This window comes from Cajanus cajan, chromosome 7 (genome assembly GCF_000230855.2).
Source record: "Cajanus cajan strain Asha chromosome 7, NIPB_CcT2T_4, whole genome shotgun sequence".
Classification (NCBI taxonomy): domain Eukaryota; kingdom Viridiplantae; phylum Streptophyta; class Magnoliopsida; order Fabales; family Fabaceae; genus Cajanus; species Cajanus cajan.
Genome location: NC_138523.1, coordinates 39,947,087 through 40,018,832, shown reverse-complemented (window position 1 = coordinate 40,018,832; position 71,746 = coordinate 39,947,087). Strand labels below are relative to the sequence as shown.

General features: G+C 33.4%; 5 protein-coding genes, 1 long non-coding RNA gene and 1 pseudogene across 11 annotated transcripts in view; 6 read left to right on the top strand and 1 right to left on the bottom strand.

The window, feature by feature from the left end:
- The window catches only part of LOC109812079 (autophagy-related protein 9), a 6,753-nt gene extending 6,408 nt beyond the window's left edge, over positions 1-345 (top strand). The window contains exon 10 of the mRNA XM_020375947.3: positions 1-345. This exon is cut by the window's left edge and continues 663 nt beyond it. Within this exon, the coding sequence (XP_020231536.1) occupies positions 1-163 (163 nt within the window). The 3' untranslated portion in view covers positions 164-345.
- A 22,512-nt stretch (positions 346-22,857) lies between these two features.
- Positions 22,858-26,697, top strand: LOC109812086 (Tetratricopeptide repeat (TPR)-like superfamily protein). The gene is made up of 2 exons (XM_020375957.3): positions 22,858-24,668; positions 26,011-26,697. Exons 1-2 carry the CDS (start codon positions 23,044-23,046, stop codon positions 26,240-26,242), a joined length of 1,857 nt encoding a protein of 618 aa, XP_020231546.1. The 5' UTR covers positions 22,858-23,043; the 3' UTR covers positions 26,243-26,697.
- A 998-nt stretch (positions 26,698-27,695) lies between these two features.
- Positions 27,696-30,611, bottom strand: LOC109812063 (RING-H2 finger protein ATL16 pseudogene; annotated as a pseudogene). The gene is made up of 2 exons (XR_014427815.1): positions 29,390-30,611; positions 27,696-29,250 (listed from the first exon to the last, which is right to left on the bottom strand). The product of XR_014427815.1 is annotated as an RING-H2 finger protein ATL16 pseudogene (transcript).
- Positions 30,612-37,226: 6,615 nt separating this feature from the next.
- On the top strand, positions 37,227-39,634 carry LOC109812052 (protein DOWNY MILDEW RESISTANCE 6-like). 2 transcript variants are annotated; one of them, XM_083059619.1, is made up of 5 exons: positions 37,227-37,548; positions 37,687-37,937; positions 38,047-38,365; positions 38,931-39,205; positions 39,496-39,634. In XM_083059619.1, exons 1-4 carry the CDS (start codon positions 37,345-37,347, stop codon positions 39,180-39,182), a joined length of 1,026 nt encoding a protein of 341 aa, XP_082915745.1. In that variant the 5' UTR covers positions 37,227-37,344; the 3' UTR covers positions 39,183-39,205; positions 39,496-39,634. The 2 variants fall into 2 exon arrangements, with proteins under 2 accessions (XP_082915745.1, XP_020231504.2); XM_020375915.3 differs by lacking the exon at positions 39,496-39,634 and having other exon boundaries at positions 38,931-39,313.
- Positions 39,533-41,728, top strand: LOC109812065 (protein DOWNY MILDEW RESISTANCE 6). Its single transcript, XM_083059620.1, has 4 exons — positions 39,533-39,736; positions 39,875-40,125; positions 40,237-40,553; positions 41,114-41,728. Exons 1-4 carry the CDS (start codon positions 39,533-39,535, stop codon positions 41,365-41,367), a joined length of 1,026 nt encoding a protein of 341 aa, XP_082915746.1. The 3' UTR covers positions 41,368-41,728.
- Positions 41,729-47,809: 6,081 nt separating this feature from the next.
- LOC145949540 (uncharacterized) lies at positions 47,810-48,782 on the top strand. Of its 2 annotated transcripts, none has more exons than XR_014427814.1 (3): positions 47,810-48,010; positions 48,147-48,256; positions 48,605-48,782. It is a non-coding gene; the product is annotated as an uncharacterized LOC145949540 (long non-coding RNA). The 2 variants fall into 2 exon arrangements; XR_014427813.1 differs by having other exon boundaries at positions 47,811-48,010; positions 48,590-48,781.
- A 6,900-nt stretch (positions 48,783-55,682) lies between these two features.
- On the top strand, positions 55,683-59,830 carry LOC145949539 (ERBB-3 BINDING PROTEIN 1-like). 3 transcript variants are annotated; one of them, XR_014427812.1, is made up of 6 exons: positions 55,683-56,118; positions 57,090-58,474; positions 58,568-58,711; positions 58,804-58,939; positions 59,104-59,188; positions 59,455-59,531. XR_014427812.1 is itself a non-coding variant. In XM_083059618.1 (5 exons), the coding sequence occupies exons 3-5, from the start codon at positions 58,905-58,907 to the stop codon at positions 59,565-59,567; spliced, it is 375 nt and encodes a 124-aa protein (XP_082915744.1). In that variant the 5' UTR covers positions 58,350-58,474; positions 58,568-58,711; positions 58,804-58,904; the 3' UTR covers positions 59,568-59,830. The 3 variants fall into 3 exon arrangements, 1 of the variants encoding a protein (XP_082915744.1); XR_014427811.1 differs by lacking the exon at positions 59,455-59,531 and adding an exon at positions 59,378-59,396; XM_083059618.1 differs by lacking the exon at positions 55,683-56,118 and having other exon boundaries at positions 58,350-58,474; positions 59,104-59,253; positions 59,378-59,830.
- The last annotated feature ends 11,916 nt before the right edge of the window (positions 59,831-71,746 follow it).

Genomic DNA, 71,746 nt, shown 5'->3' with positions numbered 1-71,746 from the left:
CCAAGATCAGGAACAACACTTGTTCTGGGGAAATGATCACAAATTATCTAGTACAGCACCTGTAGATGATTTAGATGCAGCAGATTTCAATCTTCATTTTGTTGATGTTTATAGCAGGCCTCCAGAAAATCCCACTGTAAATCCAAACACTTCAAGCTTTTGAATGATGGCTTTGTCCTTCATTATTTGTTTGGCTGGTTCTTGCTTCTGGAATGCAGGAGTTCCCAAGTCAGATCATGATTGTCCTTTTCTATATTATTTGTGTGGAAATGGAAATTATTCTTTGCTGTAAATAGATTCATTGACATAAGGGAGCTTAGATTTTTATAATTGTTTTTACGTTAAGTTTCTTGTGTTGAAGCTAGTCTTTAGTCTTCACAATCTCATAACAGCATCTTTTAACAATGCAACTCATATTTTAATATGTTTTTACATTGTTATATATATATATATTTTTATTAATTTAAACTATTTTAAGTAATTTAATTCTAAAGTTTTTAAAATTAATCTTACAACTTTTCTATGAAAAGCATTTCATATACTATTAAAGTAGGACAAAAAAGATAGAGAAAACATCTGTTTTTATTATTTTCTCAATTGTTCATTGAGTTACTTTACTACCTACATTACATATCTTACAACTCAAAAAAAGTGAGGAATTGGAGTTGCCTAATGTATAGTAATGAAATCATCATTTTAAAATGTTAAGGATATATTTTTTTGCCAAATAAAAGGAGGGTATTTCGTTCAAAAGCTAAAAAAAAATATCGTGAGATTTTTTTTATTTATCAAAATTAACAACGCAAAGTTTGAACTTTGTTACAATTTATATAGTATATATTAGGAGATAAAATGTTAAGTTAAAAATAATTTATTAATTTAAAAATTTAATGACAATAAATGTGATAAAATATATTATTCTTTTACTAAATTTCATTTTATAATTTTTTTAATTTAATGATAGTAGCCTTATATTTTATTTTTAAAACATTTACTTTTCAGAGGAATTGTATACGGAAATACTCATTTCAATTTTTTTTATAAGAACTAACATGGAATATATCTTGCATCAATCATTTTTTTCATAAAATATTTTTAATATGTTTTTTTAATCTATGTTCAATAAATAATAGGTAAAATACATTAATGTCTTGAAAAATCAAACTAATTATCGAACCTATTTAGATGTTAGTTCAAGATTTAAAAATTCAATTATAATTAAATTGTGATCAAATTGATATTAATAAAATAGTTTTTTTTATAGAAACTGATTTACCTTATATCATTTAAAGCCTGATAAAGAATACATGTAATTATAGTCCTTTAGGTCAACTCTCAACTTTGTTGCCTTAGCAAGAGTGTGAGCCAAAAAATTAGGTGACCTAGTGTAAAGTTGATACAACAACCTCTTAACTTACTTAACAAAACCCTACTTTTACAAATAAGGTCACGTATTCAGAGTAATCAACATGTCAAACTCCAGAGTTCCATTCTCCAAGTGGAGGTTGTTGATCCAGCTAGCTGCTTCTGCTGCCACACAAGCTTCGCACTCATGAAGGTCCAAGTGAAAAGGGAAGTTACCCATTGCTCGTTCTGGCATGTATGAAACTTCCATTGTGGTTGCAAATACACATTCCAATACCAATCTCTCCCCTCCCATATGAGTTGATTCCTACTCATCCAAATGCTCCAAAGCATCATTACAAACTGTTGCTTGATGACAATCGCTTTTCCGAATAAACCTAAAAATCAAATCTTTTACATTATCCACCTCTGCCATAATGTTATATACCTCATCTTTTACTTGATTAATATCCCAACAATTGCGTGCTTGGTCGCAACCCATAAAGATGGAGCCCACTACCTCATTAATCCAAGTATCCAACAATGGTTCTCTCTATCAATCAAATCAACCACCTTCATCCCCATTTTGTTTGGATTTTTCATGGTAACACAACCAATTCCTTCTTTCCTTTTGAGCCAAGGTTCTCCCCATACAGGGATGCTTGCTCCATTACCAATCTTCCATATACTACCTTCCTTAATAAGGTTTTGCATGCTCCAAATGCTCCTCCAAGTATAGTCAAGATTGCTCCCCAAAGTTGCACTACGAATGTCACTCTGTGGATAGTATTTGACTTAATACAACATATTGATCAAAGAATCTTTATCAATCTTGTTCGCCAAGCATAGCTAATTTAAACAAGTGTATCCCAAATGCTCCATACTCCTTTCTTATGGTTAATTTTTCCCATCTCATCCATTTTATGCCTTTATTATTTTCAGAGTTTGAACCCCACCGGTAGGAGTTCATCATTATTTTAAGATCCTTCCCCACTTACTATGGAATGAGAAACACGTTAAGAACATAAGCAGGGATTGCCTAAAGCATTGCCTTAATCATAACCTCCTTCCTTGCCTTTGATAGCGTCATGCTATTCCATCATGGACAGATCTACATTGTAAAGAGTGGGGGCACTTGCCCTCACTATTATTTGATACATACATATTTTTTTATTCAAAAAATAATATATTTTAAAAAATAAATATATATGTTTAAATTATTATATGTATAAATTATAGATTCAGAAAAAATGTTTATTTATTTGATGTATATAAATTTTTTAAAGAGATTAATTCTTTTATGTGATAAAACATATTCCTTAATAATGAATCAATTTTTTTAAAAGTTTAATTATTATATATATATATATATCTTAATACTCACATTTATAATATAATATAACAAAAAAAACATTTTTTGATAAATAAAATTTACAGTATGTATGTTTATCTTTTGTATTTTCTATTTATTGTATACATTGATTAAAAAACTCAAAATAGTAAAATTGTATGCGTTGATTAAAAAAAATCAAAATAAAAAAGATCGGAAGATTTATGTTCTATTTAGAATTGTTATTATAAAATTTATTTAAAAATAAATTATCACTTAAAAATATATTAGATATTAAAAACATTTTTATATCATAAATAAGTTAAACTTGATTTTTATAAGATTTAACATATTTATTTTTATATTTTTAATAGTGTTAAATTATTATAAAGTAGGTCTTTAAGATTGTAGTTATAACCAAATATTTAATAAATATTTATAATAGATAAATAAGTCATACTTAGGATATATATTTTTAAAGAAAGTTAGGTTCAAACCTACTAATTATTATAATAAAATCTAGTCTGATTTAATTTATTTTCATCTTTAATTATAATCGTACGTATACAAGTTTGTAAAAAATAATTATGATATATATTTATATTTTTAAAAGTTATATGTAAAATTTTTAATACTACAAATATATAAATAAATATTGCCCCACTATCTAAAATTTCTGGATCCGTCATTGTATTCCATGACTGAATTTTCTTCCACATTCGCTCCTTAAGGAACCTAAACACTTCCTTCTTGCTCCTATTACCACTAGAGAAGGGAGACCTGTTGATATTTTATGTTTTGTAACTCTGTTTTAATCGGCTAATAAGTATTGCTTTACTGCAATGACAGTTACAACTTTTGAATTATTTATCTTTATGATGAATTTAATATGATTATATAATTGTTACCTTTAAAAGGGATCCTACTATTCTAAATAAAATAACCATTTTTTTATATTCTCTTTTCTCGTTTATTATCATGGTATCATAGCTAGGTTAAGAGAAAGGCAGTAGTCTAAGAGTGTAAAAAAAAGGAGAGAAGAGAACAATTATCCCACCAATGACTTCTAAAAATTTTGTGCAGCCAGTCATTCCACATTTTGATGGTCACTACGACCATTGGAGCATGCTGATCGAGAATCTCTTGAGATCCAAGGAATTTTGGCAGGTTGTTGTAGATGGTGTGGCAACACCAGGGGATGGTGCAACTCTTACAGATACCCAACAAAAAGAGCTTGATGTGATGAAATTGAAAGACTTGAAAGCCAAGAATTATTTGTTTCAAGCCATTGATCGATCTATCCTTGAAACTATTCTTTGTAAAGATACTTCCAATGATATTTGGGATTCAATGAAAAAAAAAATATCAAGGATCCTCGAGAGTTAAACGTGCTCAACTTCAAGCTTTGAGAAGAGACTTTGAAGTCCTTCTGTCGCCACCGGCCCGAAACGGGCTTTCGGCATTCGCGAAGGATGGTTGGACTCGTTTATTTGTTTAAAAATGTGGATTGCTAGAATGACTTATTCTCAAACTGAGACCTCGTCAAACGAGCAATTTTATTAAAAGGCTCACCAATCCATGTTAATCCCAAGCGGGACCCTCCATGGATTAGTGGTTTTCACAAAAGGAGGGTTCATGGAGTCGCCACCAATGTTTTACTCAAAACATTGGAAAAAGAAGTTTAAGGCAATCGATTTAAAAATCGACTTCGGCCATTACAACCAGAGTCGGGTAAGGGAGTCGGTTACGCGTGGGGAAGGTGTTAGCACCCCACAGCGCCCCTTTCGGGTTCCCTATGACAGATTATTTTATAAATAACAATGTAAAATTACTAAATTACCCCTATTTATTATAAACAATTATGAACAAGATATCTACATGGCGAATAAATTAGATATGCGATGCAACAATCAGAAAGCAGTAAAAGGAAGGATTTTGAAGAAGAAACCTTTGAAGCGTGCTTTTATATATTTCGTAAAACTGGGAAGCTTTTTGGCGTTCCCTCGCTCTACAAGCCCGCTCGCTCCCTCCTATAAAATTTGGACTACGGAAATCCGGAGGATTTCCCTTCGACTAGGTTCGATCCTCAAGCAAAATGGCTCGGGGCTCAAGAACTTCGTCGGATCAACTCTCCAAGTGATTTCTAGGGCAGAACACTGCTCCAAAACCCCAGAATACTCAAGGAGAGGGTTAAAACTCCGTTTTCAAGTCCAATGACGTCAAAATGACGCCATATTTATAGGGAACAGGCGCAATACGGGCTATGGAATCAATACGGCCGTATTGAAATTTTTGAACTTCAATACGGCCGTATTGAGTTCAATACGACCGTATTGAAATTCAGAAATTTCAATACGCCCGTATTGAGTTCACTGCGGCTGTATTGAAGCTTCAATACGGCCGTATTGATTTCAGTACGGCCGTACTGAAGTTTCAGAAACTTCAATACGCCGTATTGAGTTCACTGCGGCCGTATTGAAGCTTCAATACGGCCGTATTAAGTTTAGTACGGCCGTATTGGGCTTCATTCCCTCCACTTCCTTATTTTAAGCTACTCTAAGACCTCTAAACCTACAGATAGCCATCCTATGGTCTTCTAGGAGTCCTTCTGGCTGACTTTCCTTCGATCTTTGAGGGTCTTCGAGTTTTATTTCTGACCCGGACAATTTTAGGGGTCTACAGCTGCCCCCCCTTTACTTAGTCAAACGACCTTTTGGTGTACCGATTGACAAGTAAAGGAGTTGACCCAATTGTCCGGGTGATGTGCCAACCTTCTGACTTGTAGCGTCTTCCGGTGGAAAATTGTTGAGTAGCCTCTCCAGGTTGTTGCATACCTCGGCGCTTCTGACAACCTCGGTAGCTAAGTTTACCCTCTCCAGGGTCAACTTCACTCGACGCCCGAGCCGGAAGTTGAACACCAACGTGCCTCTGACGACGCTGATGGTTGAGTACTGTCTCTCCAGACCTTGCCTCTCAACATGAGGTAGTTGAGTATTGCCTCTCCAGGCCCTGCCTCTTAACATTCAGCAGTTGAGTATTGCCTCTCCAGGCCCTGCCTCTTAACATTCAGCAGTTTGAGTTTACCCTCTCCAGGGTCTGCGTCTTAACATTCGGCAGTTGAGTTTACCCTCTCCAGGGTCTGCGTCTTAACATTCGGCAGTTGAGTTTTACCCTCTCCAGGGTCTGCGTCTTAACATTCGGCAGTTGAGTTTACCCTCTCCAGGGTCTGCGTCTTAACATTCGGCAGTTGAGTTTACCCTCTCCAGGGTCTGCGTCTTAACATTCGGCAGTTGAGTTTACCCTCTCCAGGGTCTGCGTCTTAACATTCGGCAGTTGAGTTTACCCTCTCCAGGGTCTGCGTCTTAACATTCGGCAGTTGAGTTTACCCTCTCCAGGGTCTGCGTCTTAACATTCGGCAGTTGAGTTTACCCTCTCCAGGGTCTGCGTCTTAACATTCGGCAGTTGAGTTTACCCTCTCCAGGGTCTGCGTCTTAACATTCGGCAGTTGAGTTTACCCTCTCCAGGGTCTGCGTCTTAACATTCAGCAGTTGAGTTTGCCCTCTCCAGGGTCTGCGTCCGTGTCTTCTGATCACTTTGGCAATGTAAGTTTACCCTTTCCAGGGATTTGAGATGATTTTTTTGTCTCCACAGTCCACGATGCTGCTTCGACGGTTTTTCTGATTTTGTGCCACTGAGGGCTGGATAACGCAGGGATCCGTCTAGGGGATGTGCAGTCATTCATAGGTTCCTGTGCCCCAACTTGCATTGCATTGTTGGTACCCATGGGGAATTTCTGACTCCTTGGGGTGTAGACACAGATGCTCTCTCTCTGAGTTGAGCGATGCCTTATGTTTGGCTGACGTCCTTTTGACGTAGGTGGAGTATCCCGGTTGTCCTTATTCGGGCGACTCTTTTTGTTTTCCTGGTTTTGTTGCCTCTGTGTAGGCTATTATCCGCTGGGGATTTTGTCATTGATTTTGATTAGCCTCTTCTGTTAGGCAGATCATCTTGACGCTTGATGTTTGGCTGAAAAGCCAGATTCCGCTTGGGGAATTGTTATTGATCTTTTGGATTTTTGCTTTTTGTAGGAATGCCTCTGAGTAGGCGAGTGGGGATTTAAAGTTTATATATCCCAGAGTATTATTTAGAAAGCCTCTTCAGGCTTAGCTTCACTCATCGCTTAAGTTGGAAAGCTACCTTCCACTGAGGAAGTCTAAGTCCTTTGACTAGATATATTGCTTGGGTGATCGTGCTTCCATTGGGAATTTTGTCGATCTTGCTTTGATAGCTTTCACTGGGGAATTTGGCCCGTGAGTGGAAGCTGAGATATCTCTGGGGAGTATTATTTCGGCGAGCCTCTCCAGGCTCAATTATTCTGAGAGAGTATTATTTCGGCAAGCCTCTCCAGGCTCAGTTATTCTGTGGGAGTATTGTTTCGGCAAGCCTCTCCAGGCTCAAATATTTCTGAGAGAGTATTATTTCAGCAAGCCTCTCCAGGCTCAATTATTCTGTACAATTTTGTGGATTTTCTATGTTTGCCTTTTATCGATTTTTGGGCTTTTTCCGTATTTTGCCTTTTTATTGATTTTGGCTTTTTCTGTATTTTTGCCTTTTTTGTTGGTTTTGGCTTTTTCTGTACAGAAATGTCTTTGAGGAGTATTATTTTGGCAAGCCTCTTCAGACTTAGTTATTCTGAGAGAGTATTATTTCGGCGAGCCTCTCCAGGCTCAATTATTCTGAGAGAGTATTATTTCGGCGAGCCTCTCCAGGCTCAGTTATTCTGCGAGAGTATTATTTCAGCAAGCCTCTCCAGGCTCAGTTATTCTGAGAGAGTATTATTTCGGCAAGCCTCTCCAGGCTTAATTATTCTGAGGAAGTATTTTTTCAGCAAGCCTCTCCAGGCTCAATTATTCTGTACAAACTGAGGAGTATTGTTTGTATCCTTGCCTTTTTTTCGTTTTCGGCTTTTGTTGATTGCTGTCATACACAAGCAATTTTTCTATTTTTCTATTTTATGCAATTGCCTCATGATAAGGTCTTTGAATGTGCAATTAATGTGTGTGTGATGCACAAATGCAAGTTTTATTATTTAATGTGTTTTTAGAAAAATGAATGGCTCTCCCTATCCTCCTCTTCTTGGAGGAATTTCTGTCATTGACGTGAGGGAATATTTTTGTGAGCCTTTTTACGCAGGAGATTACGAATTTTATAGGAACCCCTCCCATTTTCTTTTATTGACCGATTATTAGGGAATTTCATACAATTTTTTAGAAATACCAATTCAGAGGCATAATCACATGGTCAAGAGAGAAAAGAAACAAATGGATATTTTATTTGATATTCAAAAATGTTTTTACAGAAAGATTTGCAAAGGGAATTTCTGAAGAATGGCTGGCCAAGGTGGGCTATTTATACATTTGGCTTAAACAATCATATCTGTAATTGTTGCTCTTCCCGTTCCCCTAATTGCTTCAGCCTGAGCCAGGAGTGCAGATGCTGCAAGACGCTTGCTTCTAGAAGATAATCACTTGAACCACCTTTCGGTTTTCGATTCAAGCGATCGTTGCTTGCTTTGCTCTTTCATCTTATTCTTTTGCCCCTAACTTTTGCCTAGGACGTATCCTAGCGGGGATGATTTTGCCTTTGTTTTGCCTAGTACCCTTGTACTGGCGGGCTTTTTGTTTTGCCCTAACTTTTGCCTAGGATGCCCTTTTTCGGGTTTTCATCCTAGCGGGCTTATGCAAGCAACGTCTTCAAGCATAGTACTTCTTTACCACGTCAGTGTTGACTGGGTATCGAAGTTCTTCTCTATCCATGTCTGTGAGGATCAATGCTCCTCCTGAAAAGGCTCGTTTTACCACGTATGGTTCTCCGTGATTTGGGGCCTACTTTCCGATTTTGTCCTTTCGAGTTGGTAGCAATTTCTTCATTACCAACTCTCCCTCATGGTAGACTCGAGGGTGGACTTTCTTGTCAAAAGCCTTTTTGGTCTTCCTCTGATAGGCTTGACCATGGCATATGGCGTTCAGCCATTTTTCTTCAATGAGGTTCAACTGGTCATACCGGCTTTGAACCCATTCTTCTTCGGAAAGTTTTGCTTCCATAATTACCCTTAGCGAAGGTATCTTGACTTCGATGGGTAGAACTGCCTCCATCCCATAGACGAGGGAGAATGGAGTAGCTCCTGTAGATGTGCGTACTGAAGTCCTATAACCATGAAGAGCGAAGGGTAACATCTCGTGCCAGTCTTTAAATGAGGCAACCATCATTTGCCCTATTTTCTTAATGTTCTTATTGGTTGCCTCGACTGCCCCATTCATCTTTGGCCGATATGGGGAAGAGTTGCGGTGTTGGATCTTGAATTCTTGGCACAGTTCTTCCACCGTTTTATTATTCAGATTAGATCCATTTTCAGTAATGATTTATTTCTCCATGCTTCCACTAGATTATTCTAAAATCTTTTGGGACAAGAGAGAAAAGAAAGGAAAGATATTTTTGTTCTGAAGTTTGTGTTTTAGAGGGGATTTATTTTTCAAAAATGATTTTTGTAAGAATGGATGGCCAAGGTAGGCTTATGTGTTTAGGCTTGTTTGATTAAACACTTATGAAGTTAAAAAGTCGTGTTGTGATTTGACAACTTGGATAGCTTCCCTTGAACCTTTCTTTTTGAATTCGGTTCATGGTACCATCATGGATTTCTTTTGTTTTTTGATTGTCCTTATTTTTGCCTAAAACACCCTTTCGTGGTATTTTAGCGGACTTTTGTTTTTGTTCATTATTTTGTAACCCTAATTTTTGCCTAGGTCACCCCTTCGTGGGATTCCTAGCGGGTTCTTTGCTCTTATTTTTGCGCAGTCCCCTTTTTGGGTTTCCTGCCGAGCTTCTTTTATTTTGAAAGATTTCTTTTTACCCATGATGGCACTTGTCGAGGCCAAGGGAAGGTGCTCCAAGTCGTCACACACACCTCCACATGAAAATGATGTGGGTTTATTATTATTAAGATGATTTTAACCTCATTCATGTTTATTCAAACAGGGTTAAAAATGATGTGGTTTAGAATTTTATTATAAGCAAGAAAAGAAGCAATGAAGAATGATTTTATTATAATCATAGTGGAAACATGTGTCCTTATTTCATCACTGATATGGGTCCCAATATTGACCTCTTTTATCTCTCGGCCATGCCCCAAATTCACAGTCTCCAATTTCTCTTGACGAGCTTCTTAATCTAGCAATCTTTGCAGATCCGGAGAAATGGTCTCCTCATCACTGTCCAACTCAACCCTTTCACCTTCGGATCCCGGTCAGAGCGAACAATTACAGACATAATTATTTTATTGGTTCTGTTTAGGTTTAGAATTATTAATGTTAATGAGGAAAGAGAGAAAAGAACAAAAAAGAGAGTAATGTGAAAAATGCCTCTTTATTGATATATGTATGTAAAACTGTACAAAACCCTTATTTACATGAAAAGGTCCTCATGATCTCGGGTACTGATCATGAGTACCTAAAAGAAAAATATGAAGGGGCCCTATCGTGGCTTGTTCTTCTCTCTAATCCTGCTTTGGCCTAGGATTCTTGCTCACGTCGGGCGCTGTCGAATCGAAGGTGACCCATCCGGCATCAATAAGGTCTTGGACCTTGTATTTGAGAGCTAGGCATTTCTCTGTTGAATGCCCTGGTGCCCCCGAATGGTATAAACATTTGTCTTGCAGTTTGTACCAATAGGGATGAGGTGGGTCAACCTTCTTTAGTGGAACGTAAGCTAGAAGACGTGCTTCCACTAGCTTCGGCAGGAGGTCGCTATATGTGGTCGGAAGTTTATCAAACTTCTTCACAGGGTTGAATTGCGACTTTCCTGACTTCGAAGTGGAAGAAGATGAGGAAATGGTTATGGCGCTGACTCTTCTCTCCTTCTTCTTCCCAAAGGTCTTCTTAGCTTTAAATGATTGGGAATGTTCAGCTAGCTTCCCACTTTTCAGCTCTTGTTCCACTCTTCCTCCAACATGATGGGACTCATGGTCATTGTGCTCAGCCCCGTGTATGTTGTGGTGACGCATGAGTTCCATCATTTGCGCCATTTGCTCCTTGAGCTGTGAGAGCTCGGCTGTAAACTTCTTAATTTGTTCCTCCAATGCGTCCATCTTCTTGATTTTCTGCGCGCGCGTGAGGACAGAGAGATGACCAGCCACTTTCTAAAAATGAATATTTAATCTAATTAATTTATGGGATGAATACGCTCTTGACATGAGCTTGATAACCCTCCATTTTTAAGGTGCTGCCCTTTTAAAATGGAATGTTACCACCCTCTTTGACTTATGATCTCTCCTTAACGGGGAATCTCGATAATTATGGGTCTCTTTTACTCATGTCAAGAGGTATTGGTGAACCTAGAATGCATGGTTTGTGAGGATGCATGATATCTTATTGGTAATGATGCACATGCTCCTCACTTTTATTATATTTTCACACATGGTTTTTCCTCTCATGTCATGGTTTTTTCATGCATGGGGATTATTCTTTAGACATTATCACGAGGTTATTTATTAATGCACAAACAATTGCACATAAGCATTTACACAAACAATTCACTCATCCACGAACAGTCACGAGCGAATCACGAGGTAGGGGTATCCTGCAGAAAAGTGCATATTCAAGGTAGGTTCTAACTGTTCTCACCAGTCCAAGGCCCCCAAGGTGCCCCCATTATAGGGACCCAATTCCTCTCGTCGTGGGTCGATGGAAAATTCCAACGCACCGTCGGACTTAAGTTCATGGTTATCACCTTGAGTGATGCTTTCCGACAACGGTCTACGGGCACCTATAGACCCATTCGACAACCGGCCGTACTAACATTCACTCCCTATGGTTAATCACTCATGCCCCCGGGTATAGAGGGAACTGTTGTGTGCAAAGGTTTGTGTGCAGTTTTTATTTCAAACAATTGCGTAAATTTAAAAATACAACAGTTATTAAAGCCAAATAGATAAACATGTTATCATACAAGTGATGGGTAATAAAGTAATTTTAACTATTATTTGTTAAAAATAATCTGTCACTAAATGGGACTGACTCTCGAGGCTTTCCCAGCGGAGTCGCCATCTGTCGCCACCGGCCCGAAACGGGTTTTCGGCATTCGCGAAGGATGGTTGGACTCGCTTATTTGTTTAAAAATGTGGATTGCTAGAATGACTTATTCTCAAACTGAGACCTCGTCAAACGAGCAATTTTATTAAAAGGCTCACCAATCCATGTTAATCCCAAGCGGGACCCTCCATGGATTAGTGGTTTTCACAAAAGGAGGGTTTATGGAGTCGCCACCAATGTTTTACTCAAAACATTGGAAAAAGAAGTTTAAGGCAATCGATTTAAAAATCGACTTCGGCCATTACAACCAGAGTCGGGTAAGGGAGTCAGTTACGCGTGGGGAAGGTGTTAGCACCCCACAGCGCCCCTTTCGGGTTCCCTATGACAGATTATTTTATAAATAACAATGTAAAATTACTAAATTACCCCTATTTATTATAAACGATTATGAACAAGATATCTACATGGCGAATAAATTAGATATGCGATGCAACAATCAGAAAGCAGTAAAAGGAAGGATTTTGAAGAAGAAACCTTTGAAGCGTGCTTTTATATATTTCGTAAAACTGGGAAGCTTTTTGGCGTTCCCTCGCTCTACAAGCCCGCTCGCTCCCTCCTATAAAATTTGGACTACGGAAATCCGGAGGATTTCCCTTCGACTAGGTTCGATCCTCAAGCAAAATGGCTCGGGGCTCAAGAACTTCGTCGGATCAACTCTCCGAGTGATTTCTAGGGCAGAACACTGCTCCAAAACCCCAGAATACTCAAGGAGAGGGTTAAAACTCCGTTTTCAAGTCCAATGACGTCAAAATGACGCCATATTTATAGGGAACAGGCGCAATACGGGCTATGGAATCAATACGGCCGTATTGAAATTTTTGAACTTCAATACGGCCGTATTGAGTTCAATACGGCCGTATTGAAATTCAGAAATTTCAATACGCCCGTATTGAGTTCACTGCGGCTGTATTGAAGCTTCAATACGGCCGTATTGATTTCAGTACGGCCGTATTGAAGTTTCAGAAACTTCAATACGCCGTATTGAGTTCACTGCGGCCGTATTGAAGCTTCAATACGGCCGTATTAAGTTTAGTACGGCCGTATTGGGCTTCATTCCCTCCACTTCCTTATTTTAAGCTACTCTAAGACCTCTAAACCTACAGATAGCCATCCTATGGTCTTCTAGGAGTCCTTCTGGCTGACTTTCCTTCGATCTTTGAGGGTCTTCGAGTTTTATTTCCGACCCGGACAATTTTAGGGGTCTACACCTTCAAATGAAGGAAAGTGAGTCTGTAACTGACTATTGTTCAAGGACCATGGGTATTGCTAACAATATGCGATTTCATGGTGAAAAAATGAATGATATAGCCATTGTTGAAATAATCCTATGCTCCTTAACACCAAAGTTCGATTATGTGGTGTGCTCAATTGAAGAGTCAAATGATATTGATGATCTCTCCCTAGATGAGCTTCAAATATCTTTATTGGTCCATGAACAAAAGATGAACAGAAGTTCAACAATGAAGGAACAAGCATTGAAGGCTTCTACCAATAATCCTTCATACAACTCTAGAGGAAGGGGTAGAGATAAAGGTAGAGGAGGAGGGCGTGGAGGTCGTGGAAATAGAGATTTCAGTAAGAACTCTAGAGGCAACAACGACCAATTTCAAGGCAATGATAAAGGGAGAGATCATAATAAATCAAAGGTAGAATGCTTTAGATGTCATAAATTTGGTCATTATGCTTCTGAATGTTATACTAGACTGCCTAATCTTAAAGAAAGGGGGTGAAAGTTCAAATTTTATTGAGGAGAAAGAAGTAGAAACCCTGTTGATGGAAGTTGAAGATGCAAAAGACAGCAAGGCAGAAATTTGGTATGTTGATACTGGCTGAAGTAATCACATGAGTGGAAGTAAGTCCTCTTTCTCATATTTAAATGAAAATTTTTATTCTACCGTGAGCTTTGGTGATTACTCTACTATGAAAGTGATGGGAAAAGGTAATATAAAAATAAAAACCAAGAATGGTTTTCTAGAAACAATTTCTAATGTGCTTTATGCCCCTGACTTGGAAAGCAACTTGTTAAGTGCTAGTCATTTACAAGAAAAAGGTTATGAAATTTTTATTAACAAAGGTTCTTGTGAAATTATTGATCCTGTTCGAGGTGCTATTGTAGTTGCAAACATGAGTTCAAACAGGTTATTCCCGTTGAAAATTGAAAACATTCAATATGGTTTTATGGCTAAAGCTATTGACTTTGCTTGGTTGTGACATTATCATTATGATCATTTGAGTTTTAGTGGACTAAAGACCCTTGAACAAAAAGACATGGTGACAGGGATTCCACAAATTACTGTTCCTTCTCATATCTGTGAATAATGTGTTGTTAGCAAACAACATCGTTCTCAATTCCCTAATGGAAAATCATGGAGAGTAAAGAGTGTTTTGGAATTGGTTCATTCTGATATTTGCGGTCCAATAAATCCATCTTCTAATGGAGGTAAAAAAATACTTAATTACTTTCACAGATGATTTTTCTAGAAAAACTTAGGTCTATTTTTTGCAGGAAAAATTTGAAGCTCTCTCTTCATTCAAAAGCTTCAAAGCTCGAGTTGAAACTGAATCGGGAAAGACTATTAAGTCTCTTTGAATAGACCGTGGTGGAGAGTATTGTTCAAATGAATTTTCTATTTTTTGTGAAAAACATGAAATTCGGAAGGAGTTAACAACTACATATATACCACAAAAAATGGTGTCTTAGAGAGAAAAAAATATAACCATTCTCAACATATGGTACGAAGCCTCTTGACTAAGAGTGGTGTTTCAAAAGATTTTTGGCCTGAAGTTGTTAACTGGAGCGTGCACATTCTAAATAGAAGTCTCACATTTGCTGTGAAGAATATGACACTAGAGGAAGCATGGAGCGAGAGAAAACCAACTGTGGACCATTTCAGGATTTTTGGGTGCATTGCTTATGCTCATATTCCTGACAAGAAAAGATCAAAGTTTGATGACAAAGGTAAAAAATGTATCTTTCTTGGTGTTAGTGATCAATCAAAAGCATATAAACTATATAATCCTATCACTAAAAAGATCATTATTAGTCGTGATGTTGTTTTCAATGAAGAAAGATTTTGGGAAAATAACATAGATGAAACAAAGCAAATACTTGCAAACGTTGATGGAGATAATGAAGATGAAGAGTCACAGCCAATGGAGATAGAAGAACAACAAATTCCAACAGCTACGTCTGAAGAAGAGAGACCTAAACGTGCAAGGAGAAGGCCTACATGGATGTCTGATTTTTGAGGTAGTAGGAATTGAAGACCCCATTACTCATTTTGCTTTGTTTTCTGAAAGTGACCCTACAACCTTTGAAAGTGCTATTAAAGAAGAAAAATGGAGAAAAGCGATGGATGATGAAATTGATTCCATTGAAAGAAATGATACTTGGGAGCTATGTGATCTTCCAGATGGGCACAATACCATAAGAGTGAAATGGGTTTTCAAAATAAAACTGAAAGAAAATGGTGAAGTAGATAAGTATAAGGCATGTTTGGTGGCTAAAGGCTAAAAGCAACAATATGGGGTTGATTACACAAAAGTTTTTTCACCAGTTGCAAGGAATGACACAATCAGGTACATGGAGAATCCTACAGAAATGCATTTACTTGCTGCTAAAAGAATCCTTCGTTACTTGCAAGGAACAAGAGAGTTTGGACTATTTTACAAGAAAGGTGAAAAGTCCAATCTATTAGGGTTCACTGATAATGATTATGTAGGAGATCAAGATGATAGAAAAAGTACTTCGGGGTGTGTTTTCATGCTTGTCACAGGCACTGTCTCTTGGTTTTTTTAAAAAACAACCTATTGTTACTTTATCAAGCATAGAAGCAGAATTTGTTGCAACAACTACTTGTGCTTGTCAAGCCATATGGCTAAGGAGAATCCTTGAAGAGTTAAAATTCCAGCAACATGGGGCTACTAAGATATTTTGTGACAATAATTCAACAATCAAACTTTCAAAGAATCCAGTACTATATGGAAGAAGCAAACACATTGATGTCAAGATTTATTTTCTAAGAGATCTGAGCAATGATGGATGATGAGTCATTATTTTCCCTTATTTTCTTACCTTTCTGTACTTATTTTAATATCTGATTTATGCTTAATTGTTAATATTCTGCACTGTTTTCTATTTGGGCTTTAATTGGACCAGTAATTCATATTTTAACTAATTTGAATTTTCTGAATCTAATTATTCCAATTTTTATTTTCAAGGCAGTTTAATAATTATCTAGGCTTGAAATTAATTTCTAGACTTCAAGTGGAGCTGCCACGTCATCTGCCATGTCAGCACCACATCAGTGCCACATCAGCATTTTGTTTTATTTTAATTTTCGTTTATTTTATGTATTTTCGGGTCAAACCTGACTTTGGGGCCCATGTTGACTCTTCTAGGGTTTTTTAGGGTCCTAGGGCAGCCACCAACCTCTAGACCTGATGTGACCACGTTACTGCCTCCCTTCTCTTTGTTTTCTTTACGTTTTTCTCTCTTGTAGCTGCAGTTTATGTTTTAGTCTCCTCTCCTTTTGTATGCATTTTCGTTTTGTATCTGAACCCTTGCATTGAAGAATACATATTATCCATTTTCGTTCTGCTCTCCTCTCCTTCCCTTGCATTTTCGTTTCTGTTTCTGTTCTGTTTTAATGGAAGGCTAAAATCCCTTGGGTTGGCTTCTTGTTATGGATTGTAATCTTTGTTTGAGGTTGGGTATGTTTGTATATCTCTGTTCTGCTTTGTTCTTCTTCATTTAACCTCTGTATCAATGTGTCCATGCTTAATGGGTTGTGCTCAATGCCACAGTTTCTTAATCTGTGAAGAGGTTGATGTTGTATACGTTTGCTTAATTCGTGTAGGAAAATCTTGAGTTAATCTTCGCTTAGTTGGTTAACTCGGATGGAACAAGGATTAAGTGGTTAATAGAGTAATCTCATTGTGAACCAAGGATAAGAGAGATACAATCTGAACAAGGAGCCAATCTATTTTACTTGCTGTGTATCTGCGTTTTATTGTGTTATAAACTAAAAAATCTGAACAACCAAACCCCCCCTTCGTGTTTAAGCCTTTGACAGAGAAAATGGTCTTTGGGAGACGACCTAGGACAACTTCCTAGTATTGCATTTTAATTGTTTTATTTGACTGGATACGGCTTCGATCAATGGAAACATTAAATTGATTTATTGTCTGAGTGAAGATCAAGTTGCTGATATTTTCACCAAGTCACTCAAGAGAGAGTCATTCATGAGGCACAAAAGGTTTCTTGGGGTCTGCATGCTAAATTTTGTGAAGCCTTTAAACTGAATGCATGTTAGCAAACATCAGTTTGAGGGAGGGTCTGTTGATATTTTATGTTTTGTAACTCTGTTTTAATTGGCTAATAAGTATTGCTTTATTGCAACGATAGTTACAACTTTTGAATTATTTCTCTTTATGATGAATTTAATATGATTATGTAATTGTTACCTTTAAAAGGCTCCTACTATTCTGAATAAAATAACCATTTTTTTATATTCTTTTTTCTCGTTATTATCAAGACCTAGGTAGTTCCCAGGCTTAACGTATTCAGAGACCCCCAACAACAATTTCATAGACTTACGTTTATAATGAGTATGCTAGCTGCAACTTTTGATTCGTTCTCTTAGGCCTCCAAAAAAAATGAAACAATCGTTGGCAAACATGAGATGACTTATGCACGAGGCATTCCTACATATTTGCACTTCGTGAAAGTCCCCACTAGCTTTAGCCTTCCTAAAGAGTCCGGAGTGACCTTCCATTCCCAAGATGAACATGTAAGGAGATAATGGGTCACCTTGCCAAAGGCCTCTCCAAGGATTTATGGGACCAACTTGATCATCATTAATTAGAATTTGGAATCTGATAGACTTCATACATATAATATCATCCATTGCACCCATTTGTTACAAAAACCAAACTTACTAAGAACCACTCTCATGTAGTCCTAAGATATTCTATCGTATGCTTTGCTAATATCTATCTTCATAGCAATTTCATAACGCGATCCTCTATTCCTATTGTTAATGTGATGTATCACCTCCAACACTATAAGAATATTATCCGTAATCAATCTATCTTCCTCGAAGGCGACTTGTTCTACTAAAATGCACTTAGATAAAAGTGGTTTCAATCTGTTAGCCAATGATTTTGAAAGAATCTTATAAATCACATTGCATAATGCTAGTGGTCTCAAACTTTTCATCGTCTTCTACTTGTCACACTTCAAAATGAGAACTATATTAGCATTGTTGAGTGGTCAAGGAAAATGTGCAATGCTCCAACCACTCATTACATGAAATAAGAATGTCTTCCCCACATAAGTTCCGAAAATGCTCATAAAATCCTGGGTTTAAACCATCTGGTCCAAGAGCTTTGTCATCGTGCATCTGGAAAATAATAGTACAAGTCTTTTCTATAGTCAGCGATTTTGTTAGCAGAGTTATCTTCTTGGGTAATATCTTCCTTTAGTGTACTGATTATTGGGTCAACTACCATGGTCCCCTTGTTGTAAAGATCCATGAAATAACCAGAGACAATGTCTCCCATACCCCCTTGTGTAGTGACCCTTGTACTGGACCTATCCGTAACAAACTAGATTTAGTTTTGCTTTCTTCTAGAAGATATCAAAGTGTGGAAAGATTGTGTTAGCACACCTTCATGAAACCAATGTTGCTTGGCTCTTTGTTTCCAGAAAAATTCCTCTTGAAGAAGCAAAATACACAATTTTTCTTGTAATTCATTATACCTTTTCCAACCTATGGCATGACTCCTACATCTACAAACTTCCATGAGAGATTTTAAATCCACTAAAGTTTCTCTTGAAGAAGCAAAACACTCAATTTTTCTTGTAATTCATTATACCTTTTCCAACCTATGACATGACTCCTACTTCTATTAATTTCTATGAGAGATTTTAAATCCACTAATTCCTTATTTTTTGCTTCTCTCTTTCTTTTGCCCCAAGATTTTGCCCGCATTTGTGAAAGTTTTCTTACACGTTGCCTCTACCACTCTTGTCCCAATTGTCCGATACCACTTTCTTAAGTTCAAGATCAAGAATCGATCCATTCTTAAATTTAAACAATATTAATAATAAAAAATTAATAATACATAAAATAATATTAAATAAATATAATATCTAATTTCATGATACTAAAAATTAAAATAAAAAAATTATATTAATATAATATATTTAAAATATGTGTAACTATCCATTTTTAGATAACATATCTAGAAAAGTTAAAATCATGTAAAATTTTATATACATGATTTCAAGTTTAATATCACATAATTCAAATAGTAGTTTTGTTATATTTTGCATTATACAAAAAATTATTAAATATATAAAATTTGCTGTAAGTGTTTAGATTTACATCTAGTATCAATGAATCATGACTCTAATATAAATTATAAAAACTTAAGATATAAAAAATATAAATTAATATAAATTATTAAATTATAAGAAAAATATTAAAAATAATTTATTTTAATTTATATACTTTATTAAATGTACATTATTATTATTAAGATTGTTTTAATTAAAGTTTAAAAAATTTCAACAAAAATTAAGTTTAAAATTTATAAATATTCTTTTAAAGAGGATCGGTTCAAACTGGTTTTCGTACCTTTTTTTTTTTTACCAATTTCAAACCTGTTTGATGATTTTTTTTACTTGTTCAATTCGATCTTTAGACAATCGAATTATAAATTGTAATTGGATTGGACACTTGACTAATTTTCGATTGGATTGGTTGAACTTGCCGATCCAATCCAATTTTCAAAATAAAGGTTTGATTACATTCATTGTCAATAAAAATTAAAAATAAACAATAAATATATTAATAACAAAAAAGATTAAAAGAATCAAATATTAAAAATAAGAATATATCTCTTTAATGTAAAACATAATTATGGAGAAAAAAAAATTATCAATAAAAATTGAAATCAAATATAAGAAACCTTTACTTAGGGCATCTCCAATGGAAGTAACTCATTTGAGTTGCTTCATGCATTGAAAAATGAAAAAAGTGGTCCCTAGTGTGTCATGTCAGTATTAAACAACTCAAACACAAATTTACTCAAATGGTAAAAAACTTTAAGAAATTCAACTTTTAGAATTTTTTTCTAATCATTTATGAACCAATTTTAAATTTTTATTAAAAAGGATAATTACACTACAATAAAAGAAAATAAATTACGAGAAAAAATACACAATAAGTAGATATTAAAAATAAAATAAAGCAATAGTAAATACATAGACATTATACGAAATTAATTTTCATCATTATTATTTTCAAAACGTTCCCAAATATGTTCAATAAGATCTACTTGAAATCTGGTAAGGAACAGTTGCTTGAGGAAGCAACTCTCTCTCTTCTTCAAGCAACTCATGTTGCTACGTTAGAGTTCTCCAATGGTAAGAAACCGGGACTTGAGTTGCTTCATGGGATAAGCAACTCCCATTGGAGTTGCTCTTAGAAAACATGTAAATTTAATTAATACTACTAACAAAATCAATTCCTTAATTCTCGTGATAGACTAATTTCTCACACTATTATGAATTGAATTTGAGTTTTAATTGAAAATATCTATATTTTAGTACTTAATCATGTTTTAAAGAAGATTATTCAAGGTGAAGGTCAAGGTGGACCAATTTAATAAAAGGTTTGCAGTTGACTATATTCTATAATCTTTAAATTAATCTCATTTTCATGTTATTATGGTGCATCCACACTTAAATAACATTCTTTAATCATCCTCCACAACTTTCTCTTATTGACGACATCTCCTCCTTGGTGACCATCAGTGCTACCATTCTTATTGATGATGTCTCCTCCTCCAAATTATGTTCCTAATCATTTTGGGATTTTGCTCCATAGTTTATTTGTCGGGTGACATCAATTGTACCATGGTGGAAGCATATGTGAGTTAAGTCACACTCAAGACACGTTGTATTTGGGCTGCTACAATTAAGTAGGAAGAGTTGCATCTTGACTATTAGTTATAACTTTTGATCTAGTGATAAACACTCGATCTAATAATTGGTATTAAAGACAATGTTGTATGTTCAATTCCCAGCCGGAGCAATTATTGAGGGGAAAATTGTTTGCTAAAAGACATAAATTGTCCCATGGTAAAGGCCTAGGTAGGTCAAGTCATAGTCGATACACGTGACGCTTGAGTATCTATGGTTAAATAGAAAAGTTGCACCCTAACTATCAATTATAACTTTTGACCTAATGGTAAGCACTTGATCCAACACAATTGTATGCCTCCCTTAGACCAAATTCACACATCTCTCCATCATGTCAAATTAATACTTTGTTGTGGTATATTCAAAATTACATGCCTCTAATATGTTGTAGAAAATTCACACTTGCATGCAACCATTGTGTTGCAACAAATTCACACTTGTGCATCTATATCATGTGGTGAAAGATTTACTTTCATGCACTCACATTTCTTTGACATGACAAATCCATACTTGTGTCAAATCTTGTAAATCAAATACCAATCCAAAGAAGAAAAAGGGAAAGAGAAGAAGAGAGATATAAAAAGTGAGAAAAAGAAGAGAAAAAGCGAAAGAAAAACTAGCAATGTTGTCAAAAATCGCTTTTGATAACAATGTACAATGACGCTTAGAGCTGTCAAATGTGTCAGATCAAGTTTTATCGACTTAATTCGTGTTAGTCAATACATGTATATGAACTAGATTTTACTAAAAACTACTTATTTTGTGACGTAATCTAACTTGTTGGCTTAGACCAAATTAACTCTATTTTATTTTATTTCCTATATTTATTTAAATTTTATCAAAAAAGTTAAAATATTGAATTAAATAGGTCTTGTAGATTTTGAAGTTAGAAATTTGTGGTATCAACTTTACTACATTAATCTAATTCTTTTTTAAACCAATTTTTTTTTGTCCTAGTTAGCTCAACTTGTTAAACCATTAGGCCAACCTGTTAAAATGAACAATTTTAATACTTTTAATGATACTACACTACGCTAAAATTATTTTTTTTAGCAATTAATTTATTATTTAGCGGCCATATAAATGGTCATTATTTTTTTTACCAGCATTTAAATAAAGGCTGGTATATCCAGTGTCGCTAATACTATTACCGACATTTATATAAAATGCTGGTAAAGATATACAAAATTTTCGGAAAAAACTTATTTTTTTTAGTGGCAATTCTAGTAGCCATTTTAAAGGCTATTAAAAGTTATTTTTTTTTCAATTGTCTCTTTTACTTTAAATAATTTATTCCTATAATTTTCTTTTCTAAATTCATAACATATACTTTTTTTTTTATCTCTACTCGATGTGAGATTTGTAAGATGAGAGTTGTCTTTTATTTATATGTTTTTTAATTTATTTTTTTAATTGTCTTGTCTCTTAAGAAATGTGAGATTTATAAGGTGAAAGTTTCTCTCTAATTGTTTTATAACACTATTGAATTTGGTAATAATGAGTGATTTGATACCAATTTAGAATAGTGAATTAGGAGTCAACCCTATAAAATGAACATGTAAGATGATAATTATTACTCACTTATATATTATTTAATTATCTTATCTCTAATCGTTGTGAGACTTAAGTTTTTTCTAATAAATAATTGTCGCTAATAGTAAACTTTAGTGTAATATAAATACATTTTTAGTAATTATTATATATTAGACATTAATATTTTTATATAATGCTATAATCACAATTCATAAAGATCGAAGATGAAAAAGAAAGGATGATAATAAAACAATATAAAAGTATTTTATAATAATAATAATAATGTAAATATTAAATTAAACCAAACTACAAAATCTGTCGTGCAAGCTATTTTTTTAAAAAAATAGATAACGAGTAATTAAAAAATCGCAATATTATTACAAAGTAGGAAAATTCCGAGTGCATTAGGTGAAGCATCAAATAATTCCAAATGTGGATAGCACGCCCCCCGGACGGACGCTGCAACACTTACGCTGAATTTAATGAAGCACAATATAATGCCTATTTACTGAGGTCTACAACAAGGCCTGCAAAAAGGGCTACATATTTTAAGAAAAGTACAATGTAATAACATAGTGGGAAAACCCGAAAACGACGGCGTTTAGAGTGTTTACCTATCTCCCCTTCAATGGAGGGTTTTGCGAAGGCTTAACTCCAAACTGTAAGCGACCAAAAGCTCCTGAACTGAACTCACCAACATGAGAAAACTGTGGAGTTCGCTCTCTCTCCTCGCTCGTCGCAGACCAACTTCCTCATTCTCCAAATCGTACGCTTCCGATGCACCCTTCAGCCGCTGCACCAAAACCCACGGGTTTCTCATCCGACCCAACAAGTTCGTGACCACCCCATTTCGAAACATGGACACCCTCGTCCCGAAACCCTCTCCGATCCCCTCAAGGCAACGCAAAATCATGGAAAAATCGCAGCTTGAGGAGGCTTTCGAGTCCGCAGAAACCACCGAGGAAATGCTCAAGGCGTTCCGTTACATGGAGGGGGTTTTCGACGAGCGAGAGCTCGGTTTGGCTTCCCTGAAAATTGGCCTCAAATTGGACCACGAAGGTGAGGATCCCGAGAAAGCTCTTTCCTTTGCTAACAGGGCTTTGAAAGCCTTGGACAAAGATAACACCCCTTGTTTGCCTGTTGCCATGTGTTTGCAGTTGTTGGGGTCTGTTAGTTATAGCTTGAAAAGGTTCAATGATAGTTTAGGGTACCTTAATAGGGCCAATAGGGTGTTGGGTAGGTTGGAGGGTGAGGGTGGGGTTAGTGTTGATGATGTTAGGGCTGTGTTGCATGCTGTGCAGCTTGAATTGGCCAATGTGAAGAATGCCATGGGGAGGAGGGAGGAGGCTCTTGAGAATCTTAGGAAGTGTTTGGAGATTAAGGAGATGACTTTTGAGGAGGATAGTGGGGAGTTAGGTAAGGCCAACCGTGACTTGGCTGAGGCTTATGTTGCGGTTTTGAACTTTAAGGAGGCTTTGCCGTATTGTTTGAAGGCGTTGGAGATTCATACAAAGGGGTTGGGGCAGAATTCAGTGGAGGTTGCACACGATAGGAAGCTTCTTGGGATTGTGTATAGTGGGCTGGAGGAGCATGAGAAGGCCCTGGAGCAGAATGTTTTGGCGCAGAGGATTTTGAAGAATTGGAATCTTAACGCTGATTTGTTGCGTGCTGAGGTTGACGCTGCGAATATGATGATTGCTCTGGGGAGGTATGATGAGGCTGTTGGTACTTTGACGGGGGTTGTGCAGCAGACGGAGAAGGACAGTGAGACTCGAGCTCTTGTGCTCATATCGATGGCGAAAGCGCTGTGTAATCAGGAAAAGTTTGCGGAATGCAAAAGGTGTTTGGAGGTTTCTCTTGGGATTCTTGACAGAAGAGAAAGGATTTCACCTGTGGAAGTCGCTGAGGCTTACTCGGAGATATCAATGCAGTATGAAACCATGAACGAGTTTGAAACTGCAATTTCATTGCTGAAGAGGACACTAGCTTTGCTTGAGAAGGAGCCACAAGAGCAGCACTCGGAGGGAAGTGTCTCTGCGAGAATAGGTTGGTTACTATTGTTGACAGGTAAGGTGCAGCAGGCTATTCCTTATTTGGAAAGTGCTGCTGAAAGATTGAAAGATAGCTTTGGTCCCAAGCATTTTGGAGTGGGTTACATATACAACAATTTGGGGGCAGCATATTTAGAGTTGGATAGACCCCAGTCAGCAGCGCAAATGTTTGCAGTAGCAAAGGATATCATGGATGTAGCTCTTGGTCCTCATCATGCAGATACAATTGAAGCATGTCAGAACCTTTCAAAGGCTTATGGCGAGATGGGAAGGTATGGATGGTTTTATTGGTTTGACTTTGTGTATTGATATTATTTATCTTGATTTGTTGACATTTTTATCTTATGGCGAGATAAGAAGGTATTGATATTGTTTATCTTGTATATTCTGAGAACAATTTGTTTTGGGTACACTTGTCATAATATATTTATTGCATCCTGTATAACTCTAGTGGTCTAAACGCTATACTTTTGAGCATATACTTATTAATTTGGCATTCAGATTCCTCTGCAACTACTGTTTTTGACTTGTGATATTCCTGGATGGCTGAATTCTCATGCATTCACCTTTAACAATTTATAACGGGGAAAGAGTTTATGATGATTATTATGTCTGCATGTCTTTTTTCATCATATTTATTGACAGCTACGTAATAAAAATTATGCAGTGATCCTAGTCCTTTTATTTTGTGTCTCCCTCATGTATAGCTCTTATCATAATATCATTCATCAAGTTAGTTTTTTACTTTATCACCTCAAAAAAAATGAGTTAATTTCTATACCACTGTCCTCTCTTCTGTACTTAGCATAGGATTTATGGTTTAGTCATTGGTGGAAGAACAGCTGCAGCATAGAGTTCTATTCAAATATTAGACACCCATCTAAGTTTTGCTTCTGTTTTGAATTCAGTCAAACATTTTCATGATTGAGTTCGGTCATTTTGAGCTCCATTGCCTATACTATTTTATTTACAATCTACAAAATTTTATTTGTCAAGTTGTTATATGCTGGTCCTATCCTGGGAATATATGTTGGAATTTTGTCCTATATGGTGCAGTTGTTGCTGTTTGATGATTGCGAATGAGATGGGGGTAGATATCTAAGTTCATGCAGGAGAATCTCCACTTATTTTTGCCACCCCCTGCATTTGTTATTCTTATTCCACCTTTTATGTTTTAAGTTTCTTAGGTGATTCAAATTGAATTTTGCTGTTTATTAAATTTAAAGCCAAACAATATGATTTTTCTTGTCTTAGTTACCTAAGATGCTTGAAATTGTTTGGTTTTTGTTCATTACATAGATTCATAGATATATTTACCCATTTCTCCTTTGCATATTGGGAATTGATCTTGTATAATATAGAATTACAATGATGTTTAGGAATTTTGAGGAATAAGTTTATATTCGAACCATGGTTGTTCCTACTTCCTAGTTCAGATTTCAGAGCTTCTCTTAATAGAGGAATTAAATGGGACAATACCCTCTTATTGGGTGAATGAAATGCACAAGCATGATTTTGTCCCTAATGTTTCTCTGCTGTCTCTGGGGATTGATACATGTCTGACCTAAAGGATAAGTTTATGCTTTTCTAAAATATTGAATCTTGGAATTGCAGCTATGTCCTTGCAATTGAATTTCAACAGCAAGTTATTGATGCTTGGGAAAGCCATGGAGCAAGTGCAGAAGATGAACTTAGAGAAGCCCAGCGACTTCTTGAAGAATTAAAGAAAAAAGCGCGTGGTGCGTCTGCAAATGAGTTTCCTATGAAGGCTTTGCCCTTACCGCATACACCTGCAACATCCAGGGACTCCCAACAGCACGTGCAATTACATAAAGAGGAGTGTTAGTAACACACTTCTACTAATACATTATCTTTAATTGATTAAAACTTATTGAAAACTATAAATTCAATGAGAGTTTCATTAAATAGGATGTAGAATCCACACTTTTTTGTGATTTTCAATATATTCCAACCAATAATAAAGGTTGTGTTTAAAAGAGTGTCTTAGAATATATTCCTAGTTTTGCACACTTTCCCTTTCACACTGCCATTGCATATGGTAAGAATGTCTATGAAATTGGTAATAGGTTGCCAGTTTTGAGGTTTCCCTACAGATTTATGTGGGCAATTACTGAAATTAGGTAGTAGTTAGACTTAATTCCCACCCATATGTTTTATATTTGTCATTATACTATTCAGATTTTTTTTTCTCTTTTAAATTTTAAATCAGTACTAGTATCTTGTCATTATTCAATTATACGGAATTTCCTTCAAATAATGTAGTTCTTTCCCTTTTTGTTTCCTAACGTTGTTACAAGCAAGCACCACTGATGTGATCAAGGGGATGCTGTATTTTTCATTATTACTGTTTTTTTTTATCTTCATTCTTGCAATCTGCAAGGAACTAAAATTAGCAAGCACGTGTTATTGATTTATTATTGTTGTTAACCTTTGAAGACAGCAAATTATAAGTTTAACTTTTATGATGTCTTTAATATTTTTGTTCTTTTGTAGCTACATTAGATTTTGTAAAGCCAATGTAATAAGTATCTATACGTACAGAAGTATAATTGCTTTAGGCTTTTGGGAGTGAGAAGAATTATTGCATATGTTGTTGCTTGATATTGATTCCTATTTCTTCTAACTGACTCTAACATTTCAACTTTCAAGGAAACTAATCAAAAGTGAGGATGAGAACAATTGAGAGTAAGAACTAAGGACAAGGAAGGAAATTATTGTCATTTCTATAATGGGGCATGGGCGCTTGTTTAGAGTTGGAGGGCAGGTTCCTTTTTCTTTTGGATTCTTAATTTAAAAATCAGTGTCACAAGGAACTTGGTTCAAAAACTAAAATTGTCAATTAGTGATTGGTTTACGGGCACATATCAGGTTTTTCTTAAGGCCATGGGTTCAATTCTTGTATGTGGAAAGAACTCTTGCAAGGAATGTTAATTGTATCATGAATGTTATTCGTATTCATAAAGAAGGAGTCAAAAGTAACAAGTACTAAAGAAGAAAGCATTTAATAGAATCTTAATTTAGTGCTGGTGTTTAGCCTGTCAAATTTGTTCATCAACACATGAGTAGGTGTATTCATGGGGGCTCCTATTTTAACAAGTCCAGCTCAAAGTCATCTGGGATGGATTTGAGTTTAAGAAATTAAACCTTGTGGATTTTAAGGATGTGGTTGAGTTAAATAATGAATCGTTCAAATGAATTAATTATCCTTGATTTATTATGATTTATAATGAAATCTATTCAAGAGACGTTTACTCATTTTCAATAAAAGTGAATCCATCCATTAGGGTTATTAATAATGAGTTATATTCATTGATAAAATAATTATCTGTTGAATTAAAATTAATTTTTGAGTGTATATTAATGACAACAAAGTTAGAATTTAAAATCTTGTGCATAGTACTCCACTAAATTGATTTTAGTGGTTTTTTAATTACAAATAGGTTATTAAATATAATCGCTACATAAGTCATTCATTTCTATGAGTGATTTTTAGAATAAAATTTAAATTTATGACATTATTAACTAAAATTCACTATTATCATTGGTTTTGATGAATTAAGTATTTTATATATATATATATAAAGCTAGAAGTGATATGTATTAAGAGAAAACTCACACACTAATGTTATCATTCAATTACAAATCATCATGTATGAAAAGTTTGTTGACTTTTATAATATTTGCTTTAAAGTTTTACTAACAATTACTTTTTATTGGTTGTTATTTGTTAGAGTAAAGTTTTGTACAATGACAATGTATGAGCATTAGATATCTCAATTGTAATTATGTGTTTCTTAAATTGTACAATTTAACTACTATATATATATATATATAATATCCATAAATCAAGTTGATATACTATAATTTTATATACCGTTAGTCTTTATTGTAAAAACACAGGTGAGTACATCCTACTCATCCAAGAGCACCTAGAGTCTTGGAGTCATGAGTGTTATTTACATTTTACACGGGAAAAAAATTTCTCAAGTCCTAAATTGTTTTGTATTAGCTATCCTAATTACTCCATTACTGTCCTCTTGGTTCTTGGCAGATATTTCTAGGCACCCTTCCTAAAATGAAGTGACATTACAAAGGTCTACTAACGCCTAGCCAAGGGAAGGTTGTGGTTAAGACTTTAAAGGGGGCCAGGACAGAGGCAAAATACCAACCATAGTTTTAACATTAAGCCACATTTAATGCTGTATTATGCAGTTGCCTTATGATTGCAGTGAGGCAAAAAGGTAGCACTAGTGATAATTCCCACAAAAGACATTTCTCATGCTGCTACTTATGGTTTCTCATTGCCCTGGTCCCTATGATCTGGCCTCCAATAAATAGCTTCTACTTATAACACTTGCTTTGCTTGTTCTACCCCGATACATTCTCCGGACCCAAATAAAAATCAAATAAAGGAAGAGGAATAATGAGCATCATAGCATGCACAAAAGGACCCCGAATCAAAATGTTTGACAAGTTTTCAAGTACTAGTGTACCCTGTAAAAAACAATGAGTGTGAAAGTGATACACTGCTAACAATCATTTACATTCATTTGTGAGTGAAAACCAAACTTTAGAAAGGAAATACCACGCCTTGTAATTTAAGCAAGGTACTAATTACTAAAGCCTAAAAGCAAAGCTTTTTTTTTTTTTTTTTTTTTTTTTTTTTTCCTTTTATTTCTTTTTCACAACAATTACACTGTCAGGCTCGCTAAGTCACTATCATTGCAAAAGTCACTCTACAGTCTGCATTTGCCACTGCCACTGAGATTCAAAGATCTTTGCTTCATTTGGATATCTGAGCCTACCCAAACTTGAAGCTCTCCATTTTGATAACTGAAAATAAGAAAACCAATCCAAATTCTAATTCTGATCCGAAAAACAACACTAAAATTACTTATACAACTGCATCTAAATTTTGTTCAGAAAACCGAAAGAGATGGAAAAATAAAGAGAAGAAGGAAAACCATCTCACATTAAACATCATTCTCCAAAGGAAGAACTGCATTTTTGGAACCCTTTCCATAACAAAACGGAAAGAATGCTCTTCTACCTTTGCTATTACAATCCTCACTAGCACTAGCCTCATTCTGATGCCTGTTTTGTTGAATAATGACTTGAGCATCCAAGTAAGTTTGTCTATCATGTGCTGAATCCATCGAGAAAGATCTTCTAATTGGTTGAATAAAAAACTGCTCATCTTTCTTTCTGATATCAATACACTCATCTCCCATGATGGAAACATGGTGACACTTCCTTGGTTTCAAGTGCTCCACCTTCCTAGTAGAGTGGTTTCTACCACGTGCCAAGCTTCCCCTTGACTCATTCCTCTCTTGTTGCACCTGTGGCAACACTGCTCCAGGTTCCCCCCCAAGTTCAATAACCACAAAATCTTCATCACTACCCATGTTGGAGAGCATCTGAGAATCCTGTGGAGAAGAACTTGGAGCAATGATATGGTCCAATGGACAGTGTGTGTTGCCCGAAATGCTTGATCTGCAAAGTGGGCAATTGGAATTGCTCTGAAGCCAAATGTCAATGCAGTCCAAATGAAAGGCGTGGTTGCAATTTGGAAGAACTTTTAGCACATCATGTTCCTTAAACTCATTCAAACAAACCACACAGCCATACACACTTTGGTTCTCACCTTCTCCTCCTTTTGTGAACTGAAAAGTTGGGATTTCTCTGATGATAGTTTCATCAAGTCCTCGGTTCCACATAGTAGGAGAGAATGCTATGAAAGGGTCCTCATTGTGTCGAACTCTCAGGAGGGAAATCCATCTCATAGGGTTAACTTGGCGCCAGTTTGAGCAGTATTTGGCTAAAAAGGTCAAGTAGCTGAGGAGCAACAAAACAGTGGCCAAGATGCTGAGCACAACAATCACAAATATGGGAAAAGCATAGTCTGAGGAAGCAGGTTGTGGTGTGTGTTGGAGTGTTCCAGCATGGGCTTTGATGGGTGGGAGAGCTTCATAACCAAGCTTGTTGTAGGAGTGGTTCTTGTTCAGTGCCATAAGCAGAGATGTGAGTGTGAGATGAGGAATGACTTTAAACTTAAAAGCTTAGGTGCATGGAATAAATAGGTTTGACTAATGGGATTAGTTAAGTAAAGAGTAAATCATCTTATCTTGGATTTGGATAGAAAGGAGTCATGCTAACAAACAAACTAAATTAATAAGAGAATAGATAATCTTGTCTTGAGGAAAGTGAAAAACCTATAAATGAAGTGGCTTAGTTCTAAGTAATAGGACACATGTGCTGATTACAAGGAAAAGAAGCAAGTTGTCACATGAACAGAAGCACGAGGGGTCAATACAAAGAGGATATGATTATTGCAAGGATAATACCTGTATGCAGTAACGTAGATGCCATCACTACAATTCTTCGATCAAAATAGTAGTTTTATTTCAGTAATATACGTAATTAAAAATTTAATTAAATGTCAATGTATATTTCTGAAGTAAAGTAAAACTCCACTTTTAATTTGACAACAATTATGACATAGTAGCTATAGTTTTATATCTAAGTTTTATGCTGATTCTATTTGTAGCATTTTTAGTCTCTTCATTGTGTTACTTACTCTTGGAGATTTCTGTTTTCTCTTATCTGAACGTTGTCTCCTTTGAAATCTCACTAGTCAGCTCATATCTGATATGTGTCTTTGATGGACCTACCACCCTACAATTAAGCTCAGAACATGTGGTCAGATCAGATTGATCATACTAATATCAAATAACATGAAGATATGAAAAGAAAGAGCATGCAGGGCATTTAGTATGTAACCATTATTTATATGTCAGCCAAACTTCTTTTAACCCATAGTTCTAGGGGGACAAACTTTTTACTGCATTTTTGTTTGGACTCAATGTTGACACAGTGCAAATTTTTTTTAAGTTATAACTTAATCATGTAATATTATTACATTATTAAGAACACCTTGACACTTACAATGACCTTTTTAAAAGTCACACTCTTTTAATAATGTGGTTATATGTGATTGAGTGGTAAGATTTGCAGTAATAATATTAATCTCTATTTTTCTTATAAATTTAATGATAATTTATTAGATACGATGATACACCTAAACCCCTGTATTCCACTTTCAATGGGAATGCAATTTTAATTTAGGTAAAATTAATCTAGTGGTACCTAAATCATTTTAAAATTTTGAATAGGCCCTGAACCTATAAATTGTTCGGCTTAAATATACTTTTTTATCCATGTAATTCAGCAAATATGTATTATTGGTCCCTAAAATTCTTATTGCAAATTCGTTCTCTCTGGCTTTTAAGATAATAATAACATGTTATCCAAAATTAAATCGAAAATGTTAATGTGTTTGTAAGTGATTTCACAATTATTTAATCACATTGGTTTTTATATCAGAAAAACATTTTTTTTCTTTTATAGATATGTTTAGGGGTAGGTATATGACCGATTCAACCGATTTAAGGTTCTGACTCACAAAATTTGCATTTTTAATGAGTTAGATAAGTTTGATTCACAAAGTAAATGGTCAAATTTTTTTTACTCGTGTCTAGTCAGCAAAGCTCATGGATAAACAAGCCAGTTTATGGGTCTAATAAAAATGTGAAAATTAAAAAAAAAATGTATTTTTTTTTTCAAATTAAAGGAGGTTTATTTTCTCTCATTTTTTAAACTATGAAAACATAAAAGAAGAAATATATATATATATATATATATATATATATAATATAATTATTTTTGTAATAAAATCTGATAAGTACTCAAATTTCATATTTTTACGCTTAATTTGGTACTCTTTTTGAGAGAGATGTAAGTAATTTTGGTTGTATTTGACCCTTTAAATAGATAAACTAAGATTAATCTAAGGAGTTACAAGATTGTACTTTCTTTGGTTGAAAATATTTCTCTTTTGTGTAGATTTGATAAAGTTGGAAATCCAAGACTATAGCTCCAAAGCCAAAGCTGTAGCCACGAATCATGAACCAAAAAGAAGTATTCCAGAGAGTTAAGGCTATAGCTCCAGAGCCAAAGCTGCAGCCACGAAGCAAAAAAAGGTATTCTAGAGAGTTGAAGCTTTTGCCATGAAATCAGAGCTCCAGCCTTGGAACATTCTGGGCAGTCCAAAATTTCAGAGACGGCCCCATTCCAGAGCTACAGCCTTGGAGCTTCGTGCATCTTGGAGCACTTCTAAAGCTGCAGCCACACATCCAAAGTTGCAACCTTAGGTTAAAAATCCCAACTTTCACTTGGATAGAATGTATTTTAGGGAAAGAAAGAAGGAAAAGAAAGGGATGGAAACGGAACCAAAGAAAAATAGAGAGAAAGATCGCCTAGGAGAAGATGAGAACTTAAAGATTAGATTTGAAGATTGGATTGCTTGGGAACGAGGACCCATCTTCATTTCTTCTCTTTTATTATGTAATCTCATTTTTTTATTTGCTATGGTCCTCATCATGAGTGACTAGTTTCTCTTGGGTTGGATTCATTGTAACTACTAACTCTATTTCTTCTTAGATCTATATGATATTTAGTTCTATTACTTGTGTTTGATTCTTCTTTTAATGCTTAATCCGGTTTGATCACCCGTTTTATGATATTAGGTTTTTGAACTTTGTTGAGAAACATTTTCAAAACCTTGAACTGAATCACTCACCTAATAATCTCTTGTTCTAGGAATAGACTTGATTTGTTAGCCATTTTGGTTCAAGTTATCGTCTTAATGCAAGGTGTTAATCATAAATCCTAGATGAATCATATTTAGGGTTAATCACCTTAGGGCTCAATTTTGAGGAATCAAGTTGAGCTAATTATTGAACATGGAAGTAATAGAAATGGAATCATATTTATTTGATGAAGATTAAAAGAGTTAGAAAGTACATTTGAATGCAATCTCTTTCTCATATAAGGTTTTCTATTAAATTTACACTATTGCTTTTATTTGCTTTATTAGAAATTTAAATCAATATTTCATTCATATTCTCCATAAACAAGAAAGGAAATTACTAGTATCACCAAATCCCTGAGGACGATATCAAATTACTACAACGAAGCTTAGTCTGCTTGTCAAGAGTGAAAAATCTTTCACCAAAATCAAACATTTTAACTAAAATATCAAAGTCTTAACATATTAATATTTACACATTTTAACAAAAACATTAAAATTTTAATGTCTTAAAATTTTAAATTTTCAAATACACCAACCTAACATCAAAATCCCAATATCTTGAAAATTTAAAAGTTCAAATATACCTACTAAAATCAAAGTCTTAGTGTGTATTAAAAAGAAAAATGCAACATATTATTGTTAAGCTAGCCAGGTCGCAAACTTCACAAATTAAGCTCGCATAATTTTCAAACCTCATGGATTAGACAAAAAATTTAGACATAGTTGGACAAAAAGGTGGATGAAGATGCATTTTAGTGCTCCTTGGACATTCATATAATTGATTATAATCACCGCACAATCGATTATATGGATCTCATATGCATTTAGGTGCTCTCTAAAAGTTTCCATTAAATTGATTATGGTCACCGCATAATCAATTGTATAAAATTATTTAATAAAAATAATTTGAATGAACAACTTAATTGTAAAGAAGTATATTTGTAGATTAATTTATAATATTATTTTAAAAATTTTATTTAATTTAATATAAACTAATAATTTCAATTTTCTTCTACTTCTTTCCTATCAAATAACCTAAATTTTTACTTTATTTTTTTAACTACTTTTTTCTTTTCTCAAATATTTCCTCTATCTCTCACCATTTTCACCCTTACTACTAAACCTAACACGTTATAACATTACTTAAGTAAAACAACTTAATTAAAAATTCAATTAACTCTTATATATTAAATATGAATTTATATCTTATACGAGAGTATTTTTAAGAGTTTTTATTCAACAAGAGACTTTTAAGGAATTTTTTTAACTTCTTATGTTATTTAATTTTTATTTATCATAATTATTTATGGACTAAATTTTAATATGTTTAAAATAAATTATAAATAAATAAAAATATCAATCAATTCCTATATATTAAACACAAACTTTTATTTTACGCAACAACTTTTTTAGGATTTTTTTCTTTGACGAAAGGATTTTGAGAGGTTTTTTTAATTTCTTATCAAATTCAGTTTTTATTTATCACAATTATTTATGAATTAATTTTTAATATTTTTAAAATAAATTATCAATAAATAAAAATAATATTATGCTACAATATAAATTATTTATCATAAATCTAGAAGATAATTATATGTTTAAAAGCATTTATACAAATTTTAAATATAATTTATCTATTCAAACTAATATTTTTCAACCTTATATATTAAACATAGACTTTTATCTCGCATAAGAGCGGAGTTTTTCTTCTACGAGAGGGTTTTGAAGAATTTTTTTAAATTTTTATCTAATTCAATTTTTATTTATCATAATTATCTAAGAATTAAATTTTAATATTTTTAAATAAATTATTAATAAATAAAAATAATATTGTGCTACAATATAACTTATTTATCATAAACCTAAAATATAATTTATATATTTAAAAGTATCTATTTATACAAATTTTAAATATAATTTATATATTCGAATTATAAATAATTTTTTTAAATTTTAATAATATATAATAAATATTTAACCTGTATATTATACATACTAAAATACTAATTTAAAATAATTTAGAGACATATTGAATAATTAAACCATCAACGTGATAGACTACTTGAAAATTTTCAATAGAACCCTTGTACTTATAAAACTCTTACGGAAAATGTAGTTAAGGATTAAAATAATTTAGCATTTTAAGGTGTTATTTATAATTTTTATTTTAGCATAACTAAAGACTTTTAAAATATTAGATTTATTCAAGATTCTTTTAAAAAGTTTAATTATGTGATTTTTATTTCTAAGATTGTAATCGAACAACCTTAATTTTTTAAATATTGTAATCATATAATTTTGATATTTCAAAATTTAATTAAATAATTTTAGTTTTCTTGATATTATAATTTTACGATTTTAATCTTTCAAATATCGTTATTATATAATTTTTTATCCATCTAAATTACATATATTATAATTTTTATTTATGTATTAAATTACTTATATATGTAACTTAAATAGATAAAAATTTGTAAAATTATATTACTTGAAATACTAAAATCATATAATTATGATATTTGATAAAATAAAATTATTTAATTAAAAATTAAAATTATATAATTATAATATTTGAGAGACTATTATTATTTAATTAAAAATTAAGAGATTAAAATTACACAATTAATACACTTAAAAATTAAAAACACATTTAAGTTTTGTTAATAATTGAAGGTCATCCCTATGTTTTAGATATATAAAAATAAAATAAAATAAAACACTTTCTTTGGGTCAGCGACACGTGCCTGCCTTCCTCATTCTTGTTTACCGCTGGCAATTTGGTTTGGTTGATGATATATACACCTCCATTTTTTTATACCTACACCTCATTTTTTTTAAAAAAAATATTAAATTCTTAAATTATCCTTAATATTATTTGAAATAAAAAAAATTATTCTGGAAAGTATTTTTCAAAAGTTGATGATATATACACCTCCTTTTTCTTATAAGTACACCTCTTTTTTTAAAAAAATAATTAAAATTTTAAAATATTCTTAATTTTTTGCTTTTTTTTTTTTAATTTTACATTCACAACATTTAATTTAGTACTTTTTTATATAGATCTTTCTTTTTTTTTCTTCAATTTTTACATGCACCCCATTATCTTTCCTTCATCCCACCTATTTTGGTAGCATGTAAAAATTGAAAGAAAAAAGTGTGTGAAAAAAAAAGAAAAAAGTAGAAAATTGAAAGTTAAAGGTATAAAATTAAAAAAAATATATAATATTTTATAAATTTTTTTAAAAAAATAAAGAAGATGTACTTATAAAAAACACAGGAGATGTATATATCATGAGCCTTCCGAAAAAAACTTTCCGTCAGAATAATTACGAGAAGTACTTTCCGGAATACTAAAATTACTATTCCGAAAATAACTTTCCGTTGAAATAATTATGGAAAATACTTTCCGTAACACTAGAATTATTATTATAGAAAATTCTTTCCGGAATATTAACCGTGTGTGTATTTGTTACCATAATTTCGGAAAGAACTTTTCGCAATAGTAATTTTAGTGTTACGAAAAGTATTTTCCAGAATTATTCTGACGGAAAGTTATTTCTGGAATAGTAATTTTAGTATTCCGGAAAGTACTTTCCGGAATAGTAATGTTAGTATTCCGGAAAGTACTTTCCATAATTATGTACAAATACACCTCCAAAAAAAACTTTCCAGGATAACCCAAGCGTGTGGTTCAGCGGTAGGAGTTGATCCACGCTTAAGCAAGGTCAGGGGTTCGAATCCTGCCTTGTGTATGCAGTCACGTTAAATCTTGGGACCAGCTATCCCAATGAACAAAAAAAATAAATTTCCAAGATAATTTTTTTTTATTCCAAATAATATTAAGGATAATTTAGGAATTTAATATTTTTTTTTAAAAAGGGGGTGTATGTATAAAAAAAATGGATGTGTATATATCATCAGCCATTTGGTTTTTATCTTCAATTCCATATGCGTTGGGCTTGGGCCGGCTGGCCTCAACAGAAAATCTTAAATGGCCTCAGAAACATCTTGAGACAATTTTCTACGCCTTAACAATCTTTTGTCTTATTGACAAAATCATTTATTAATGGTGGACCCAAAAATATAAAATTAAATTGGGTTTATTAATTAAATTGTGCAGATTCTAATTTTGATCTTCAATATAAAATATATTATTTTGAAAGGAAAATGTTCATCGTCATGTGAAGTGAAAGAGAGATATATATAGAAATTGATGATTTATACTCCTTCAACATCCAAGACCCACCTAGCGAAGCAGAATCAAAGCAGCAGAAAAGATGGATAAACTTATTTCAAACGGGTTTATGGTGGGATCTGTCCCTGAAGACTACATATTCCCTCCAGACTTGAGACCAGGAAACCTCGAAATCCCCTTGAGCAGCAACATCCCTGTGATTGATCTCAGTGAAGCGCAGAATGGTGATAGAACCAACACAATCCATAAAATTATCAAGGCTTCTCAGGAGTTTGGATTCTTTCAGGTTAATTCACTCATCATACTATTACTTTTTAATTTATTAGTATTATAAATCTTTCGTGTACCAAACATCTCTTTAGAGATTGTAGAACTTGTAGTTAATGTTTTATGGAAATTGGGAAGTAATGTGAGATTAGAGCAGGTTATCAATCATGGAATCTCGGTGAATCTAATGAATGATGTAAGGAGTGTTTTCAAGGAGTTATTTGAGATGCCAGCTGAGGAAAAACAAAAATTGTGTTCAAATGATCCTTCAAAGACATGCAAGATGCTCACTAGCAGTTCCAATTATGCAACTGAAAAGGTTCATCTGTGGAGGGACAATTTTAGGCACCCATGTCATCCTTTGGAGCAGTGGCAACACCTCTGGCCTCAAAATCCAATCAGATACAGGTAAAATAATGTGAGAAATTTTAAAACTTTTATTTCTTCATTTACAATAACAAATTGTTTTGGTTCATTCAAATATTATTTGAATTGAAGATTTGTCCTTTTTTCCCAGAGAATGTGTTGGGGCGTTTTCAGTTGAAGTTAAAATGTTGGCATCGAGGATCTTGAGTTTGATTAGTGAAGGGCTTGGTCTCAAGTGTGGATATTTTGATAACGATCTCACTGGATCAATGCTTTTGAATGTTAATCATTATCCACCATGCCCTGAACCAAGTTTGACACTGGGAATAATTAAGCACTCAGATCCAAATCTCATAACCATTTTACTCCAAGATGATGTTTGTGGGCTTCAAGTGTTCAAGGATGGAAAGTGGATCACTGTTGAACCTATTCCCAATGCATTTGTGGTAAACATAGGCCACCAATTGCAGGTACAATTTTCTTAGTTTGTGTTTGGATCTTTGTGATTCACAGCCTCTCTTATATTTACGTCAAATTGCTAAAATGAAGATGAAAATCTGAAACTACATGAAATAGCTTTGATATGAACGTGATTTTAGTTGACTTAATAAGAAACCAAGCAGACTTTTATGAAAAATGTTAACCAGTGTTCTTAGGTCACTGTTTCAAAAATCAAAAACAATTTTTTTATTGAAATTTATTTTTGCACATTTTTCCTTATAATTTTATCACAATTTTTAATAAAAACTTTCTATATATTAACTTCTTAACCAGTGCTTATGACATCCATTAGCAAGACCCTTTTTCTTATTATTATTAGTGTACAGTCTATGGATTGTTTTCATTCCAATTAATGAACTAAATTAATGCAATTGAATCGAGTCTTGTATTTGTTTCCAAATTTCAGTTACTTTCAAACAACACTGTTACCAAACGGTAGAGAAAGATTTTTGATTATTTTCTTTTTCAAATTTGTCTCTTTAGCATACATAAATGTATTAACCGGAAAATTTTGTGGACTTGTGGTGGGTTAAGATAATTAGTAATGGTAAGCTGAGAAGTTCTGAACACCGGGCTGTGACAAATTCACGTGTCAGTCGCACTTCTGCTGCCTTCTTCGTGGCTCCTTCAGATGAATGTATCGTGGAGCCAGCACAGGCTCTCACTGATGAACATCACCCTCCAATTTTTAAGTCTTTCAAATACAAGGATTTCAACTCTTACTACTTTGCAAAATATGGTAATACAGACGAGGTGCTGAAATCATTCGAAGCGCAAGAGAGTTAAGTGATCAGTGTGGAATGCATAAGGTATATATATGTGATATATTCCACGATGTAGTAGGGAATTACTTTGGCATTACTTGATGTCACATGGTAGAAAAGATCCTTCAAGAAATAAATGAAGTTTCCCAGATAGCAACTTGAGTTTCTTAATTAAATTGTGCAGATTCTAATTTTGATCTTCAATATAAAATAGATTATATTAAAAGGAAAATATTCTTATATAACTTTAAGGTCTCCATGATTTACTTTCGTCATGTGAAGTGAAAGAGAGATATATATAGAAATTGATGATTTATACTCCTTCAACATCCAAGACCCAACTAGCAAAGCAGAATCAAAGCAGCAGAAAAGATGGATAAACTTATTTCAAACGGGTTTATTGTGGGATCTGTCCCTGAAGACTACATATTCCCTCCAGACTTGAGACCAGGAAACCTCGAAATCCCCTTGAGCAGCAACATCCCAGTGATTGATCTCAGTGAAGCGCAGAATGGTGATAGAACCAACACAATCCATAAAATTATCAAGGCTTCTCAGGAGTTTGGATTCTTTCAGGTTAATTCACTCATCATGCTATTACTTTTTAATTTATTAGTATTATAAATCTTTCGCGTACCAAACATCTCTTTAGAGATTGTAGAACTTGTAGTTAATGTTTTATGGAAATTGGGAAGTAATGTGAGATTAGAGCAGGTTATCAATCATGGAATCTCGGTGAATCTAATGAATGATGTAAGGAGTGTTTTCAAGGAGTTATTTGAGATGCCAGCTGAGGAAAAACAAAAATTGTGTTCAAATGATCCTTCAAAGACATGCAAGATGCTCACTAGCAGTGCCAGTTATGCAACTGAAAAGGTTCATCAGTGGAGGGACAATTTTAGGCACCCGTGTCATCCTTTGGAGCAGTGGCAACACTTCTGGCCTCAAAATCCAACCAGATACAGGTATAAATTAATGTGAGAAATTTTAAAACTTTTATTTCTTCATTTACAATAACAAATTGTTTTGGTTCATTCAAATATTATTTGAATTGAAGATTTGTCCTTTTCCCCCAGAGAATGTGTTGGGGTGTTTTCAGTTGAAGTTAAAAAGTTGGCATCGAGGATCTTGAGTTTCATTAGTGAAGGGCTTGGTCTCAAGTGTGGATATTTTGATAACGATCTCACTGGATCAATGCTTTTGAATGTTAATCATTATCCACCATGCCCTGAACAAAGTTTGACACTGGGAATAATTAAGCACTCAGATCCAAATCTCATAACCATTTTACTCCAAGATGATGTTTGTGGGCTTCAAGTGTTCAAGGATGGAAAGTGGATCGCTGTTGAACCTATTCCCAATGCATTTGTGGTAAACATAGGCCACCAATTGCGGTTACAATTTTCTTAGTTTGTGTTTGGATACTCTTTGTGATTCACAGTCTCTTATATTTACGTCAAATTGCTAAAATGAACATGAAAATCTGAAACTACATAGAATAACGTGATTTTAGTTGACTTAATGAGAAACCAAATAGACTTTTATGAAAAATGTTAACCACTGTTCTTAGGTCACTGTTTTAAAAATCAAAAATAATTTTTTTATTGAAAATTTATTTCTGTACATTTTTCCTTATAATTTTATCACAATTTTTAATAAAAACTTTCTATACATTAACTTCTTAACCGGTGCTTAAGACATCCATTAGCAAGACCCTTTTTCTTATTATTTAGTCTATAGTCTATGGATTGTTTTCATTGCAATTAATAATGAACTAAATTAATACAATTGAATCGAGTCTTGTATTTGTTTCCAAATTAATTCCAGTTACTTTCAAACAACACTGTAACTAAACGGTAGAGAAAGATTTTTGTTTATTTTCTTTTTCAATTTTGTCTCTTTAGCATACATAAATGTATTAACCGGCAAATTTTGTGGACTTGTGGTGGGTTAAGATAATTAGTAATGGTAAGCTGAGAAGTTCTGAACACCGGGCTGTGACAAATTCACGTGTCAGTCGCACTTCTGCTGCCTTCTTCGTGGCTCCTTCAGATGAATGTATCGTGGAGCCAGCACAGGCTCTCACTAATGAACATCACCCTCCAATTTTTAAGTCTTTCAAATACAAGGACTTCTTCTCTTACTACTTTGCCAAACATGGTGATACAGACGAGGTGCTGAAATCATTTGAAGCACAAGAGAGTTAAGTGAACTGTGTGGAATGCATAATAAGGTATATATATGTGATATATTCCATGATGTAGTAGGGAATTACTTTGGCATTACTTGATGTCATGGTAGAAAAGTGGTGAAGGATTTTTCACTCTTGGCAAGCGGACCAAGTTTCATTGTAGTAATTTGATATCGTCTTCAGAGATTTGGTGGTACTAGTAATTTCCTTCTTGTTTACGGAGAACATGAATGAAGTATTGATTTAAGTTTAAATTAAAGAAATTAAAAGCAAAAGTATGAATGTAACAGAAAACCTTATATGAGAAAGAGATTGGATACAAATGTACTTTCTATCTCTTTTAATCTTCATCAGATAAATATGATTCTACTTCTATATATTACTTCCATGTTCAATAATTAGCTCAACCAGATTCTTCAAAATTGAGTCCTAAGGTGATTAACCCTAAACATGATTCCTCTATGATTTAAGATTAACACCTTGCATTAAAACAATAACTTGAACCAAAATGGCTAACAAAATCAAGTCTATTCCTAAAACAAGAGATTATTAGGTGAATGATTCAGTTCAGGGTTTTGAAAATGTTTCCCAACAAAGTTCAAAAACCTAATATCATAAAACGGGTGATCAAACCGGATTAAGCATTAAAAGAAGAATCAAACACAAGTAATAGAACTGAATATCATATAAATCTAAGAAGAAATAGAGTTAGTAGTTACATTGAATCCAACCCAAGAGAAACTAGCTACTCATGGCGAGGGCCATAGCAAATAAAAAGATGAGATTACACAATAGAAGAGAAGAAATGAAGATGGGTCCTCGTTCCCAAGCAAGCCAATCTTCAAGTCTAATCTTCAAGCTCTCCTCTTCTCCTGGGTGATCTTTCTCTCTATTTTTCTATTTTTCTTTGGTTTCGTTTCGTTCTGTTCTTGCCCTAAAAATACGTCTTGTCCGGGTGAAAGTTGGGATTTTTAACCCAAGGCTGCAGCTCTGGATGTGTGGCTGCAGCTTTAAAAGTGCTCCAAGATGCACAAAGCTCTAAGGCTGTAGCTCTGGAATGGAGGCCGTAGCTCTGAATTTCTGGACTGCTCAGAATGTTCCAAGGCTAAAGCTTCAACTCTCTGGAAGTGGTTTAGGCTTCGTGGCTGCAGCTTTGGATTTGGAGCTATAGCCTTGGATTTCCAACTGCATCAAAACCTACACAAAAAGGAAATATTTTCAACTAAAGAAACTACACTCTTGTAACTCCTTGGATTAATCTTAGTTTATCTATTTGGAGGGTCAAATACAACCAAAATTACTTACCTCTCTCCCAAAAAGAGTGCCAAATTAAGCATAAAAATATGTAATTTGAGCACTTATCAAACTCCCCCCAACTTACTCATTTGTTTGTCCCCAAACAAAGGTTCCACTGTGACTGCAAACTGACAACACTTTCCAATTCACAAATTGCTTCTATATCAACAAGAGAATAAATCATCAATCAATTCACCTTCATCAAATGAATTCCTACTCACTTGAAGTGCCCACATTTTCAAGCATACCTAATCAAAGAATTCACAAAACAAATCACTAACTTGAGCACTATGAATCAGTGATTGAATATATACTCCTCACTGGTGTATCTCTCCTTGGGTGAGTGTTTCTCTCAACTACACACATCATTTCTATGAACATAAACATTGATATCATCTCTCCATTTCCACTCTTGAAAAGAAGATGAAGGATCACGAGGTCTTTTGAGGGTTGTATTAGGGCTTGGTTAACAAAGAAATATGATTTTTCTGGTTAAACAAGGGTTCAAACTCTAGAGAGCACAATGAACATAAGCAACATGACTCAAAATTTGTTTATTCTTCAATTTTCAACTCCAAGCACATCTCTCAACCCAATTTCTACCTTCAATTTTCCCATATTTACCTTCATAATTTATTGACTCAATTGCAAGAATCCCATCTCTTTTGAGACTTTCTGTACATTAACTTAGCTTCTTTTCTTTTTTTTTAGAACCTTTTTTTTTGGGAACTTTTTATGAAGCTATTTTGAATGGAGTTGTACAGAACAATGATAATATCAGAGAGGTAATTCTCACTTTAACACTTCACAACATGGTATTTCTTTTCTTTTTCTTTAACCTTAACAATTTTCACTCCCCCCAACTTAACCCACATTCATTTTCATCATGCTCTCTAAGGTTTGGTTAGGGTGAGGAATTTACAGTTGGTATAGGGTTGAATAAAGGTTAATGCTCCAATGGGTTTCAAACAAAGATTTTTCTCAAATGAAGGTTAGCTGTTTGGTTCTAGGCTCAACAAATTTTCAATATGAACAATATAATGCCTTGATCTTTTCCAAAATTTCTTACAAGAGCAACAATTTCAAGAATCAATCAATGCAAACAAATATGCTATGATGGTGACTCTCAAACAAATAAGTGTATGTATTGGGTGCTCTCACTCACCGACTTGGCTCAATAAATCCAACCATTGACCTTTCATGTCAAGTTAAAGAGATGCTCATGAATTCTAAGATCATGCATAAAATGATAGAGTGCAACCATAAGATGAGTATTAACAACACTTTTTTTTTTCCGGTGAATTTAAAGATGAAAATTTTCTTCTTGTTGATTTGAAACAACTTGACTATCCAAGAATGATTATCTAATGATTCCCAAAAATTGCCACCTATTTCCCAAAAAATAATTGTTATCATCTGTTGTCATCATATTAACTATATACAAGACTTCACTCTAAATTGTCTTTCAAAAAAAATTGAGTGCTTCAACAGTTAGTGATCATTCACAAACTAGTGACTTTCCACAAAAAACACAAAAGGTTCACCAGTACTTGACCTAAGCACCAAAAGTCAAAACAACACATGCATAATTATAACATCCAACACATAAAACCGTAATTAACACAAAACAAACAGATAGTTTAAACTAAACAGGCTAACGATAAACCACAATATTTAAGTACTAAAATTTAAAATTGCATAAAATTAAAATGAACTCTTCTCCACAGTCTGTCTCAGAAATCCTCTGACTCGTATTCCTCTTCTTCTCCTTGCTCTTCTTCCTCTGCTTCTTCATCTCTCTCAACTTCCTCTTCCTTCTCATGCTCATCAACAGGTTGTGCACTATGAACTCCTGGCTGTTGCACTCCACCCCCTCTTGAGAAAATAGGACTGTCCCCAGGCCATAAAATCTGGTCAACCACTACTAGAAAAATTAATATTTGTGACGAATTTTGTGACGGAAAAAATAGCATCGCTAATAGTGATGCATTTTGTGAGGGAATTTTAAGTTTTGTGCGGACAAGAATTTATTGACTTTTGTGACGGATTTTGTGACGGAATATATTCCGTCTCTAAAAATCCGTCACAAATTTCTTCACTGAATCAAAAAAAAAATATTTGTGACGGATTTTGTGACGAAAAAATTTTCGTCTCTAAAAATCCGCCACAAATTTCATCACTAAATAAAAAAAAATGTTTGTGACGGAATGAACTTCGTCTCTAAAAAATCCGTCACAAATTTCGTCACTAAAATGAAAAAATTTAGTGACAGATTGTTCCCTCTCAAAATTCCGTCACAAATAGGTTAAAATATTTTGTGAAAAAAATTGTGACAAATTGTTCCTGTCAAAATATTAAATTTTATTTATGAAACTTTTATATTTAAGAATTATGCATAATTAAAGAAAATATGTTAAATTTTTTTTAAAAAATAATAAAATTAAAAATATTTTATTTCATTAGAGTGAAAAAATTATGAAATTCATTTAATTAAATAAAAAATTGTCAATTTTGAACATAAGAAACTAAGACATTCATTAAAAATATTTAAAAAAAACTTGTGAAATTAAAAAAAAAAAAGAATATTAATTTAATTTTGGCTTAATTACATTTTTGATCCCTCAAGTATTGTAATTGTGCAATTTTGATCCCTAAGATTTTAATTGGATAATTTTAGTCCCTAAAGAATTGTAATTGTGCAATTTTAGTCCTTTAATTTTTAATTGAACAATTTTAGTCCCTCAAAAATCATAATTGTGTAGTTTGAATCTCTCCCATTAAAAATTTAATAATTTTACAATTTTAATATATATATATATATAATAATTTAAAATTATACAATTATTTGCTTATTTAAGTTAACATATACTATAATTTTTATTAATGTAACAAATGATATATATTTATTATTACTAAATAAATAAAATTTATATATTATTAATAATTTAATATTGCTAATAAATTAATATCAATAATATTTTTAGTATATTTATAGATAAATTGATAATTTGATAAATATAACTTAGTATATATTAATTTACTTTTACAAAAATATAAATATAGTAGATAAGATATGTATATTTATATTTTTGTAAAATTATATTAATATATAATAAGTTATATTTATCAAATTATTAGTTTATGTATAAATATACTAATAATATTATTGATATTAATTTATGAATAATATTATAAAAATATAATATATATATATATATATATATATTTTATGTATTTATTAATAATAAATATATATCATTTGTGTGACACCCTCTACCCCACATACCATAACACAAATAACAAAAATTGAATAACATAATCTTTTTCATAATTGAAATACCAAACATGTTTAATTCAAATCAAAACTCATGTATTGTGGAATTAAATAGATATTCATACATCTCACGCAACAAGGAATACAACAGAACAATCAAAAAGCAAAATATAAACTTGCATAGTTTATTTGTTTCTCTCAGGGTTCTCTTAAGAACCCACAAAGTACTCTAATCCATACAATAAACATCTTACTCATATAATTGTCTCTTACAATTGCATTCCCTTATGGTGTGTTTGGATGAGTAATTTTACAAATTCAAGGAATTTGAAATTCTTGGTATTTGAATTATTTTGATTTCAATTTCTATCATTGTTAAAATATTTTGTTTGGATAAGTCAATTCAATTTTTTTTTAAATTTTAAATTTTTAATTTGGATATGATAATTTGATTCTATCATGATAAAATTGCTTTTAGTTATTTATTGAAAAATATCTTTCTAATTTCATAATTTTAAATTTTAAAATTTAAATTTTGTTAAAAATTAAAAATTTCTTATTTTTTTTAATAAAATAATATCCATTAATTTCTTAATTTTTATGCTTAAAAGCAAACTTATAAAATAATCTAATTTAGATTTATGAAAGAAATAAGCATAATCTAAAAAATGGAAATATTTTATTTTGCATGAAAGTTATTAATATGACAGGTATTACTCGATCTTGTGTTTTCAAGTATCCTAATATTGTGAAAAATATGAGTTAGAATTGATTTAAATGAATAAATATTAGAACTATATATTCAAATGTATAACAAAGAAAAAGGAAGGGAAATAACATATGAATTAATTGACATTGTAATAACTATCCACATACAACGATAGAATGAAACACCATCAAATTAGGCTCAAACAACTCTAACCATGATACTTAGTTTGATAAATTTTACTTTAGATTAAAGATTATTTTATATTTAAATTTATTTTAAATCATTTAATGAAATTTATTGTTAGTCTCGTTTAAAATATTTCATTTGTTAGCATTAAAACTTAAGGAATCCAAAGTTTTCTTTTAACTTAACATGAAAGTTTTGTTGCCACGTAGGATCACTCCAATGAAAGTTATTAAATTAGGTAGAAACACTGCAATTTTTTGATTTTATTTACGGAGGTTTATAACCTCTTCTAATTAAATTAAATTTTCCCTCTTAAATCCCAATTTTATTCTAAAATAAAAAAATTTTCCGCTAAAACTACCCGCGCCCGCCTCCTTTTTTGTTTGAAGAAAAATTAGAATCCCCTTTTTCAAAGAAATGAGAAAACCCTAAACCCATTCGTTCTTGCGTTTCTCCGTGTAGTGAATAACATTTGTGGAGTTTCTTAGACGATTCTTGCGTTTCTCCGTTCATGTTTGGATTTTCTTCTTCTTCTCTACTCTATTGCCTCCTTCTCTTTCTCAACTCTTTTTGCATTCATATGCTTCTCTACCAACAAAATTCAACTCTGTCACTACTTCCCACTGCGTTTCACACCACCTGACTCATTCCTCACGCACCCCTCAGCAACATAATCTTCTATTCTCTCACCTTTCGCTTCCGCAACCATGTCTCAAACTAACTGGGAAGCTAATAAGATGTAACTTTCGTTTTTCCTTTCTCTTTCTTTTTCTTTTTTTCAATATGGGTTTTCTGCTCCGTGCTCAATTAATGATTCCGGCTCCGGGTTTTTCTCGTGAATCGGGTCCGTGTGCTGTGTTTAGTGTCTTTTAAAGTTCCAATTTTTCTTTCTGGGTATTTTTAGGGTTTGTGGTTTTCCGCAAGTATTTGTGGTGGGGTTTATTGGGAGTCGCTGATTTTGGCTGCCGGACTTGGATTTTTGTGTGGTGGTTCACTTGATTTTGTGATGTGGAGAATGTGAAGTTGAAATTGTGAAATCTTAGCCTATCACTGTTCACTTGGGTGACATAACTCTTGTTGTGCTTTGAGGTTTCAGGTTAGATGTTTATATCCATGATTATCTTGTGAAGAGGGATTTAAAGGCTTCTGCTCAGGCTTTTCAAGCTGAGGGAAAAGTATCCTCGGACCCTGTTGGTGAGATGTCTCAAAACTCTACTCTTTTGTCAAAGAATGAAGTTGGAGTTAACTTTTGTATTTTTATATTGTTTTTGTTTTATTGATTTGGTTGCTTGCGTGTGCATGTCTGTGGAATGGCGATGTGGGGTTGCAGCAATTGATGCCCCTGGAGGTTTTCTGTTCGAGTGGTGGTCGGTTTTCTGGGATATATTTATTGCAAGGACTAATGAGAAACACTCTGAGGTTGCTGCATCGTATATTGAGGTTGGTGGTTGGAAAAGAAGATTCGTTAATTTTACATTATGCAACCTTCTACCATGCTACATTTGAGTAGTATTGTGCAAAAAATTACACCAGTATTCCATAAGGAAGCTTATGCATTCCATTGGGATCAACTTTTCAGTCTCTTTGTTAACCTAATTGCACTGCACCTCTTAATAAATGACTGATTTGGTTTGCTGTTAAATTACAGAACAAACGGCAATGTCTTGCCACAAGATTTTGACATTTACTTCTGTGAATTTGAAGACATGATTTTTATGTCTTATGAAGAGTATGAAATAGGTTCCTAACATCGTTTTCTGAATGCACTTTAAGGTTTCAAAAAACTAGATGGGGAGAAAGAGAAAGCAACCTGGATCCTCCTCAGGTCTTGCCAATAGTTCAGGAACAGCAAATACGACAGGTCCATCACCAAGTTCAGCACCATCAACACCCTCAACTCATACGCCTGGAGATGTGATATCAATGCCTTCTCTGCCTCATAGTGGTAGTTCTTCAAAGTGTATGTCTGAATTTTCCTCACTCCAATGTGAAAGTTTGTAGTCTTCTCTTTGAATAGATTAATAAATAATCTGTTGTTCTTATGGTGATAATCTGCTGTGTGATACATGTAATATCCCAAATTTTATTAAATAAAACAAGTTATTTTGATTTTAAATATTTATTGAAATTATTAGAAGATTTATCATATTTTTTATTTACGTATTTTACTATTTACATATACATATTTTACTATTCACATATACGTATTTATGTATTTATGAATAGTAAATATATTATTATTTTAATGAATAGTAAAAATAATAATATTTTAATAAAAAGTATATATGATTAGAATGCCAATCATTCGAAGGAAATACGTAAGCCCTTACGTAAGTTTTCAAATAATTATATTAATATTAAATTATATTATATAATATTATTATCCTTATCTACATGAATAGTAATTTATGAGTCTTCAAATTGATGAATAGTAGCCTTCAATCAGAATTCAAATCGAATTTTCATGAATAGCGGATTTCAATTAGCAATTCAAATCAATTCGTGAATCTTACTATTCACTGAATAGTGAATTAATAAGTGTTTCAATTATAACGGAATTCAAATCGATTTCAATTTCACTTAATTCGAATATAATATCATGAATAGTAACCAGATGAATAGTACTTTATAATTTCTATAAATAAGAGGCAGGAGGCCGTGAAGATTTAGAAATTTAGAGAGAGAGAGAAAGAGAAAGAAAGAGAGAAAGAGAAAGAAAGAGGGAAGAGAGCGAATCTAAAAGAGGAGATTCTGCTCAAGTTGTAGCTCTTATTTATCTAGGTAAGGGGGAGGAGAACCTTATCTTTTTAAAATTTTATATACTATTATGTATAATTAGTTATGCATTTATTTGATTATATTTATTTAGTGGGGTGCCCCTAACCTCACTATATTTATATATTTATTCAGTGAGGTGTTCCTAACCTCATCTAACTACTTAACTTTTAATTACTATGTTATTGTTATAATTATTCAGTGAGGTGTTCTTAACCTCATTTAACTACTTAACTTTTAATTACAATGTTTATTTATGTTATTATTATATTTATTCAGTGAGGTGTTCCTAACCTCATCTAACTACTTAACTTTTAATTATTATGTTTATTTATTTACGTTATTATTTAGTGGGGTGTTTCTAACCTCATATATTTGTTTAACCTTTAATTACTATTACTTATTCTATGATTATTCTTATCTATAATAATTATTAATATATTCACATTTTATATTGTTTAATTATTTTATAATAATTGTCATTGTCATTTAATTAATTAGTGCTCTTAATATATTTTATTTAAATTTGTGTTATTTAATTAAAGCTTAAATAATGATAAATTCTTAAATCTATTTTGAGTAATTTTTTTATGATTAATATAATTTGTTAAAATGTCTTTTACTCATTTTAAAGATAATTAATACTCTATGGCCATAGATGATAAAGTTTGAATTATTTGTAGCTGGAGGTTTAACCTTGGGGATTTAAATGAGTAAGAAATGGAGGTGGAATATCTTTTGGTTGGTGTTATAATGATGCTCATTTATCCTGACTAGTCACTACAAGTATAATTCAAATTTTATTGTATCAAGAAAATCTAATATTTAATCTGTATAAATATATATTTATATATATATATGTTAAAATTTTATTTATAAATAATTATGTTTATTCGTTCGAATTATTGTATTTATTGGATATTGTTCTTACTCCTTTCTTTTCTTTGTTTTTTTTTAATTAAATATATTATAAATAGATGGATCAACTTGAGATTCCAGATCATTTTGCTGTTATTGTTACTGCTGTTCTACATGGAAGGAAATTGGAATACGGAGGCTATTTGATGGATCTGTTATAACTTTACTTGTCAATCATATTATTTTAATTGTAATTTTCTTTCCGTTATGAATATATATATTGTATTAAAAGAGTAAGGAAAAGGAATAATGTGTAAAATAATACGTTATTCTAAATATTTTAGAACGATATGTTATGTATTAAATTCACAAGATATTCTTTTCTTTACTTTTATTTTTATTAAATAAATATATAGATATTGTTAATGATTTAATTGCGAAAATATTATAAAATTTTATAATTTTATATTGTATAATTTGGGTATTAGAATTAGGCGTTACATTAAATGGTATCAGAGCAACGTTCCATGTGTAACTTGGGGAAATGTGCTAACCATGTTTCTATTATAAACTGATCTATAAAATTACAGATGGCAGGAAGAAGGAATACCGAACTAACAGAGGCTGTACAAGCTATTAGGGACATGGCTGCCGCCTTGTTAAGGAATCAACCACCAGGAAGAACAGGAGAGTCACAAGGACTTGTAGAATTCAGAAGCAATAACCCTTCCCAATTTGATGGAGGATACAATCCTGAAAAAGCTGAATTATGGATTAAAGAAATAGAAAAAATATTTCGAGCTATGAACTGTCCTGACAACCAAAAAGTAAATTATGCAGTATTTATGTTAGTAGGAGAAGCAGAATATTGGTGGGATAGTACCAGGAGATTATTAGAAGGAGGGGGAATAATCATTACATGGGAAGTATTTAGAACCAAATTTTTTGAAAAATATTTTCCTAATGATGTTAGGAGGGCTAAAGAAATAGAATTTATGCAGTTAAAACAAGGGAATATGACAGTGGGAGAATATGCTTCTAAGTTTGAGGAATTGGGAAAATACTCTACTTTCTTTTATCACCCTGATGAGAGGATGAAGTGTATTAAATTCGAGGATGGACTTAGATCAGAATTAAGAAAGGCAGTAGGGATATTGGAAATCTCTGATTTTCCCACATTAATACACAAGTGTCAATTTTTGGAAGGTTTTGATCATAATAAGGATAATAGACCAAAATCTTTTGGCCCTCAATTTAGTAAGAAAAGGGATAATGAAAGAAAACCTTATGTTCGACCACAATGGAAACCCCAATCCTCTCAATTTGCAGGAAATTCCAGTAGGTCCATTAATAATCAAGCCAAGTGTTTTAAGTGTGGACAGGGTCATTATACTAAAGATTGTCATCTCAAAGGACCTGTTTGTTTCAAGTGTGGAAAGTCTGGTCATGTATTTTCTGAGTGTGGACAACCAAAGACGCACGTGAATACTTCCGGATCCAAACCAAGACCTTCTACAACTGGAAGAGTTTACACCATGACCGGAACTGAAGCTGCTCAAAACAATGATCTAATACAAGGTAAATGTTTCATTAAAGGCAAAACTTTAAATGTACTGTATGATTCAGGCGCAACTCATTCTTTTATCTCCAATAATTGTGTTCAATACCTCCAATTACCAATTTCTTCTTTAGAGAATAATTTGATTGTTTCAACCCCTACAAACAAATCTGTAATTGCCAATAAGGTTTGTTCAGACTGTCCTATTTTTATTGGCGATAAAAAATTTCTTGTAAATTTGATCTGCTTACCTTTATCACAATTAGATGTGATTTTAGGTATGAACTGGTTATCTTCCAACCACGTTCTTCTTAATTGTGCAGAAAAGTCTATAATATTTTCTGATCCTAAGGACCTATCGATTTCATTATCTAAACCAATAAACAAGTTTCCTTGGGGTAAAGTTCAAGGATATTTAATCTTATCCTCTATGGAAGCTAAAGAGGAAGTCAACTTGAAAGATATAGCTGTCGTTCAAAATTTTCCTGAAGTCTTTCCTAATGATATTCCTGGTTTGCCACCTGACAGAGAGATTGAATTTTCGATTGATTTAATACCTGGAACTGGACCAATTTCAATGGCACCTTATAGGATGTCACCTTCTGAATTAGCTGAGTTGAAGAAACAATTAGAGGAGTTACTTGAAAAACAATTCATACGCCCTAGTGTATCACCTTGGGGGGCTCCTGTTTTGTTAGTCAAAAAGAAAGATGGAAGCTTTAGACTGTGTGTGGACTATCGGCAATTAAATAAGTTTACCATAAAGAATAAATACCCTCTTCCTAGGATAGATGATTTGATGGATCAATTAAGAGGAGCCACTGTATTTTCTAAGATAGATCTAAGATCAGGATACCATCAAATCAAAGTGAAAGCAGAAGACATACAGAAAACTGCATTTAGAACAAGGTATGGTCATTATGAATATCAAGTAATGCCTTTTGGAGTAACCAATGCACCTGCAGTGTTCATGGATTATATGAATAGGATTTTTCGTCCGTATTTAGACCATTTTGTGGTGGTCTTTATAGATGATATCCTCATATATTCTCGAATTCATGAAGAACATGAAGAACACCTTCAAACTGTTCTCCAAATCCTGAAAGACAAACAACTGTATGCCAAACTTTCTAAGTGTGAATTTTGGTTAGAGGAGGTTAAGTTTTTAGGACATGTGATTTCCAAAGATGGAGTGTCTGTGGATCCATCTAAGGTAGAAGCAGTTCTACTATGGGAACCTCCAAAGACGGTAACAGAAATCCGTAGTTTTTTGGGTTTGGCAGGATATTACAGGAGATTCATTGAGGGATTTTCTAAAATAGCTATGCCTTTAACTCAACTCACCAAGAAAGGACAACCCTTTGAGTGGACAGAAAAATGTGAGAATAGTTTTCAAGAGCTTAAGAAAAGATTAACTACTGCACCAGTCTTAGCCTTACCCAATCCTAATGGACAATTTGTCATATTTTGTGATGCCTCAAAAATGGGATTAGGGTGTGTTCTTATGCAAGATAGAAGGGTAGTAGCATATGCTTCTAGACAGTTAAGAGCTCATGAAAGGAATTACCCAACCCATGATCTAGAACTAGCTGCCATTGTTTTTGCACTCAAAATATGGAGACATTATGTGTATGGTGGTAAGTTTGATGTTTTTAGTGATCATAAGAGTTTGAAATATTTGTTTGATCAAAAGGAACTGAATATGAGACAAAGAAGGTGGATGGAATTTTTGAAAGATTATGATTTTGAATTACATTACCATCCAGGGAAAGCCAATGTTGTGGCTGATGCACTGAGTAGAAAATCCTTACATGTCTCCTCATTAATGATTCAAGAGATGAATTTGATAGAAAAATTTAGAGACATGAGTTTATCAACTACGGTAAGTCAAGATAAAATACAATTGCATACGGTTCAAATTACTAGTGACTTACATGAACAAATTGGTGAGGCTCAGGTAGTTGATAAATTCATTCAGAAGAAAAAGAGGTTGATAAGTCAAAAGAATAGTGAAAAGTTCGATTTAGATCAAAGAGGAGTTTTGAGATTTAATAATAGGATATGTGTACCAAATGATTCAGAAATTAAGAAAATAATTTTAGGTGAGGCACATAAGAGCAAGTTGAGCATACACCCTGGGGCAACAAAGATGTATCAAGATCTCAAAAGAATGTTTTGGTGGCCCAAAATGAAAAAAGAAATAGCACAATATGTGGCTACATGTTTGATTTGTCAAAAAGCTAAGATAGAACACCAAAAGCCAGCAGGAATGTTACAACCCTTAGATATACCTGAATGGAAATGGGACAGTATAGCAATGGATTTTGTAGTTGGTTTACCACGAACAATTCATAAGTTTGATTCCATATGGGTTATTGTGGATAGACTAACAAAATCTGCTCATTTCTTACCCATCAACATTAGGTATTCTCTAGAAAAATTGACTGAACTGTATATAAGAGAGATTGTAAGGTTGCATGGGGTACCATCTAGCATAATATCTGATAGGGATCCTAGATTCACTTCTAGATTTTGGGGAAGTTTACATCAAGCATTAGGAACTAAGCTTCGTCTTAGCTCTGCATATCATCCTCAAACAGATGGACAATCAGAAAGAACCATACAATCCCTAGAAGATTTATTGAGAGCTTGTGTGCTAGAGAATTCTGGTAGTTGGGACAAATACTTGCCTCTGATTGAATTCACTTATAACAACAGTTTCCATTCTAGCATAGGTATGGCACCCTATGAAGCTTTATATGGAAGAAGGTGTAGAACTCCTTTGTGCTGGTTTGAAACAGGAGAGAATTTAATCTTGGGTCCTGAATTGGTGCAACAAACCACGGAAAAGATCAAAATGATTCAAGAAAAATTGAGAATGACTCAAAGCAGACAAAAAAGTTATGCTGATAAAAGAAGACGACCTCTTGAATTCCAGGAAGGTGATCATGTATTTTTGAAAGTTACACCAACAGCTGGTATTGGTAGGGTAATGAAATCAAAGAAACTCACTCCTCGATTTATTGGTCCTTATCAAATCCTTAGAAAAATAGGTCCTGTTGCTTACCAAATTTCTCTACCACCTTTTCTTTCTAATCTCCATAATGTCTTCCATGTGTCTCAGTTAAGAAAATATATTTCTGACCCTTCTCATATAATAATGCCTGATACAGTACAATTAAAGGATAACCTTACATTTGAAACAATGCCTGCACAGATCGCAGACAGGAGGATCAAGCAGTTGAGAGGCAAACAGATTGCACTGGTAAAGGTAATCTGGAATGATGTTACTGGAGATGCTACTTGGGAACTCGAAGAAGAAGTTAAGAAAAATTATCCTTACTTATTTTAAGCAATAAAAATTTCGAGGACGAAATTTCTGTAAGTAGGGAAGAATTGTAATATCCCAAATTTTATTAAATAAAACAAGTTATTTTGATTTTAAATATTTATTGAAATTATTAGAAGATTTATCATATTTTTTATTTACGTATTTTACTATTTACATATACGTATTTTACTATTCACATATACGTATTTATGTATTTATGAATAGTAAATATATTATTATTTTAATGAATAGTAAAAATAATAATATTTTAATAAAAAGTATATATGATTAGAATGCCAATCATTCGAAGGAAATACGTAAGCCCTTACGTAAGTTTTCAAATAATTATATTAATATTAAATTATATTATATAATATTATTATCCTTATCTACATGAATAGTAATTTATGAGTCTTCAAATTGATGAATAGTAGCCTTCAATCAGAATTCAAATCGAATTTTCATGAATAGCGGATTTCAATTAGCAATTCAAATCAATTCGTGAATCTTACTATTCACTGAATAGTGAATTAATAAGTGTTTCAATTATAACGGAATTCAAATCGATTTCAATTTCACTTAATTCGAATATAATATCATGAATAGTAACCAGATGAATAGTACTTTATAATTTCTATAAATAAGAGGCAGGAGGCCGTGAAGATTTAGAAATTTAGAGAGAGAGAGAAAGAGAAAGAAAGAGAGAAAGAGAAAGAAAGAGGGAAGAGAGCGAATCTAAAAGAGGAGATTCTGCTCAAGTTGTAGCTCTTATTTATCTAGGTAAGGGGGAGGAGAACCTTATCTTTTTAAAATTTTATATACTATTATGTATAATTAGTTATGCATTTATTTGATTATATTTATCTAGTGGGGTGCCCCTAACCTCACTATATTTATATATTTATTCAGTGAGGTGTTCCTAACCTCATCTAACTACTTAACTTTTAATTACTATGTTATTGTTATAATTATTCAGTGAGGTGTTCTTAACCTCATTTAACTACTTAACTTTTAATTACAATGTTTATTTATGTTATTATTATATTTATTCAGTGAGGTGTTCCTAACCTCATCTAACTACTTAACTTTTAATTATTATGTTTATTTATTTACGTTATTATTTAGTGGGGTGTTTCTAACCTCATATATTTGTTTAACCTTTAATTACTATTACTTATTCTATGATTATTCTTATCTATAATAATTATTAATATATTCACATTTTATATTGTTTAATTATTTTATAATAATTGTCATTGTCATTTAATTAATTAGTGCTCTTAATATATTTTATTTAAATTTGTGTTATTTAATTAAAGCTTAAATAATGATAAATTCTTAAATCTATTTTGAGTAATTTTTTTATGATTAATATAATTTGTTAAAATGTCTTTTACTCATTTTAAAGATAATTAATACTCTATGGCCATAGATGATAAAGTTTGAATTATTTGTAGCTGGAGGTTTAACCTTGGGGATTTAAATGAGTAAGAAATGGAGGTGGAATATCTTTTGGTTGGTGTTATAATGATGCTCATTTATCCTGACTAGTCACTACAAGTATAATTCAAATTTTATTGTATCAAGAAAATCTAATATTTAATCTGTATAAATATATATTTATATATATATATGTTAAAATTTTATTTATAAATAATTATGTTTATTCGTTCGAATTATTGTATTTATTGGATATTGTTCTTACTCCTTTCTTTTCTTTGTTTTTTTTTAATTAAATATATTATAAATAGATGGATCAACTTGAGATTCCAGATCATTTTGCTGTTATTGTTACTGCTGTTCTACATGGAAGGAAATTGGAATACGGAGGCTATTTGATGGATCTGTTATAACTTTACTTGTCAATCATATTATTTTAATTGTAATTTTCTTTCCGTTATGAATATATATATTGTATTAAAAGAGTAAGGAAAAGGAATAATGTGTAAAATAATACGTTATTCTAAATATTTTAGAACGATATGTTATGTATTAAATTCACAAGATATTCTTTTCTTTACTTTTATTTTTATTAAATAAATATATAGATATTGTTAATGATTTAATTGCGAAAATATTATAAAATTTTATAATTTTATATTGTATAATTTGGGTATTAGAATTAGGCGTTACAATACAGGGCTTGTGTTCGTTGAATAATTTGGTGCAATATTGATATTTAAAGACCCTTTATATTTTGAGAAGGCTTTGTATTTGATGAATAATTAGTCTAGCTTTTGTTTGGATGATTGATTTGAATGATGATTTTCAAAAAAGACAATTTTTATTAAATAAAAAGAGTTTAATACATTACCTAATTCTATTCAGTTTTTTGTTTCAGTAGAATGAAATCAATTATCTAGTTCATTTACTTTCATTTTTATAAATAATTATATAAACTAAATATGTTGTAAATCTGCTATATAAGTAATCTGCTATTGTAAATATGCTATATAGACTAAGTAATTATCTTTAAACTTTCGTGTGTTCATAAATATCCTTTTTGTGTATAATATTCTTATAGTTCTTTCCTGATTTCATTTTAGAATTTTCTTAGTGGAAACATTATTTAATCAGTTTGGTGATGGCTTGGATGAAGCTATTCCAGCTACTGCTAGGTCTCAAACATGTGAAGCTGGTGCTGGCATGTTGGAGCAGCCTTTTGCTGCAGGAGGAACCACAACTCAGCTGGAGCTGGATGCAACATGTGCAACTGATGCTAGAAAGTTGGAGCAGCCTTGTGTTGTCGGTAAAGGATCAAATGTGCAGTTGGAGCTGGCAAAGGCAAACTTTAGTGTGCCTAAAGCAATAAATTCTGAGCAGCTTGGTCACAGGTTTATTTCCATCCTAAATTACCGTAATTCTTAACTCCCCCTTGTTTTTTCTCTTCACCACCTTTATTTATATCTTGTTCTTTCACTTTTCTCTTCTATATACACAACTTTCTTTTCTTTCTGCCACATATAAACCTCCATTATCTCTATATTCTTCCTAGAAATCACAGTGATAATGGTGGCTACAGACCCAGTTAGAAATAAAGAGTGGGCTATTTGATTTGAAACTTACTGCCCTAGATCAACACTGTAAGACTATATTGGTTAATGATACTGTCAAGGTTCTGGAGGGTCCATCTAAGGTCTGTTATCTCTGAATGAGCAGGTTTTTCTTTGTGGTATATTTGGAATCTTCATGCTTCACATGATATCTTATCTATTATGTCATTTTGCAGGGTAAACAAGGAATTGTCAAGCACATTTATAGAGGGATTGTCTTTTTATATGATGGAAATGAGGAAGAACATGGAGGTTATTTCACTTGTAAATCTAATGTGTGTGAGAAGGTCAAGCTTGTTGTTGGTGATTGTAGTGGAAAGGTTTGAAATCCTTTATAATATCCTGCTCTGTTATAAACTGTTTGACGACTTCAGTTGATTTTTTGATGTTTTTCATTCTGCTCCATGGCCAGGATAGTGAACCGGGTCCTTTAATCTTCGAAGACCAACCATCATCACCAAGATCTCCCCTGTCACCCAAAAAACCATGGCAAGCAAGAGAAAATAATCGTGAATGTCTGTAAACATACACGATTCCTATATTAGAGAGTAAGGTTTTATTATTTATATATGAAGGAGCATTATTTGTGAATTGTGATACTTTTTTAACATACATGTTCATATATGCATACGGAATTGCTGTTTTGTTTATTTATTTATTTTTAATATTTTTGGATTATAGCTTATAGAGTTTGTTTTATGTGTGTGTACAGACAAACTGGAAATGTGTACAAGAACGTGAAGAGGAAGATTGAGAGAGGTGTTACTTTCCCAACTTGCTTATCTGTAAACAATGTGGTCTGCCATTTCTCTCCACTAGCCAGTGACGAGACAGTGTTGGAAGAAGTTGATATATTGAAAATGTAAGATTTTTGAGCATGGTTTTTTTTTTCTCAGTAGGAATTTTGTTATGAGTGATAGGGGAATGAAATTTGTGTTTTTCGCTATTACTGGGAAGTTGATGGTAGTTTCTTTGGTTGTTTGTAGTGATTTGGCTTGTCATATAGATGGTTTCATCGCGGCTGTGGCTCACACTCATGTTCTTCAGGAAGGTCCTGTCACAGGAAGGGCAACTGATGTTATTGCTACTGCAAATACTGCTGCTGAGGTGGCCTTGAGGCTTGTTAGGCCGGGAAAAAAGGTAATCAATTTTAAGAATTTTTTCCCCTGTATTTGAATTTTTGTATGATTTGATTTGGAACATGTTACCTCTATTAATTGTATGTTTGGTAGATAGATATAAGGTCATCACTATATAAGCAATCTAGCTTAGTAAAATTAGGTTGCTTCATGTGTATTGTTTGAAGGGGTTTCTTTGCCTAAATGTGTGCCTTGTGGATTTTGATCTCTAAATGATGAAAAGTATCATGGCTATGGATATACTCCAATGAAGCTTTATTGTCATAGTTACACTGATAGAGGTCATTAATTATTTTTCATGTGTTGTCTTGCCGATTAAGCACATCATTAATCTTGGGAACTCCCCTTGATGTCTGTATTGTTCTTTTATCTTCATTTTAAATGATATCATGCATTTTCATAAAAAAGACTTGATATTTTTGTTTTGATTGAAATTGTTTCAATAATAGGCTTTGGTAATCGATTACAAGAAATGGGTAATCGATTACCAGAGAACCTTTTAATAAGTAAATTTCGAACATATGATTTTCATTGTCTGGTAATCGATTACATGTATAGGTAATCGATTACCAGACTCTTAAAACAATAGTTTCCTCAAATTTAGTCATCAAACAGTTAGCGAGGGATTCATCCCAGTTAGTGACGGATAAAATCCGTCGCAAATTGTGACGGAATTCTAGCGTCGCAAATTGTGACGGATTCTAGTCAATTATAGGCATTACAGTTTGTGACGGATTCGTTCATCACAATTTGTGAGGGATTTTGTGTCATCACAATTTGTGACGGACTCACATACCTCTCAATCCCTCTCAAATTGCGAGGGATTTAATCCCTCTCAAATTGCGAGGGATTTAATCCCTCACAAATTGCGAGGGATTTAATCCCTCAGAGATTGCGACGGATTTTTATTAATTTCTAAACATTTATTGTTAGAAATAAGTGACGGAAATTATATTGTTTGTGATGCCTTAATTCCGTCACTAATTGTGACGGAGAAAATAATCCGTCACTAAATATTTTGTGACGCTAAATTTTGTGACGGAATCATTTCCGTCACAAATTCCGTCACTAATTTATTTGTGACGGATTTTATGAAGATTAGTGACGGATTTGTTCCCTCTCTAATTTTAATTTTTCTAGTAGTGAACAAAGGTTTCTAAAGTAGGCCATGAATAAAGACTACCTCTTGTTTCAGTTTATTTCAAGCACAATTAACCATGTGGATGATATGCATGTCAAAAAGCTAAGATTAATGTGCCAAAAAAAATATAACAAGGAGTTGAATTTCACAACATGGTGTTCTTGCAAACATTTCCACAGACACCTTGCATGCACATTCAATAAGCATTTTTTTAAGCAAACAAAGTGTTTCATTCACTTCAACAATTCAAGAGTTCTTTCAAGAAATTGCAATTTAAAAATCACAGTGGCTCCAAGAGGAAGAAGAAATTTGAAAGAATCGCATGTAAACCTACAAGAGGAGAAAAATCTAGGGAAAAATTTTCCTTTTTAGTGTGAATTGGAGGAGAAGAGAACTATGAAATATTTCAAGAATCTCCTACCAACAAGAGAGACTCGTGAGAAGAGAGTGGGAATAGAAGAGAGTGTGGAAGGTTTAGGAGTTGAGAGCACAAAAAAAGAGTGAAGAAAAGGAGTTCGTAGCTTTGAAGTGGGCTACGGGGTCTTAAAGCGACTTAAAAAAAAGGGTTTTTGAAACTGGGGCTGCAGCCATGGTTCTAGAGTTACAGCCACATTGGTGGCAGATTTATTGAGCTTGGGCTTGGAAATTGGAGCTGCAGCTGCGTTATTTTTATTTTATTTTATTTTTTATTTTTAGAACCCATGTGGAGCTTGGCAGAGAGTTGAGGCTGTAGCCTTGGGTGAGGGTTGCAGCTCTGGACCCCTAGACGTGAAGTAGAAAAATAAGGCTTGAGCCTTGGAACTGGGGCTTGAGCCCTTGTATCAGAAAATTTTTTTCCAAGTTTTTCTGCTAAATTCGCTGCAGCTGTGAATGAGGGCTATAGCTCCGAGACTTGAACCTTCACGTTTTTGCTTCCTTTTCACTCTTTTATAGCTCTCAACCTCTCTAAAACTTGTTTCTTCACTCCCACATTTTTAACAGCTATAATGAACTCCCAATTAACAAAAATAATCACACAATTAACGAAGTGCAACTAACATGACACACAAAACATAAGATATGCAATGACACATGAATATCATATATTCAAACATGCATTGATAATACCATGTCATTTACTCATGAAGCTAAATTAGAAACACAAAAACATTAGCCAAAATATCAACTTAGCAAAACAAAAAGATGCAAAAGCTAAATCTATAATTAATTATGCAAACATGCTAAACATGCTAATTTAATGTCTTTAGCTTGACATTTGTTCATGATCAAATCTCTTGAAGATGTGTAATGGTAGTGAGCCTCTCAACTTCACCACCTAAGTAAGGTTTGAGTCTTTGACCATTCACTGTCCATGTTCTTCCAGTGGTAGGTTCCTCAAGTTCAATTGTTCCATATGGTTTGACAAATTTAATTACAAATGGGCCTGACCACTTAGATTTGAGTTTGCCCGAAAATAAATTCAATCTAGAATTGAACAGTAACACTGATTGACCGGGTTGGAAGTTCCTTCTCACAATATTTTTATCATGGTAGGCCTTCACTTTGCTCTTATATAATTTATTGTTCTCATAGGCCTGCAACCTCAATTCTTCCAATTCATGCAATTGAATTTTTCTCTTTTCACCAGCTGCCTTCATATCAAAATTCAAGGCTTTCAAGGCCCAAAATTCCTTGTGCTCCAACTCCACAGGCAAGTGACAAGCTTTACCAATAACCTTATCCAATTCTTCATTAGAGATAAGCAAAGCCTTCTCTAGTAGCGATACTCTTGAAATCATTTTGAGTTTCCAAGTACAAATCATCTAATACATCAATTCTAAAGCAATCTTTGTTGGCTTTTAGAAACTTCATTTCTTCAAATACGTTGAAACTCACTTCCTCATCTTGGACCCTAACCTTCAGCTTTCCATCATCCATGTCAATGATAACTCTAGCTATTTTCATAAAGGGTCTGCCCAATATCAAAGGAACTTCTATATCCTCTTCCATATCCATGACTACGAAATCAACCAAGAACATAAACTTATCAACCTTCACGATCGTATCTTCCACTATACCATGTGGAAATTTCACTGATCTATCTGCCAACTGCAAGGTCATCCTTGTGGGTCGTACCTCCACATCTCCAATCTTCTTCAGCATAGATAATGGCATTAAATTGATACTGGCTCCAAGATCTAATAGTGCCATACCTATTGAAAGATTTCCAATAGACACGGGGAGAGTAAAACTACCCGGATCTCTGGATTTTTGAGGCAAAGATTTTTGTATGATGGCACTACACCCAGTCTCAAGCTCCACAATTTCTTCTTCAAGAATTCTTCTCTTCTTAGTCAAGAGATCCTTCATGAACCGAGCATAAGTAGGCATTTGTTACATGGCTTCAGTGAAGGGAATATTTATCTGGAGCTTCTTGATGATGTCTAGAAGCCTTGCAAATTGTCTTTCTTTCTCTTTCTTAGATGGAGCATGAGGGTAAGGTAGGTTTTTGATAGGAACCATAGAAATTACATCCTTGCCCTTCTTCTTATTTTTCTCCTTCTCTGCTCCATTCTTCTATCTTATTTTCTCACTATCTACACCCTCATTTTTATTGCTTTCTTCCTCATTCTTCTCAATCTCTTCCTCAACCTCCCTCAATTCAACATTTTCTTCCTTTTCCACTCTCTCATTTTTTTCACTCACCCCAACATCACTACCTACCACCTTCCCACTTCTTGTAGTCATGGATTGACAGTGCTCCTTGGGATTTGTCTTTGTGTTTGCTGAGAATGGGCCTTCAGACATGTCAGCTAGCTGTTTAGCGAGCTGTCCAACCTGAACCTCTAAATTTTTAATGGAAGCCTCTGTATTTTTCTAATTGTTCATGGACACCTGCATGAATTGAGTCAAAGTATCCTCCAATTTTCTAGCTCTCTCATGCATAAAGGGATAAGCAGTTTGATGTTGTTGTTGTTGTGGTGGTGGCCTATTAGATGGTCCAGCTTCATTCCTCCACCCATAGCCTTGGTTGCTTGCTAGCGTTGTTTCTCCAGCCTTGGTTTCCCTGCATATAATTTTTAGTATTGTAATTGCAGGAATTAAAGTTACCTCCTTTTTTTTGGTTACCCAAATAATTGATTTCTTCTTCATTAGAATTTTCTGCACAGTAACCATTTGGGTGCTCTCCCCGAAAAAATCACATCTAAGAGGAGGGTTTGACTGAACTGGAGGGGAATTAATAGCAAGAATTTGTTGTGGTATCTTGGCCATTTTCTTAGTCAGGGCTTCGATTTGTTGAGATAGCAACTTGTTTTGAGCCAAGATTGCATCATTTGTGCTCAGATCCATAATTCCTCTTTTGTGAGACTGATGTCTACCATGCTCCGCTTGAAGATCAGAAGAAGCCAAGGACTCTATGATCTGAGTAGCTTCCTCTGGGCCTACAGACATCATAGTACTACTAGCTGTTGCGTCTAATAACATCTTCACCTCAGGTTTGATTCCGTTAACAAAGAAATTGAGTTGAGCTATATCTTCAAACCCATGGTTAGGACATTTTCTGAGCAATGATTTAAATCTTTCCCAGGTTTCACAAAATGGTTCATCCATACCTTGCCTAAAAGTAATGATTTCTAATTTGGCCTTGATATACTTGGATGAAGGATAAAATCTATTCACAAATTTGTTCTCCACATCACTCCAGCTTGTCAAACTTTGATTAGGATGAGATTGTAGCCATATTTTAGCTTTTCCTGTCAACGAAAATGGAAACAATCTCAAGTACACAGCTTCTTCATCACCTTCAGGAATGCCCATTGTACTACAAAGCTCATAAAAATTGGAAAGATGTGAGTAGGGATCTTCATGATTAAGTCCAGCAAATTGTTGTGAGCTAACCACGCTGAGAAAAGCGGGTTTCATCTCCATTGCTCTAGAAGCGTTTGGAGCTACAATACTAGAGAAGTGCCTTGGACCTTGTTGTTGAGCATAATCTTCCAAAGTCCTTCTAGGAGGCCTAGCTGGTCTAGGTCCACCATTGTGAGTACCTTCTCCTTCTTCAGCCATTTCTGTTTCAAGGAACGGTTAATTGGAAGAAGTTGATGAAGATGGAACAAACAATTCTTGTTATTGCTTCTGGGGTCTTTCCAACTGCCTAAGTCTCCTTGTCCTACTATTGTTTCTCCTTGCCGATCTTTCAATTTCAGGATCAAAGTGTAATTCTCTGGCTGGAGTTTTCCCTCGCATACAAGTACAAGAAGTCTTCACAGATGGGTGAGTCCAAGAAACAAGAAAATTGTATATATAATATAAATATTTACAAAATAACTATTCACAAAATCACAAGAAATGGAAATTGCTAAATATTTGTGCCAAATCCCCGGCAACAGCGCCAGAAACTTGGTGAAGGTTTTTTCACTCTTGGCAAGCGGACCAAGCTTCGTTGTAGTAATTTGATATCGTCCTTAGGGATTTGGTGATACTAGTAATTTCGTTTCTTGTTTACGGAGAACATGAATGAAGTATTGATTTAAGTTTAAATTAAAGCAATTAAAAGCAAAAGTATGAATGTAACAGAAAATCTTATATGAGAAAGAGATTGGATTCAAATGTACTTTCTAACTCTTTTAATCTTCATCAGATAAATATGATTCCACTTCTATCACTTCCATGTTCAATAATTAGTTCAACCAGATTCCTCAAAATTGAGCCTAAGGTGATTAACCCTAAACATGATTCATTTATGATTTAAGATTAACACCTTGCATTAAAACAATAACTTGAACCAAAATGGCTAACAAAATCAAGTCTATTCCTAGAACAAGAGATTATTAGGTGAATGATTTAGTTCAGGGTTTTGAAAATGTTTCCCAAAAAAGTTCAAAAACCTAATATCATAAAACGGGTGATCAAACCGGATTAAGCATTAAAAGAAGAATCAAACACAAGTAATAGAACTGAATATCATATAAATCTAAGAAGAAATAGAGTTAGTAGTTACATTGAATCCAACCCAAGAGAAACTAGCCACTCATGGTGAGGGCCATAGCAAATAAAAAGATGAGATTACACAATAGAAGAGAAGAAATGAAAATGGGTCATCGTTCCCAAGCAAGCCAATCTTCAAGTCTAATCTTCAAGCTCTCCTCTTCTCCTGGGTGATCTTTCTCTCTATTTTTCTTTGGTTTTGTTTCGTTCTGTTCTTTCCTTAAAAATACGTCCAGTCCAGGTGAAAGTTGAGATTTTTAACCCAAGGCTGCAGCTCTGGATGTGTGGCTGCAACTCTAGATGTGTGGCTACAGCTTTAAAAGTGCTCCAAGACGCACAAAGCTCCAAGGCTGTAGCTCTAGAATGGAGGCCGTAGCTCTGAATTTCTAGACTGCTCAGAATGTTCCAAGGCTGGAGCTCTAGTTTCATGGCTGAAGCTTCAACTCTCTGGAAGTGGTTCAAGCTTCGTGGCTGCAGCTTTGGATTTGGAGCTATAGGCTTGAATTTCCAACTTCATCAAAACCTACACAACAAGGAAATATTTTCAACCAAAGAAACTACACTCTTGTAACTCCTTAGATTAATCTTAGTTATCTATTTGGAGGGTCAAATACAACTAAAACTACTTACCTCTCTCCCAAAAAGAGTGCCAAATTAAGCATAAAAATATTTAATTTGAGCACTTATCAAAAAGATCCTTCATGAAATAAATGAAGTTTCCCAGCGTGTAGTACGAATTTCTCATATTTTGAAATTGTGTGCAAGTTGTAGATGCAAGATATTAATATTATTGATGACTATTAACTAAACATGCATGCATGGTATATATTTACTATTACTATACGTACTATCCATCTGCACAATGATAGTTGTTTATCCTCAATTCTCCCTATCATTAATCCGGCTTGAAGCCTACTTTTAACTTGCAATTTCAAATTCAAAAAGATAATTAATAGGTGGAATAAATTCTTAAAAAATTAAAATGTACGAATAGTGTAATATTGAACCAAGTTATAAATTGTCATAAAATTCACATCAAATTAAACGAATTGTGATAGAAATATTGCGAATATTTTTAAATAATCATTATCTTTATGTAATTATAGTAAATGTTACTACTATATCTGTCCGTTTTGTAGTTCATTAGATTGTTATGATTTTATATTTTAAAAGACATCTTGATAAAAAAAAAAAGAAAGAGTATTTATAAATTACTATTAACATCAATTTTTAGATTGAGTTTAGGGCCTACTAGATTAGTATTTATATTAATAGTACCAATGATAATCCACTAAAAGAAAAATGTTTTCTTCACATGCGCCGCACAGATCAAAAATTTAATCATGGTAGGTCAATGTCATTGGAACCAATCACTTTACAATGTGTTTGGACAAAAAAATTTTAAAATTCAAAAAATTTGAAAGGAAAATGTTCATCGTCATGTGAAGTGAAAGAGATATATATAGAAATTGATGATATATACTCCTTCAACATCCAAGACCCAACTAGCGAAGCAGAATCAAAGCAACAGAAATGGATAAACTTATTTCAAACGGATTTATTGTGGGATCTGTCCCTGAAGACTACATATTCCCTCCAGACTTGAGACCTGGAAACCTTGAAATCCCCTTCAGCAGCAACATCCCAGTGATTGATCTCAGTGAAGCGCAGAATGGTGATAGAGCCAACACAATCCATAAAATTATCAAGGCTTCTCAGGATTTTGGATTCTTTCAGGTTAATTCACTGATCATACTATTACTTTTTAATTTATTATATAGTATTATAAATCTTTTTGGTTGAACAATAAACATTTAGGAGATATCTACTATATGAAATTTTTTTTTTAATATATTTAAGAATCATGATTCATGAGAATCATGTCTATTAAATCATAGAACGTACTATGGTATGGTAATTAATGTTTAATGGGAATTGGGAAGTGATGTGAGATTAGAGCAGGTTATCAATCATGGAGTCTCGGTGAATCTAATGAATGATGTAAGGAGTGTTTTCAAGGAGTTATTTGAGATGCCAGCTGAGGAAAAACAAAAATTGTGTGCAAATGATCCTTCAAAGACATGCAAGATGCTCACTAGCAGTGCCAATTATGCAATTGAAAAGGTTCATCTGTGGAGGGACAATTTTAGGCACCCATGTCATCCTTTGGAGCAGTGGCACACTACTACAAAATCACTGTTCTACATCGCCATATTTACATCGGTTCTGGTAGAACCGATGTAAATTATAAACGCGGTGGCAAACTTGTAAATAAATAAAAAATATAAACATATCTACATCGGTTTTTCTTAGGACCGATGTAGAAATAAAACCCTAATATCCTGCGGATACGCTAGGTTAAAGCGTACTCGGGGCAAGGCCTCTTCGCTCTCTTCCTCCTTCGTCTTCGCCGTCGCCACGTCCCGCGTTCAAGTGCTCTCCACCGCGCTTGATAGTCCTTCCTAAGGAGAGAAAAAGAGAGAAAGGGTGGAAGCGAAGAATGAAAATCTGGTTCTCTCAGACACCAACGACAACAGCTACATTCTGACTTCGTGCTACTCTACAATCGCTGCTGCGAGAGTTGCTTCCACGACGTCATTTTCCGCTTCACCACACTTGCATGAATGGGAAACTGCGAAACCAGAGAGGAATCTGCCGGAGTTTCCAACACTTAAGGTTCAGATCTAGGGCTCTCAATTCCACTATTATTAAATTAACCGATTATCTAACCGCATTCCGCTAAATCCAATTTACCTGAGTTAGTTTGCTCACTCACTCACTCACTCGCATTGTTTGTTTTTGTTTTGTTTTTGTTTGGTTCAGTTCAGCAGCTTCACCATGCGACGTCGTTGGGCGTGAGTGTGAGGAGCCAGAACGCCGACAGCGAGAAGAGGCAGGGTCACGGTCACAGGCACAATCTGAGTGAGTGCGCTTCAGATCTGAGCGAGTCCGCTTCGGATCTGAGCGAGTCGTGTTCGACGCTTCTGGATGTTGCTGATTATTGTATTCAGGAACTTTTAGATTTAGATAAATTGTTCTTTTCTCTTTTTGACTTGTCAAATTTTAAATTCCTCTTAATGACCTTAATTTCATTTATCTGGCGAATGTGTTATGGGTGATTAAGTGTTTAGAATGAGTAATAGACTTTATTGGTTACGCATAGGAGCACTTCTTTTAATGAATTTCAAAGTTTTCCAGATTCATGTTGAACTCTGAGTGATGCAGTTAATAAAATTTCTGTTTCATTCATGTCTAATTGTGTATGAATTTTGTGGATTGATTTAACATGTGTCTCTAAAAATTAACCATATCCACAATTTTGGTTGTTAATTGCCAGGAGACCCAAGACATTGTTGAACTCTCCTTAGTGAAGTCTAGCATTTTATAGTAGCACTATTAGAAATGTATGCCATTGTCAATACCCATGAGCTTTATCAGCTCTCTTTTCTATGTGACCCATGAGAATGCCTTTTGGTGCATAGTTTGCATATGGTTCCCAGGTTCAGTTGAATTATGGCTTTAGGTAGGGTTGAGAACCCAATTAGGCTTATTAATACCTGATTGTAGTGTCATAGTTTATCTATAAACTATGTGACAAATGAAATAAGATGGAAGAGAGCTTCTATGAAAGTTGAAATGCATAAATTGATTTTAACTATGGTACAAGCCTTGATTTGTTTTAACTTTTGGCATGGCCGTAATCCAATTATATTCTGTTATTCACAATTTGCAATATATTTCCTTAGAGATTATTTTATTGTAATTTATTTATAAAATGTTATAACTCTATTATGCTTATTATCTTCCAAGGTTTGGTTTTTACCTAATGATACAATTCTTCACCATCAAGTTTTTGTTCCATGAGGCATATGACTTCCCCCTACTATTTTTCTTTAGCAAATGATTGGAATTATGGTAGTAATTTTTTTTTTGATTTTTTGTTTTTCTTTTGGTGATTAGGTTTTGATTGATTGGTTTTATGTGGTGTGTGTGATTTTGCAGGTATAGTTTGTCGGTGAATGTGATTGGGTTTGTGTATTCTAGGTTGCAGATATGTGATCTAGTGCGGTACTTGGCTGCGGGAGAGCACTTGGTGGAACACCAGCTAAGGGGCTATTTAACCTTCGCCATGGAACAGGTAAAACAGTTTCTCTGTTCTCTCTGACTTTGAGGGCATTGATTTGAGTATGGCGTGATTTGTGGTGAATATTGATTGTATTGTGTGAGGAGCCACAAAGGAGGACCATAGTTGAGTCTTGGTGGTGGGTTTGGGAGAATTGGTTAGTGAAATGCATCATCTTCAACCATATTTTAAGGTCTGTGGTTGGAAAGTAAAACTCCTTTCTTTGGACACCTTTTTATTACTATTGTCCCCTGTTTTGAATTTGCTGTTTGCTTTCTTAAAGTTGGTTCTGAGTTCCAAAGCTTTCTCAAAAGCCGAAACTTATTATAGTATGGTTGGAAAATGTTTTGTGAACAATTTTATAATTATAAGATGTCTTGTTCATATATAGTAGTAGTAGTTTTAACTTATCCATTTTATCAACATTTTTGGTGCAAGCAGGTTACATACACCAATACAATTCATTGAACGCACATCCTGATGTTTTGAAGTCTTTATACTCACCACTACAACCATCAAGTTCTCTGGAGGGTCTAAGGCAAACACTTTGTAATTTAGTTTCTTTTTTAATTACTTTGTGACACAATATCCATGATTGATTTTCAAACCCAAAAATGAAAATAAATTGTTCTGCAAACAATTTGTATCTGTCTGTATTCTGACTTTGCTTGTTTTAAGTATTAACATTTGTAGGATATGTAAAGTTGAGGGATGTAGTTAATGTTGTTTCGTTTGTTTGATTCAATTAATTTTGAACCTGATTTCATGTCAATATTTTTGAGAATGTAGTTGAAATATTAGATTATGTCATGTCAGGATTGATTGATAAAAAAGTGAACCTAATTTATTGACTTGGGATCACGAGTCATGCCTTTTTTTTTTGCTAAGGGATCAAGTGCAGTTTTTGTAGACAATTTTGTATGCATGTATCATGACTTTGGTTTCACCTGTATTTATGTTTTTGTGAGTTTTTTTTGGCTTTTATTGTCCTTGGTGTTAAATTAAGAAATACACCTTCAAATTTAAAACTGTACTTCAAGAAAATGATGCCTATAATTGAAGAACAAAGTTTATTTTTAATAACAAGTAATTTGCTTTATTCTAAAGTTGCATCAATTTTACTGTGTTTTATGATTTGAAATGTTTTTGCAGAAGAATTTAATTTTGATTTGTTGTCAATTTAAGTAAAACAAGTGCCACTACATGTACACTGTTATTAGGATAATGCAACACGAAATTATTTTATAAAATATGCCATATTTTACATCGGTTCTGGGTAGAACCGATGTAAAATATATGATATATTTTACATCGGTTCTACCCAGAACCGATGTAAAATATGGTATATTTTACATCGGTTTTGAAAACCGATGTAAAATGTCTGGCACTTTTTACATCGCTTGAATCTACATCGTTTTCAAAACCGATGTAAAATGCCTAAAACAACCGATGTAAAATGTGCTTTTTGTAGTAGTGGCAACACCTCTGGCCTCAAAATCCAACCAGATACAGGTAAATTAATGTCAAAAATTTTAAAACTTTTACACTACAAGAAATTAGGATTATTTATGGAAGAAAACCATAAATAAGCATGAAAATTCATAGATAAATCTTTATTATCTACGGATTATGTACAACAAAAAATTCATAGATAATAAGATTGTAAATAACGTTATTTACGGAAAGTTTATCCGTAGATAACCTTATATACGGACATATCTACGAATTATTCACGAAAGTTGTTATCTATAGATTATATCTACACGGATAAGATTTAAAAGACTTACCTACGAAATTATCTATGGGTGAGGTTATCTACGAAAATTTCCGTCGGAAAATTTTTATTTAATTTTAATAAATTTATTAATGTAATAACCCTCATATTTGGTCTCTTAAGGATGTTATTTCACGACACTTTACTTTTCAACGTGTTTTGTCCTTACTGCATAATTTCTGGAAAACTTCCTAGAAGGTCACCCATCCC

What these genes read in the sequence shown, in the direction of transcription:
- LOC109812086 (XM_020375957.3), top strand. Translation starts at nt 23,044, where the DNA reads ATGAGAAAACTGTGGAGTTCGCTCTCTCTCCTCGCTCGTCGCAGACCA. An exon ending in GCTTATGGCGAGATGGGAAG is followed by an intron (nt 24,669 to 26,010) that starts GTATGGATGGTT and finishes TTGGAATTGCAG; the next exon opens with CTATGTCCTTGCAATTGAAT.
- LOC109812052 (XM_083059619.1), top strand. Translation starts at nt 37,345, where the DNA reads ATGGATAAACTTATTTCAAACGGGTTTATGGTGGGATCTGTCCCTGAA. An exon ending in AGGAGTTTGGATTCTTTCAG is followed by an intron (nt 37,549 to 37,686) that starts GTTAATTCACTC and finishes AGATTAGAGCAG; the next exon opens with GTTATCAATCATGGAATCTC. An exon ending in CAAAATCCAATCAGATACAG is followed by an intron (nt 37,938 to 38,046) that starts GTAAAATAATGT and finishes CTTTTTTCCCAG; the next exon opens with AGAATGTGTTGGGGCGTTTT.
- LOC109812065 (XM_083059620.1), top strand. Translation starts at nt 39,533, where the DNA reads ATGGATAAACTTATTTCAAACGGGTTTATTGTGGGATCTGTCCCTGAA. An exon ending in AGGAGTTTGGATTCTTTCAG is followed by an intron (nt 39,737 to 39,874) that starts GTTAATTCACTC and finishes AGATTAGAGCAG; the next exon opens with GTTATCAATCATGGAATCTC. An exon ending in AAACATAGGCCACCAATTGC is followed by an intron (nt 40,554 to 41,113) that starts GGTTACAATTTT and finishes TGTGGTGGGTTA; the next exon opens with AGATAATTAGTAATGGTAAG.
- LOC145949539 (XM_083059618.1), top strand. Translation starts at nt 58,905, where the DNA reads ATGTCTGTAAACATACACGATTCCTATATTAGAGA. An exon ending in CACGATTCCTATATTAGAGA is followed by an intron (nt 58,940 to 59,103) that starts GTAAGGTTTTAT and finishes GTGTGTGTACAG; the next exon opens with ACAAACTGGAAATGTGTACA. An exon ending in GAAGTTGATATATTGAAAAT is followed by an intron (nt 59,254 to 59,377) that starts GTAAGATTTTTG and finishes GGTTGTTTGTAG; the next exon opens with TGATTTGGCTTGTCATATAG.